Source organism: Crocodylus siamensis, chromosome 4 (genome assembly GCF_052110815.1).
Source record: "Crocodylus siamensis isolate JL-2025a chromosome 4, ASM5211081v1, whole genome shotgun sequence".
Classification (NCBI taxonomy): Eukaryota; Metazoa; Chordata; order Crocodylia; family Crocodylidae; genus Crocodylus; species Crocodylus siamensis.
In genome coordinates this window covers 101,509,340-101,581,428 of record NC_143398.1, presented here as the reverse complement: position 1 = coordinate 101,581,428, position 72,089 = coordinate 101,509,340, and the positions used below count along the sequence as shown (strand labels likewise).

Below are 72,089 nucleotides of genomic sequence, written 5' to 3'. Positions count from 1 at the left end.
GAGCAGCAGCAGGCATGGGCAATGCGCATCATGGAGTGCAAGGTGTTTTAGGAATTGTAGTTCTTTATAGAGTTTGCTGCTTTCACCCCTTTTTTGCTACCCAAGCCCATGTAGAGAAGTGAAAAGATACTTTTTTTTCAGGGGCAAAAAAGAGGGTCTGTTGTCTCTTACCCCTCCTCCCCCAAGAAGCATCTAATTTCACTGCTGCTCTGCAAAACTACAAGTCCCAGGACATCTTGCACTCTGTGACATAATTGCCTATGTCGCTGCAGTTTGCAACTGGCAAGTGCAATCTGAGTAGGAAACAAGAGAATGAGGTGTTTTTCCTCCTCATTCTGGCACCTCTCCCCTTAGGCAGTGCTTGGGACATGTGCCTCACTTGCCATCCCACATTATACAGCTGACTAGAATAACCAAAGGGTGGTATGTAAGCCTCCTTCATATCACAGACAGTAAATAAATACATGAAATGTAAGCAAGACTCTCATAAACTAATTCCAGTGGAAGGAAAGTTAAAAATAGAGTGATTGAGAGTCTGTGCTGCTTAGCATACTTTAAACTGCAAATGCAGTCCCACAGGGCCAGATCTTTGGCTGGTCTAAAATGACACAATTCTATGTACTTTGGAGGGCTTACAGTGATTTACACCAGCCTGGAGATACAGATGTGTCCAGCTACAACTGCATGGCAGGCCAGAATCCATAGAAAATTATCAGAAGCTGTCTTGACAGGTATCCTAGTGCCAATCAGTGCTTTGTTTTTGCCAATCAATAGACTGTTTTGATTTCCAAGTATAATCATGCATTAAAATGTCACCTGATTCAGATTGGTTTTCATTTTACTGGAGAAGATCTCCACTGAACATGATTTTAGTGGAGTACTCTGTCTTCTTAAGTAATGTAGAAAAGATAGGATAGGTGATAGTGTGGATAGTTGCATTATGCATAATGGAGATCACTGTGGAGATGGCAAAGTATATTTGGATATGAATTGCAAGTAATAGGAATATGAATGTGGCTGTAGACAAGGTGCAGATAACCATCTGACTTGCATTGTAAGTAATCACCAGGCTTGTCTTTAAAATCGATGGGAGTTGGGGCCTAAAATCCTTAGGCAGTATTGAAAAATCCTACTAAGTTGCTTATGTGTGTTTCTTTAGGCTCCCTAAATAATGCTGAAAATACTCAAAAGTCCAGTCAAATATCCATGTAAGCCAAACAAACTGCTGGGGATGGTCAAGGTACATTCTATATAACGGCATTTTTGTAACCAATAGCACAAAGGGGATTGATGTGGTTATCTGCATGACTACATTAGACTCCCCAGCTTGAATGACCAGATAGCAATTTTACAGCTAGGTTGACTGGAAGCACCAGCTTTGGCACAAAGCAAGGCACCTTACTAATTCTGTTCTAAGAAACTTGACATGTTAATACTGACTGAAGAATTTGCAAGATCTGCTGGTGGAATTTTTGTTGGCTGATTTTCCTTAAAAAAACTAAAACAACAAAAAAAACCCTTTAGATTGCTATTGAAGAGGTAAGTGTAGGAGTCGTACGTGGGTAATTATCACTATATATTGTTGGGTTTGACGTTATAAAGAAGGACTCCCTAGTGCAGAATGCTGGGCATATCTACACATGTGCTTTAATTCACATTAAAGCATCACAAGCAAACCATGCTCTTTAGCTAATGCACATTAAAATAGGCTGTACCTCACAATGGAGGGTGTTCATATACGTGGTTTGGGAGTGATGTTTTAGAGAGTCTCTAAGAGCTGCTCTAATTAAAGCCCCCAGAGCATCTCAGGTATCAGTGTCCCTGTGCTTTAAAATGGTGGCAGGGGCATTTTATCTAAGGCTTATCAAATAAACTTTAGATAAAGCACCCTTGCCACCATTTTGAAGCACAGGGACACTGATACATGAGACACAGGAGGCTGCTGGAGTGCAGTAAGTGCCCCACCCTAGCAGATTTGATTAATTGTCTGCTCTGATGTGCTTGAATTAACACATTGGAGCAGCCTCCCTGCACTTGTATAGGCTCCCAGAGGTATTAGATTTAATGTGCATTACCTGAAGCACATTAATGAATGTGTAGATGTGCCACTGAAGCACAAAGTAAAACAGTTGAGGTGGTATTTTCAAAAGAGCTTGGCATTGCTCTAACATTTCTGTAGTGAACTAAGTGAAATGGTGATGAAAAACCTGCAGCTTCCTTATAGGCTCGGCAGTGCTACGTTGGATAGCACTACAGAAGAAAGAGACTTGGGGGTCATCATTGACCACAAGATGAACATGAGCCTCCAGTGCGATGCTGCGGCTAGTAAAGCGACCAAAACGCTGCCTTGCATCCATAGATGCTTCTCGAGCAAATCCCGGGACGTCATTCTCCCCTTGTACTCGGCCTTGGGGAGGCCGCAGCTGGAGTACTGCGTCCAGTTTTGGGCTCCACAATTCAAAAGGATGTGGAGAAGCTTGAGAGAGTCCAGAGGAGAGCCATGCGCATGATCAGAGGTCAGGAAAACAGATCTTACGATGACAGGCTGAGAGCCACGGGACTCTTTAGCCTGGAAAAGCGTAGGCTCAGGGGTGATCTGATGGCCACCTATAAGTTTATCAGGGGTGACCACCAGGATCTGGGGGAACATCTGTTCACCAGAGCGCCCCAAGGGATGACGAGGTCGAACGGTCACAAACTCCTGCAAGACCGTTTCAGGCTGGACATAAGGAAGAATTTCTTTACTGTCCAAGCCCCCAAGGTCTGGAACAGTCTGCCAGCGGAGGTGGTTCAAGCACCTACATTGAACACCTTCAAGAGTAGATTGGATGCTTATCTTGCTGGGATCCTATGACCCCAGCTGACTTCCTGCCCTTTGGGCAGGGGGCTGGACTCGATGATCTCCTGAGGTCCCTTCCAGCCTTAATGTCTATGAAATCTACATCACAGGTGAACCTATAACCAACTAGATAGATAAAGAAAAAAAGGGAAAGGGAACTCAGGATAGTTAAGTGGGCAGCAGAGTCCTCCAGGGCTTGGTACTGGGGCCTGCACTGTTCAATTTCTTCATCAGTGATTTGGACAATGGGGTGAAATGCAACCTGTTTAAATTCGCTGATGAAACCAAAATTTGGGGTGAGATGAGCATGCTAGTAGGGAGAAAGACTGCAACAAGACCTGGATAGGTTACAGGAGTGGGCTGACATAAACAGGATGTGTTTCAATACTGAAAAGTGCAGGGTGCTGCACTTAGGCAGTAGAAACCAGCAGCACACTTATAGAATGGGAAACTCCCTTCTTGAGAGTACGGAGGCAGAAAGGGATCTTGGAGTCGTTATTGACTCCAAGATGAACATGGGCCGACAATGTGAGGTCACAGTTGGCAGGGCTAACCGGACCTTGTCATGCATCCACAGGTGCATCTCAAGTAGAGCCAGGGAGGTGATCCTCCCCCTCTATGCGACGCTGGTCAGGCCACAGCTGGAGAACTGCGTCCAGTTCTGTGCGCCCCATTTCAGGAGGGATGTGGACAACATTGAAAGAGTCCAGAGGAGGGCCACCCGCATGATCCGGGGACTACAGGGCAGACCCTACAATGAAAGACTGCGGGACCTAAACCTGTTCAGCCTTCACAAGAGAGGGCTGAGGGGGGACCTGGTGACTGTCTATAAACTCACTAGGGGGGACCAAAAGGGTTTAAGGGAGACACTGTTTCCCCTAGTGCCCCCTGGCATGACAAGGAACAATGGACACAAATTATTGGAGAGTAGGTTTAGATTAGACATCTGCAAGAACTACTTCACAGTTAGGGCAGCTAGGAGCTGGAACCAACTTCCAAGGGAAGTGGTGCTGGCTCCTACCCTGGGGGTCTTTAAGAAGAGGCTTGATGCTTACCTGGCTGGACTCATTTGAGTCCAGTCTTTTCTCCCGCCCAAGCGCGGGGGTCGGACTTGAAGATCTACAAGGTCCCTTCCGACCCGACTTCTATGATTTTATGATAAGTGGACAGATCCTTATTTGGAATCTGTGAAATTGGAACAAAACTGATGGTCTGTCAGTATTTCAACAATACAAATAAGGAAGGATAACCTTAAACATTTTTTTTGGGTAAGACAAACTTCACAATGAAATGTTTGCAGTAGATGACATGATAAAGAATAGCAGAGGCTACCAAAGTGCTTTTAATGTAACATTTCAGATTCACCCTAACTTATGATCTGGCTCCAACCTATGTTAATACATTGGATCCAGGAAGGCTGGATCTGTAACTTTACGCTTCTTTGTAGAGTCAAAGTGGAAGAGGATGCAATTTCAAAGGGATCACTAGTGTGGAAATTCCTGTTTCACAAGTAGGGCGGTAGAAAAACTTGGCAGTTGTGCTTTCCTAGCACAGGGCTTCTTTTCTTTTATATCAATTGACATAGATTTGTATCACCTGATTTCTTTTTCCTTTTGTGTTTTGGGATTAAAAAAAAAATCCTGAAACTGAATGTGAAACCAGTTCAGAAGTACTGAGATTCATCTGTTCTCACATCTTAACCATGCAAAATTCCCAAGCTTGCATGGTTTTGATGTGAAATCATAAATCAGCCCAGATTTACACACACCGTTTCCAAACTGCAGCAAACCTTTCGATGAATGTGGACTTAGTTTCAGATTATTTTTTATGTTGGTTCTCTTCTTAATTTCATCCTTTTTATATGCTTTTTTCATTAAAAGACATCTGGAAATCACATAAGTAATATTAATATGAATGATATCCTCTCTCTCTCTCTCTCTCTCTCTGTATGTGTATATGCATCAAGATATATCATCTAAGGTTTCCTTTTGTACACATGCAGCGGAGTTAAAACGAAAGAAAAGTGTGTTTAAAAGATTATGGTAACTTCAACATTGTGAAAAGAATATGGTTCCTGGTTATACCAAGAACAGAATTTGGTCACCTGTTTCCAGAAAGTATAATTTTGGGTGATAGCCCATACAGAGAAGAATTATAAGCCTATATTTTTCTGATATTCCATTTCAGCACAAAGTCCAAAGGAATAAATGCATTTTTTAGGTAAGCCATTGTCTAGTTATTAATTTTCTATGTGCTTTCCTTATGCCATTATTATTGTTAACTGAAAAGCTAGATGCTTACATTGCACAACCAAACAGACAACAGGAATAAAGTGGTAGATCAGTTATATCTGGACTATCAGAAAACATTTAGCACAATCCTGCAGAGATCACTGGAGATGTTTGTAGAGTATAGCACAAGTCTATAAGTAAACATAATACCCACAACCCCGTTTCAGTGAGGTAGAAGCGACATCAAAATTTGTGTGTGGAGAGAGAGAGAGAGAGTTGCAGAAGTATAAAAGCACTTGAGAAGGAAGATACTAAATGAACCTAAATAAAGATGAGTGTTATTCTCTGTTTCGTTTATTGATTATCAGATAATGAGTTTGAATAAGCTGAGAGTTTAAAGTGCCTGTGGTTTCTTGGAGGGTCTGGTTGTTGTTTTTTTGTTTGTTTTTGAGAAAAAAGGGTTTTTTTTGTGAAAATTTTTACTTGACCAAACAGATAGATGGGAAAGCTGTTAGACAAGCGTTTGAGCATCAAGTTCTCCTACTCAGGTCTAACTATGTACTTTTCATAATCTGGTATCTGCTTTAATAAACAGCCTTTGACTGAAAAATTAGAATTATAGACAAGAGAGAGTAACTGAAATTTTTTTTTGTATTTGAATAAAAGAGCTCAGTAAACTGTTAGCCTTTGTGTGCAGTTCCACCAATTTCTTCAGAAACCCATAGTGTCACTTATAACATCCTGAACTGGATAGGAAATGGGGTCATTATGACACCAGAAAGAAGACGGCATAATTTTGTCTGCAATAGTGGAGACCCATCAATGCTTTCTTGAGAACTTAAGAGACTTCAAAGTAGATCAGTGTGAAATGGCATGGGTTTGCAACGTGTGAGCTATAGGTAAGGTTTCAGTCAGGTTAGAATTGCAGGATTTCTCACCTATTATTCTGAGCCACTATGGCAGGGGCAGGCAATTATTTTGGGCGTAGGGTCTGTTACTGAGTTTTGGCAAGGCATCGAGGGCCACGTGACAGGCAGCCGGGGCAGATAAATATTAACTTTCCAAATTTTTTAGGGGCCCCGCGGGCCAGATACAATGGCATGGTGGGCCACATCCAGCCTGCAGGCTGCCTTTTGCCCACCCCTGCACTCTGGGTTAAACACAACTGGTAAACTATTTTTGAGCTCTGTTGCACCCAGTTTCCTGGAAATTCATAAGGTTTCAGTAATAATTTCTGGTCTTGGCTTGCAGATCCCAGATGTTCAGATAAGCACCTCAACTTACTTAGACAAAACAACCTGAATCTCCAAAGTTTGAAAGTACTGCTTCTCAGCCTTATGGACTTGGAGCACTCCTCTATACCTTTTGTCAATTGAGTAGCACCCAATTTCAAGAACTAATTTATATATTACAGTGCTTACTCCCCTGCAGAGAGGATGGATCATCTAGGCAGGGGCAAGCCTGAACCTGAGCATTAATTTATCTGCTTATCTCTTCACACCTTGTGGCACCCTTCAGAGATCTGGCAGCATCACAGGAAGCCTTGGTACCCTGGTTGAGAATCACTGCTTTAGAGGCTTGCCCTGCCCCTGCCCTTCACTCCTGATCCATAGTACACCACCTCCAGACCGTGCTGGTGCCCCTCACTCCCAACCCATGGACCCCCACTGTCCCTGCTGATACCCCTCGCTTCCAACCCACAGCCCTCTGCCCCCCTGGTGCCCCTCACTCGTAAGCTACAGCCCCTACAGCCCTGACAGTGCCCCTCACACATGACCTGCAGCGTCTTGCCCCTCTCCAGCCCTGCTAGTGCTCTTCACTACCAACCTGCAGCTGCCAGGGCATGCACGTAGAACACGTGGTGCTCCTGCCTCCAATCACCCTCCCCCAACCCCAAGCAGCTCCTTGCTGGGCCAAACTGGGAAGTGCTGGGACAAACTTCAATGTTGAGCCAAGGCAGAGCAAAATCCTGCACATTTGTTGATATTTTAGAAAACAGCCTGGGCAGAGATGGGATGACCCAAAAAGAGGAGGTGCAAGAAAATCTGGACATATGGTAGCCCCATGTTGCCAGTCTCCAGCATCCAGCTACACATTTTTTTCCTCTTTGGCTTTAACTAGAAAAAAAAAAATCAGTCCTGACTTGGAGAAGGTGATGCCTTCAGAGCTGCAAACATTCAAAATCTAGCTAGGTCAATTTATTTTGGAAGCAGCACTTTGAAAAGTGCTCTTTGAGAATTCCTCTTCAAATCCTTATCTGTAATTGTTGTAGATGTTTGTAATGAGATTATTTTGTCATGTTTGAGCAGTCTCTTTTTCCATCTGGATAGGTGGTAAGAAGAATGCAGGAGGATCTGGCTTGGGTTCCATCTGGCAAGGAAAGAAGATACTTTAGCAGAAGAACCAGATGCTACTTTGGAGCTTTGTGGCCTAGCACAGATTTTTCATTTTGTAAGAAAATGCTATTTTTATATTACTGGACAGGCTTATATTCCTGATTGTTGGTCAGGACAGTTCAAATTTCCTGTTTAATTCTGTAAAACTGGCCCATAATAATCAGCTTTAAAGGATTAGTAGGCCTCAAAATTCTTTTCTCTCTCTCCTTCTCTGCCTCTGTCTCTCTCTGGTTCCCTTTTTTTTTCTAAAGAAACTTCTGTGAAAACAACACTCATTCCTCCCCAACCCCACACATACCCAATATATAGCAACAATGCAAGGATTATGAGGATAATGTCTTCATTCCTGTGGGTAGACTATGCTAACGCCCAGGTGTTCTTTCATTTTGTCAGGGTTGACTTGAAGTATAAGCCAAAAAAAGTGATGAAAGTGATTGCTTCAGACCAGAAAGTCCCATACAAACCTTGCAATCTGAAAACTAGCCCTATTTCTGCAGTCAGTAGCAAGTGCAAACTGGGAAGAAACTAGAACAATCTCCCCTTTTTAAATAAATACACAAATATGAAACCAAGGAATCACTGCCCAGGCTATAGTTCTATAGAAAAGGAGTGTGGGGGCGGGGAAGGAGGGGTGTAGTAGAGCATAAGCTAAATGCGAGTCAACAATGTGCTGTTGCCCAAGCTTCCTCTTGGCTGGCAGGGGACATCCAGGGGAACCTGCCCACCACTACTGCTGCTGCATGATGAGCCTGGCTCCCAGAACAGCTTGGCTGGAGGAGGGTAGGGAGTGGCTTTGGAGTGCCCCCAGGTCAGCAGGGACGGTGCCAATTTCAGGCAGGAAAGAGGTGGGGATGGGAAGGGAGGGGACGTGCTGCTGAGGAAGGGGGTGGGGGGGATTTGTATCTGCTTCAAGGACTTAAACAAAAAAAAGTTCCTAGCTGTTGGTCCTGCAATATGGTCAGGTCATAAAGAAGGGTGTGATCAGGTCCCCACACCCCCTCTAGATTCAGCCGTGGTAGGAGGTGATTCTTCCACTATTCAATGCTAGTGAGGTCTCACTTGTAGTACTGTGGCAATCTGGGGTATTGTTCTTCAAGAAAGACGTGGACAAATCAGAGAGAGAGTCTAGAGGAAAACAGTAAAAAAATGATTAGAGATCTAGAAAACAGGAATTAAAAGAAAATTTTCGAATAATGGGATCATTTAAGGTAGGAAGGGGTAGGGGTTGTGATATTCTTTGAATATAGAAAGAGTAGATGTTTTCTTTGCCTATAGGGCACGGGCCAAAGAGGTAGTGGTTTTAAACTGCAAAAGAGGAGAGTTATATTAGATATTGGAAAGAACTTTGTGATTATGAGTGTGTCTAAGCACTGCAGCCTAGAGAGGTTGTGTAATTTCCATCACTGGAAGTGTTTAAGTGAAGGTTGGACAAACATTTGTGTGGGATGTTTTAGACATGGATGATTCTGCCTTGAACCAGGACATTTGACTAGATGACATATTGAGGTCTCCTCCTCTCCAGTTTTTTCTAGGACTGCCCTAGAGGGACCAGGGAGAACATCATCCAACCTCATTCTTTTTGCTTCCTATTACAGTCTTGAGCTCATGTATTGTTTGTGTAGCCTTAGTTTCTTCTCTACTTTCTTTCTGTTGTCTGTTCAAGGAGCGAAACAGTCAGTGGACTGATCTTACCAGTGCTCTACTAAAGTGACAGGTGTTGCAACACAAGAAGTGTTCCTGCTTAAGGTTGGTCTTGCTTTGTGTTTTTTCTTCTTCCTACACTGGGCTCTTTGTATTGCTGAAGTATTTTCAACTCTTCAGCTTCCTTCGCCCTAGAGGAAGACCCAAGACAATGCCTACAAGAAAGGAATTCTTCAGACATGTCAGGTTACCAGGGAGAGTCCTTAATTTTATACTTTGTAATTCAAAATGCATATGCAATCACTATTAGTAACAGATCCCTTCCCTTTTACACATTCCAAGGAATGAAGTGTTGAAGGACAGAGTTAAGCATATATGAACTTAAGCATCTTGTATGTGTGGGAACTCATCAGAAAGGGGTGTCTTCCATGCTGAAATATCTGCAATTGAAAGCCTATGTGTAAAGCTGCAGGCTGCCTCTCATTTGTACATGAGAATAAGTTTTCACTGCTGAAGGATTGGATCTTGCTCTAAAAATGGGAGGCTTGCTTTGCTGTAAGCACTAGGAAAAAGCTCATAATCAGGTCTTTAAACAGAGAGAAGTATTTTCTGAACAAAATTAATCTTAGTACGTGGACATGTGCATTGCTAAAATAGATTGGATTTGTTCATAAATACTGGAGGGCTTCTACTTGCTTAATATCTGGTGTTCATGGGGAAAAGGTTTACCCATAATTTTATTTGCCTTGGGCTTAGCATAACAGGACATGACCTATCAGAGGCCTCTGGACACTATCGAAAAAGAAATGTGATAGTGGGGCATTTAGCTAATGCTAGAGAAGAAAAGAATATTGTATCCCAGGCCTGCAAAATATCAACCTAATTTCTAGAGCATTAGATTTAATTAAGCTAACCATTATTTTAGCAAAGCAAAAAGCATTATTAGTGGGAATAAAAGTATGCAGTCCAGACACACTACTTGACTTGATGACCTTCTGCCCTGAGGAGTTTTATGAAGAGGATTATAATGAGTTACATAAAGAAACATATTACTGCATTGGTTATACATTGGTTCTCACTGATGCCACTGTATCTTCTCACATACTGCATGCCTCCAAGTAAGACAGGCACCTTTTGTTTTTGGAAGGAAGAATGTAGAAAAAAGATTTTTTCCAGAGTTGTGGCCAATTGTGTGACAGAGTAAAATTCTCTTGGAAGCACAGAGTGTCCAGGAAATGTGGCATCCCAGGAGACGGTCTGGGTGAAGCATCAGGAACTTCCTAGTGTGTAAGGATAGCAGTAAGGTTAGGCCCCAGAACTTTGAAATGCCAGTAGCAAGATTGTTACTTCCTTACTATAACTAACTTTCTTTATATAATTGCCTGTAAATAAGTTGTCATTTCCTCACCACGGCCTCATGAAGGTACTACAGCCAGGCTGCATGCTGCAGTTCACTTGCCCTGAGCCAGGTTATAGTTGCTTCAGGTACACACTACAGTGCTCAGCCAATTGCTACCGCAAATTCCTTAGTGGCTATGAGAGAATTTTCATAGATTTCATAGACATTAGGGCTGGAAGGGACCTCGGGAGATCATCAAGTCCAGCCCCCTGCCCCAGGAGCAGGAAGTCAGCTGGGGTCATAGGATCCCAGCAAGATAAGCATCCAATTTACTCTTGAAGGTGTTCAATGTAGGTGCTTGAACCACCTCCGCTGGCAGACTGTTCCAGACCTTGGGGGCTCGGACAGTAAAGAAATTCTTCCTTATGTCCAGCCTGAAACGGTCTTGCAGGAGTTTGTGACCGTTCGACCTCGTCATCCCTTGGGGCGCTCTGGTGAACAGATGTTCCCCCAGATCCTGGTGGTCACCCCTGATAAACTTATAGGTGGCCATCAGATCACCCCTGAGCCTGCGCTTTTCCAGGCTAAAGAGTCCCGTGGCTCTCAGCCTGTCATCGTAAGATCTGTTTTCCTGACCTCTGATCATGCGCGTGGCTCTCCTCTGGACTCTCTCAAGCTTCTCCACATCCTTTTTGAATTGTGGAGCCCAAAACTGGACGCAGTACTCCAGCTGCGGCCTCCCCAAGGCTGAGTACAAGGGGAGAATGACGTCCCGGGATTTGCTCGAGAAGCATCTATGGATGCACGCCAGCATTTTGGTCACTTTACTAGCCGCAGCGTCGCATTGGAGGCTCATGTTCATCTTGTGGTCAATGATGACCCTCAAGTCTTTTTCTTCTGTAGTGCTAACCAACGTAGCACTGCCGAGCCTATAAGGGTGCTGCAGGTTTTTCCTCCCAAGGTGGAGAACCTTGCATTTTTCGGAGTTAAACACCATGAGGTTCTCGTTTGCCCATTTGCTGAGCTTGTCCAGGTCAGCCTGGATCACCCGCCTATCTTCTGGCGTGGATGCTTTGCCCCAAAGTTTGGTGTCATCGGCGAACTTGGCCAGTCCACTCCTGACTCCAATGTCCACATCATTAATGAAGGTGTTGAACAGGATAGGTCCCAGGACAGAGCCTTGAGGGACCCCACTGGTCACAGGGCACCACGATGAGTGACTGCCATCAATTACAACCCTCTGGGTCCGACCATGGAGCCAGTTTCCCAGCCAGCGGATTGTGGTGGAGCCAAGGCCACAACTGGCCAGTTTGGCCAAGAGGTGATCATGGGATACCAGATCAAAATCTTTTTTGAAGTCAAGATATATGACATCAATCTCTTCTCCCTTGTCCAGGTGATAGGTCACCTGGTCATAGAAGGAAATGAGATTGGTCAAACAAGACCTACCCACAACAAACCCATGCTGGCTGTCCCTTAGAATGTTAGCCTGGGCCAGTCCCTCAAGGATGGCCTCCTTAATAAACTTTTCTAAGATCTTCCCCAGGATAGAAGTCAGGCTAATGGGCCTGTAGTTAGCCGGATCCACTTTCCTCCCTTTCTTGAAGATCGGCACCACACTGGCCTTCTTCCAGTCTTCGGGCACTACACCAGAGCGCCAGGAGTTTTCAAAGACCCGTGCCAGGGGCTGGGCTATGATGCTCGCCAGCTCCTTGAGTACCCTGGGGTGCAGGTTGTCAGGGCCGGCTGACTTGAAGGTATCCAGCTTCTCAAGGTGTTCCTTCACGAGGTCAGCATTGATGGAGGGTAGGGGATCCCCCTCACCCAGATTTCCCTGTCCCTTAGCAGGCATGGGCATCCCATGTGACTGATGAAAGACTGACGCAAAGTACCTATTTAATAGGTTGGCTTTTTCCTGGGCATCAGTTGTCAGTTGCCCCATCTGGTTCAGCAGGGGTCCAACATTGCCCTTGCTTTTCCTCTGGCTCCCCACATACCTGAAAAAGGACTTTTTGTTGTCCTTGATGCCTGAAGCTAGTTGGAGTTAATATTGGACTCTTCTATTTCTGCCTGCTGGGCCACAGAGAAATAGTAACCATTTTGGCAGACATTGGAGCACAGCGTCTGCATGCTTCTGTTCCTGCATGTTTCTATTCCAACAAAGAAAATCAGCTTTTCCACTTAAGCTGCACCCCAGTGTCAAAGGGATAATTTTTGGGGGGAATGGTGCATGTGATATGCAAGTAAATAGTGGGTATTTTAATTTCACTGTATGGTCCCTTTTTATTTTATGGAAGAAGAATGAAATTCATAGCACTCATTTTCAGCATTTCATTTCCAGTTCATCAGTCCACCATACTCCTATATCTTCCTATGCAGAACGTCATTTTTTGCAGTCTCTTGTTACAAATCAACTGCTGTCCATGCTTAGACTTTTTCTTTTCTAGTATCTAGTGAGTGAGTCCCACTTTAATCTACAATTTTATAAATATTTGTTAAAGTGATATATATTATTTGCAACACTCACTATTTGGATTATTGTATTATGATATTATTAGACTAGGAATCAATTGATCTAGAGCAATTCCCAGCTCTACTACTGTACTGCTGTAGAAGAGGGCTATGTCATCTTGGGGAAGTCACTCCATCTTTCTGTGCCTGTTTCACATCCTGCCTCCTAGTCTTCACATGGCTGGGAAATAGCTGCCCAGCAGCCAAGGCAACTCTCCCTTCTCTCACCACAGAGATTGGGACCAGTCCCTGTTCCCCTTGCTAGCCCAGAGCTGGCACCCAGGGGAGCCAGAAGCTCCCCTTGGCTGCTACAGAGGCAGGGTGCGGGTCAGACAGGGCAGGAGCAGCCCTAGACTGAAATGCTCCCATTGGGAGCAAATTTGCTTCAAATGGGTGCAATTCAGATACGTGGGGTGGAAGGGGAACAATTTAATGCCCCTGAATTTTGTGCATAGAAATTGAAGGCACATTACTTGCACATGTAGATGCACCCATTACATACTATATAAGCCAATATAAAATCTTAAGTAATGGGTCTGCTCCAATTGTTATTACATCAATTCTTTGTAGGCCTTCAAAATGCAGCAACATACAGGGGAATTTGAAACCAGTGTTCCAAGGCCTTCTGACTGAGATCCTTTCAACATTACTTCTAAATGTTAGATTACAGAGAAAATAGGGTGGAGGCAGCATTTCCACTAACTCCTAGTATCAATATCTCTGATGTTTTTGGCTCAGACCCACTTGTAATCCTCTGCAGAATGGTGTATGTGTTCAAAATTTTTGTCTTGGTTTATTTTCTTGAATCAAAATTATTCCTTTTTCAAGATTTTTTTCAAGAAAGATTTTTCCCCTTCAGTATACTCAGCTACTTGGCAATCATAAGGGTCTTCAACGACATCCTCTGCTATCTGCCACGACAGGTATTTCACAGAGAAGAGGCAAGGTGATTGTTTTCTGTCCTGTCATCCTCTGAAACAATGGAAGCAGATTAGATGTGATATGGCACAGCCGGTATGTCTAACTTTCTAAAGATCACAGCTAGTATCTTGATTTTTTTGAGAAGGGCTCCATATTATACTTAGTGAAGTTCACAGTCTCCCACACCCCATATGTTCTATTCCTTGCAGGCACTGAGAGATGACACATTGTTCACTGTCATTTAAAATATTAATAGGTCTGATTATTTTCAAATAAATTCATTTTCATGTTGAACTGCCTCCTTTTTCCTCAGACCGTTGTTAGTCATCTGCAGCTGGAAGAGAGCAGTCGTAAAGGTGGGGGAGGAAGACAATGTTGGTATTATTGCAGTTACAGAATCCCGTTCCAGCTGATCCATGTCTGCTGCTTGGGAAAATGTGGCTTTAGTTTTCTCTTTTGTAACACTAATCCTTTTTGTCAGTTCAGATTATTCTGTCAAGTGTCTCTCATATTCTGGACTCTGTCAATAGCTGAGATACAATGTCTCTTGTCAAACTCACTGCACTGTAGAGCACTCTTGAATTTGTTTTCTTTTTGGTCAAGCTAGAGACATGAATGCTCTGCGTTACACCATACTAAATGGTGAGCCATCAGCAGTGTCTGCTATAGTTATTAACAGTGACTGGGTCAGACTGGGAAAGAGGAAAATCAAAATGATTTGGTCATGGCTGTGAAGCATCAAAACCATGGCTCTGGATTTAAAAGCAGTGCAAGTTTCTCTAGTGACCCAAAACTTGACAATTAACCTGAACACCTTGACTTTGGGGAAGTTTTGGTGTTGGATGTCTGACTCTCAATGAGTGGTTTGGGTTTGACAGTAGTAGAAATGTGCAGACAAGATGGTACGGAATTTGGATCTTAGATTTCAGTTTGGGCTATCTCCATATTTAATACGAAAGCCTAATAAATTCAAAGCAGCAGCATAATTTACTTTGTCCTCTGCAGTTTCATAGAGCTCCATGCTATTCCAAGAATTAATTGAACATAGAATAAAATATTTCACCAGCTGAAATGCCTTGATGTAAGGGTAAACTGCAGAAATGCAGGCATGGGTGATTTGCATTTATCTGTGTCCTAAAATGTTACAGGTTCTAGCTTTTAGCAGCTACAAAAGTAACCCTCTCCCTAAAGAGCTACAGGGCCATGAGCCCACTATAAATTGGTTATAAGGAGAAAAGGTTCAAGATACTGAAAGCTCTTTCATCCGCATGACAAGGCAGTGCACGCTATGTGAAACGGTGTTGATCTCTTGGAGCACCAACTCTTGCCCAACTTGCCGTTGCTCTAAGGAGCCATTCTTGGCACCATCGATGGGATCTCTGTAGAAGTAATCATGCCAAACTTCTTTGTTGCTTTGAAGGTTACAAGGGACTTTGAATGCTAGCTGCTGCCTGGCCTCTGTGACAGGTAACACATTTGGCTCTTAGGGCATGAAAAGTTTTAAGACCAGGTGGACAGTTTTTAGTTTCACTCTTCACCAGTTAATATAGGGGGAAAAATTAAGTTATTTGGTTGGTTTCTGGATGGCCTTTCCCATATTTTCCAAAAATTGTTGCTGTCTTGTCACACTCTAAGGTATTCTACCAAATTTTGGTGGCTGGTGCAGGGCATATTAGGCTCTCCATGAATAACCTGTCTTAGGCCCACTGTCCACTATATAATTAAAATATGTTACCTTTCATCTCGCAGATGGAATACATTTTCAGTGAGTTCCCAGAACTCAGTAAAAGTGTGGCATTGACCGTTCCACTGCAAGCTATAGAACAGTTGAGAGATGTGCTAACAGGACAAAGCAACAAGAGAGGTTAAATTGCAATGTTTCTGAAGATAAATATTTTTTACCTTTAAATGGTGCTCTGATACAGGTGCTGAGCAATCACTGCAAATAACTCAAGAAAAAGATGGACTGACGGCAGGAAAATTTTCATCTCAAAGGATCTTCTTGCCAAATGCCAGTTATATACTTAGCTGTTTGCACCTGCATTAAGTACTGCACAATGGAAGAAGTTGTGCATGCCAACAAGATGTGAAGTTGTGCACACCTTTACACAGATACTTGTATGCCTAATTTTTGGAAAATTTGGTTCAATAACTTCTCTTGGGTAACAGATGCTTCCCTCTGGGCAAGCAGTGGGGGCCGCCTCTTCTCCATACGTTCTGTTGCTAATTGCAGACATAAGTCCACATTTTGATTTACCATTCCTTCATCTTTCTCAGCCCTTACTTTCAAATGGATATGTGTTTTCATTGTGAACTGCTGAGATCCTAGTTAGTGCCTTCAAGTAGGAGAAGGTTCCAGCAGGGGAGGAGGTGGAGGATGCTATGTAGTGTTACTATGGCAACAAAATGTTCCTCCAGCTGGTCTATATCTGTGGCTGGGGGAAAAACACCATTTCAGTTTTGTCTTTTAGAATACAGATTGATTCGTGCAGGCAATTTTAAGATTATTCTGTGGAAGGTTTCACTAACTGTAAGTTTTGTGAATACCTGAGGCACAGACTTTCTTGGCATCCTTACTTTAACAATGAATACATGGGCTTGTTTTTGAGGCAAGCAAAAGACATACGTAGTTATGCCAAGTTTATGCCAGGGAGTGAGAGAGAGCAACAGAACAGGGTAGGTTTCACTGAAGAATTAACCTAGGTGTTCAGGACTCTCATCAGGTCAAAGAAATGGGTGCACTGCAAAGACATACTAGAGTTATTGTGTCCTTACTGACTCTACGCTCCCCTGTTGCTTGTCATTAGGACCTCTGGGGCATATCCTCAGGTTCATTTGTGATGCTAAGCTACTCTGATTCTTTCCCAGGAAATTATGGGGGAACCTCTCTGCCCTGGGAGCACAATGGAAAGGCACTGGTATACTTCCAGCACTTGAGTGCTTCACCCTGCATCCTCACAGCAAAGCTCACAAGTGAAAGTGGAACTAGGCTATAACCCTCACCTCCAGCCATGCCAGCTAGTGGGGGCTGAAAGCACCACTCAAGTCAACTTTTTGTGTGAACAGGAGGAACTGGGCAACACCTGAGCAGCAGTCTGATTATCACACTGCAGTTAAGGCATACCCATAAGGACTACCTCAAATTTGGAAATATTAGTGTAAAATATAGGCTGGGGTTTCTGGATTCCTCAGAGTGTAGCTTCTAGGGGTGCAGGGAAACATCAGTGATGAACTGGAAGATATCTGGATGCCCTTTTTTATGCAGGAGACTATAGCTCCCTTTGTTGATACAACACCTGGATTAATGAGCAGCCAGAGCCTCAGGCTATTGCGTCAGGGCTCATGCCGATATCTCTGACTCACTGGATCTTGTCTGATACCTGCAAGACATGGAAACCAAGTTACTGAACCATTTTTTACATGCTTGCAACCAGCGTATTCAATCCTTAATGCAATCTCAGCACTTAATATTAGAGGCTTTCAGAACTAGGTTCTCCAAGGACTCCTTTGGGAATTAGAGAAAGTAGGGATGGATTTTACAGGTACTTTTTTCCCCCAGACAGTTCACTAAAGTTAGACATTGTGCTATCCAGATGTTGTATTGCCATTGTAATAACTGAGGTTGTCTAGGATCATCTTATTACAGTGATGAAGTACAACACTGATGCTATTTAATAAAGTGGATAACTGTGACTTCCAGGGTAACATCTCACTTCCTGGTGCCTTCCCTCTTTACTGTACAATAGCCCACTACCTCTCTGCTGTCATTCCCTTCCAACATGTTCCCACAAGTTCCCTAGGGCAGTCCAATAGTAGCTGCTTAACTGGACTTAAAGGAAACATTTCCTGTACTACAGCCAACAGTCTTTGTCACACAGACCATGCTATATGCCATTTAGAGTGTGCGGAGAATAACTCATTGTATTAATAGCACTTGTAATTGCATGCCAGAGAGGACATACATCTTTACTATTGCTATATCCCCTATCATCTTGAATTCCATAGGTATTTTTCTTCTTTGCTGGTAGCTAATCAATGGGGTAAAGGACATTACAACATAGTGTGTGTTGGGGGAGGGGGGCACAAGGATATTTTCGTGTCAATTCTACTAGAAAGCCAAGGGCAGGGAGCTTCACTTTTGACTTTTCTAATTATGGCACCTTCCTGGCTCTTTAAACAAACCTCATCCAGCTTTCATTCCATATCTATTCAGTCAATACTGCCAGTCTCATATCAATTTATTGTACTCTAATTAGCAACATCACACCCCTGACCAAATTGAAAGCTTACCAGATGGTTGCCCCAACCTGTTTGCTTTTATGCTTGTGAGAGATGACAGTGTGCAGTCACCATATTCAAAAGTGAGACTCATCTTGGCTGCTTCCGAGAACTTACAAAAGTAAGATAGAAAGACCACATCATAAACATGGAAATTTTCCCATGGCAGAGATGACTATTATTCATGCCATGATCACTGAAGGAAAGCTGCACTGGTCTGGCCACATGTTGCAGAGGTTCGATAACCACTTACCAAAGAAGCTTCTTTATGGTGAACTGGTCTCTGGCAAAGGAAACTGTGATAGACCTCACAAATCCTCAATGAATTGCCTGAAGGCTCAGCTCAAATTATGGGAGAAACTTGTGCAAGACATGGTGCTGGCTAATTTATTCAAGTATAGCTTTCTCTGAGGGCAAAAGCATTGCCTATATTGAGCTGAAGCACAAGAGAAGAAAAGTTTGCTTGATATGCCCTGTTTGATGACCTGAAATACTGTCCTTCATTGATGAACAATGGAAAGAAGAACTGGCAACATAATGAGTGTCAATTAGTTATAGATAGGCAATTAATGAACCACACACTGGCAACCAGAATCAAGGGTAAATATTCTGTGTGAGATGCTCTGAAATGGAGCTCCACCAAGCTACTGACTGGAGTTCTGTTTTGCTGTGCAAGCCACAGCCAGCTGTGAACTGAGGATGCTTCTTAGATCCATTCTGCCTGAAAGGCAAATGGGATTTTACAGTCAGTTAAAGAAAATAAATGCACGTTCTTTGTTTCTCTCTTCAGTTTCAAAGGGACAAATCTAAATCACGTAATTTGATCAAAACTAAACCATATCTTTCAAAGCCAAACACTTTGTTGCCATATCTGTTCCAAATGGATGGTTAATCTCTTCATGCAGAAGGCTCACAGAACATGTCAGGTCACTGCAACTGCCTGGAAATAAGGCGTACCATAGCACAATGCAACTGGAAATCCTGAGCCTCTGAGCTTCCATCACTAGTAATTTACATAGCTTGTTCAATAATAGGTAAAATGAATAGGGTACGTCAGCTTGTATAAATTGGCCAGTGGCTCTCCAGTGGCCAAAAGAAGCTTATGTAGGGTGGAGCCCAGTAGCCTTGTATATGATTTATTACAGTTAGTGGTTTACCTCAAGGAATGCTCTGAGGGGATCACTTAGCTTATTAGTTAGGAGGAGTACCACAACCCTAGTGTGTTTTTTTCTTTTTCAGTTGGTCTTTTTTTTTTTTTAACTTAAGTGTGGCTTTTGGGCTGCAGACATTTAGGGGTGAAGAATATACCAGATACAGAGTCCTTTCTGCCATGATCTTGGATGAGAAGGTATGGACAGTAATAGCTGTCACACATTCATAGCAGTGGTGTACATGCTAGAATGGCTAGCAGGGAATAAGGAGAAGACAGTATGGACAGATTTATGGGACATATGGAAACAGCGTGAAAAGAATCACCAGGGAGTCATAGACCTTAGTGTTGCATCAGCATGGGAGGCAAGATCAAGAAAGAGCTACAAAATGTCCCACTCAACGATGGCATAGGTAATTCTCATGATAGCTGTTTTCAGTGACAATTTTTTTTAAAAGCAAAGACTCTGTTGTAGAGGAAAAAACAAAAGCAGGAGAGACCCAACACTGAAAAGTTCAACCAATTCTCTTTCTCATCTCAGTCTGATCTCAGATGATGGCCTATGAGATATTTACTATGAGTGACCTGGTTTCTACTTCTTGCTCTTCCAGGGGCTAGCTGTTTGGTCTTACATTTGCATACATCCCTGTGCTTCAGTTTCCTCCTCTGTAGAATGGTATAATATGTATTTTTGGAAAGCACTTTGAGAACTTAAGTAACAAATGAATACCACAGTCAAGGAATATAGGAACACAAGACTGGAAACAGCCTGATGGGTCTTTGAGTCCAGTCCCTTGCTATCACAGGCAATGGCTTCATTAAATCTTTTCATTAACTTACATACCTCCATCTTCAAGCTAGTGAGGTCATTTGCCCTCTTCCCTATCCTCTGCTTCCTCTCTCACACTCCAGTTGGAAAGCTGTTCCAGAATCTCAGTTTCTGTGATGGTTAGAAAGCTTCTAATGTACAGCCTGAATGTATTCATGGCCAGTTTCAACCCATTTTGGTTTTTTTATGTTAACACTGTTCTTTAGATTATTTATGACAACAACCAGCATCTTTGCAAAACCATCATTGGATGGTACATCCATCTTTTTTTATGGTAATTACTGATTGCTATCAGAGTGATGATATGGAAAGTCTCGTCTTCATTTGCCAATTAACATGTCCAGCATACCTGATTAACAGCACACTGTCTACCACTGAATCCACAACTGAGCATTCTTAGAGCATTGAATCTGAGCAGCATATTTTGCATCTTCTAATGCAGAAGCTACCATATATATCTGTGGACTCTTTTTCCCTATTTCCACATGCACACATCCATAGTCTGACACAATCTGATGTTTGACCTCAAAGCCACATCTATCTGCCTGAATCACAGAATTATAATCATAGAAAATTAGGGTGGAAGAGACCTCAGGAGGTTATCTAGTCCAAACCCCTGCTCGAAGCAGGTCCAGCCCCAACTAGATCATCCCAGGCTTTAACAAAAGAATTCCTTAGCAAAATAATTTTGAGAAGGCTTTGTGTAGCGGGGTCTTAGAAACCTCCAAGGATGAAGATTCCACAACATCTCTGGGGAGCTTGTCCCAGTGCTTTACTACCCTTCTTGTGAGAGTTTTTCCTAATACCTAACCTAAACTTCCTTTGATGCAACTTGAGACCATTGTACCTGTTCTGACACCACTGAGAACAGTCCAGCTCCATCCTCTTTGGAACCTCCCTTCAGGTAGTTGAAGGCTGTTATTAAGTCCCCTCTCAGTTTTCTCTTCTCTAGACTAAATAAGCCCTGTTCCCTCAGCCTCTCCTCAGAAGTCATGTCCCCCAGCCCCCTCATCATTTTTTATTGCCCTCTGCTGGACTCTTTCCAATTTTTCCACATCCTTTCTATAGTGGGGATCCCAAAATTGAACACGGTACTCCAGATGTGGCCTAACCAGTGCCAAATAGAGGGGAATAAGCACTTTCTTTGACCGGCTGGCAGAACACCTACCAATGCAGCCCAGTATGCCATTAGCCGCTTTCACAACAAAGGCACGCTGTTGGCTTGTATTCAGCTTATTGTTCACTGTAACCCCCAGGTCCTTTTCTGTAGAGCTGCTGCTTAGCCAGACAGTCCCTAGCCTGTGCCTGTACATGGGATTTTTCTTTCCTAAGTGCAGGACTTTGCACTTGTCTTTGTCTTTATTGAACCTCATGAGATTTCTTTTGGTCTAGTCCTCCAATTTGTCAAGTCTCTGATTCCTAGCCCTACCCTTCAGCATATCTACTACTCCCCTCAGCTTGGTGTCATCTGCAAACTTTCTGAGGATGCACTCTATCTCATTTTCCAGGTCATTGATAAAGATATTGCACTCCACTTGATACTGGTTGCCAACTAGACATTGAGCCATTGACTACTACCCTCTGAGCCTGCTGATCCAACCAGTTTTCTATCCATGTTACATTCCATTCATCCAACCCATATTTCCTTAGCTTGCTTGCAAGACTGTTGTGGGAGACCATATCAAAAAGTTGCCTGACTGAGATATAATTCAGGTCATACCAGTAGTCACCTACAACATGTAGTTGGAAGGAAGTTGACATAAGCTCACTGCAACAGATGGTGAAGCTGATACCAGGCATACAATGTGGCTAGTAAATGAGAAATTCATGTATTTGTGAGGTTTTACAGGAATTCAGCTGTAACATAATCAACAAATGCCTCCTAAACTCCCAGCAGAATGACCCCATGTAGCAAACTCTGAAATAACTGGAATCACATGTTCTGTACACATCCCAAAACCAAGTAATTCTGCATATTCTTTCAGAAGAGCAGGATGATGCTGTCCAGGATTGTAAGCTTTCTACCACATTTTCACTTAACTATAAAACTCTGCCTGTCAAGAGAAGAGAAGAAAACAACATAAGACTATCCTTCCTGGACACTGACTTGGATTAAAGGAGTATTATTGGTGGAGGAAAAATATTTGTCTTTATATGCACCTTGGGGTATTTGATAAGTTGGATTCATTCATAAATTACAGGTTCAACCTCACAGCTCAACCTGTCCCTTTTAACAAACTGAAATTTTGAAATTGTGTTGGCTTGAACCAACCTGAAATAAGAAGTTGTAGGGAAATGGAGAAAGAGCTAGTAATAGACACTAAGTCAGTGGGGGGCAACCTTTTTCAAGAGACATGCCACAGATTAGCCCCATACCTTCCCTGAGTACCACCTCAGTTCCCTTCCTCTGTCTGATTGGGTGTTCTGCTCCCTACCCCCGGCCTGATTATTTGCTTTGTTTTCTTTTTCCTGTCATGTGCTCCCTGCCCCATTAACTGCTCTGTTATCTGCACCCTGCCATATCTGCCACTATGCTGCCTGTCCTATCTGCAGTCTGCCACATACCACACATAGAGAGTGCCTGTGCCACTTGAGACATGCATGCTGCAGGTTAGCCACCACTCCTGTAGGCCATCCTTCATAAAAGGTCCAGGGATTTGAGGCCAAACAACCCAACAATGAATCAGACCTAGATGGGAAGTGGTCAGGTGTTCCCTGTGATGGGGAAATGGTCACAGGATGTAAGGCTGCAAGATAGAGAGAGGCTTCTGTAGTAGACCCTGAAGCAGGAGAGTAAAACATAAGGGTTAGGGACAGACATTACACACAAACTGGTTTAAGTGATCAGAAACTGGTTTAAACCTCTAACAGAACAGACATTCACTGCACATAAACCAGTTTCAAAATGGCTGAAACTGGTTTAAGATAAACCTGGTTAAATGTAGTATCAGACAACTGATTTGGCTCAAACCAGTTTAAGCAATGTCTTTCCCAGACCCCTTGTTGGTTTAAGATAAACCAGACTCCCCCAGCATCCCAGCATGCTCTCTGGGTGGGCCTCTGCTCTGCTCCACAGCAGAACTGGCCCCTCCCCTCTGCTCTCCAGCCAGAGCAGGGATAGGACATGGTGAGACACCGGACAGCATGGCCTTGTTAAGGCAAAATGGGCAGGGAGGGGATTAATTCTTCCCTCCTTCCCCACCACAGCCAGGGTCTGCATGTCAGCTGGGGAGCAGAGGGGAGGGGGCTGCAGCAGTGCCCCCAAGGCCAGCAGATTCCCAGTGCAGGGTAGAAGGGATAGAGGGAGGAATTAACCCTCCTCCCTGCACCCTTCACCTTAATGGCACCATGCCAGGATGGTTGTCCTGAAGGGCAGGTAGGGGGGTTCTGTTCTGTGCTAGGGGGGGACTCTTCTCCCCCCAGGTGGGAAAGGGAGGCTCTTTGGGGTGCTAGAAGGGGACTCCTTCTCCCCCCCTGGCCCGGGGGGGGGGGGGGGGCTCTATGAGAGGCTGCCTGGCAGAGGGGGACTCTTTCCCTGCTCCTCTCCCCCTGTGGCTGTGGCTGCCTCTGCAGCTGTTACAGCTGCTCCCTGCACCCGGGGTGGGAAGGGCCACACAGAGCCCCCTCACTCTGCATACCCCAGATGGGGACTCTCCCCCAACCCTGACCCACGGAGCAGGGAAGGGGGGAGGGCTCTGTGCAGGCTCCCCAGCCCTGGAAGGGACACCCCCCCCCCCCGCCATAGGGCAGGGGCTCTATTCAGTGTTGGGAGGAAACTTTGTCCTTCTCCTCTTCCTCTTGTCCCCCACCCCCACTGCTGTGGGGCAGGAAGGGGTGGCCCTTGCGGTGCTCTCCAGCCTGTCCCAGCCCAGCTGGGGCACAGGCATTGGCTTTAACAGAGCTGCAACTGCTGGAGGTGGCCCTCGTCCTGCAGCTCGGCCCAGCCTGGCCTCGCTCAGCCCTGCCACCCCCAGTGGGTGCAGCTCAGTAACAGAGAGGCAAGAGCAGCCGGGCAGCTGCTTCCCTTGTCAGTGAGTGCAGCCCAGTGTGTGCAGTCAGTGGCTGGGTGGGCAGCAGCTTATCCAGGCTCACTCAGAGGCACCACAGGTCCAAAGCCTGGCAACCGCCCACCATGGAGGCTCACTGAGGCCCTATGAGCCCCTGTGGTAGTGAAGAAGCAGGGATACACATCCTCCTCCAGGACTGAGCAGCCCTGAAGTGCCCCCCTCCCCACCCCTTAGTGGCAGGGGGTTGAGGAGGAGGGGGAGAGCCCCCCCAGCACCAAACAGAGTTCCCCTCCCTGCCGTGCCCCGCAACGGTTGGGGAGAGGAAGTGGGGGGAAGAGTACCCCTCGGGCTGGGTAGCCCTGTGTGCCAGGATTGCTCCTGGCTGTCAAGAAGCCACTGGGGCGGGCAGAGATCTCCCCTCCCCCTCCTCCTGCTGTTTCTCCTCCTTTTCCTCTCTCCCCCAGCATATGCTCCTTCTTCCTCCACCCTCCAAACCCTGAAGGGTGAGGTGGGGGTTTCAGGCCCGCCTCAGTCTAACTCAGGCCTGTCAGGGCCTGGGCACCACCCCCCCCAGGTCAGCTTCCCTGTTGGAAGGGAAGGGCTGCTCTAGTGACCCTGGGCTTCTGGCCTGAGCCACTGCAGGCATGTGCCAAACGTCTATCCACTTGCAAACCAGTTCACTCTCTGCAGGTTAGACTAAACCTGCAAAGATTGAATCAATTCAGGCTTTTTGAATGTCTGTCCCTAGCTGTGGAGCCTCTGTGAGGCACCATGCCAGGATGGTTGGTTAGCCAATAAGGGCACTTTGCTTACATTTTATGTTTAAAGTATGAAAGTTACCTGGTTTTGGCAGTAAGTCTTGCATGCAGGCTGGTGACTGCTCTCAAAGGCCTTCATAGACATTAGGACCAGAAGGAGCTTGTTCATGCCCTCCAGTACACTGCAGGCCACAGCATTTTACCCAGCCACCTCTATACTGAGCCCAAAAACTTGTGCTTAACCAAAGCAAGTCTTCCATAACAGCATTCAGTAATGATCTGAAGACTTCAGAGGATGCAATATTTTTCCTGGACAAGCCACATTCCTGGGATTCTGTATATATTTTGACCTTAATTCTGCACCCACTCACACCATTTCGCATCTGGATTACCTCTAGTGAAACTTCGCCTACCACAACACAAATGAGAGAAGAGGAGAATCGAGACCTGTCTCTCTTCATCAGACATCAGCAACTTACAGGCCATAGGACAGATAAGGACATAGGACCCACTAAGCCATGGGTCTGCTGAGTTGGAGGGCTTGGGCTGTGCCCATACCCATGCCCATACTGGGGCCAGGTAGTCAGGAGCTGTACTGGGCAGCTGCCAGCTGTGCATGTTCCACTGCTTCTTCTCCCTGTCCTTCCAGCTTCAATTCAACATGGGCTGGATGATTCCAACAGAGGCGTTTCTCTGCACCCATGCCAGAGGCAGGCAGCTGAGAGCTGCATCTGTACGACTGCCTCTTCACCCCCAGCCCCCTGCTTTATGGCTTTGGCACATGTGCTGCGTCCAGCTGGTGGGGAGCTGCACTGGGGCCGGGCAGCTTCCAGCTGTGCCTTTACCACAGCCAGAGGTGGGAGGGCGGGGGGGATGAAAAGAAGTGGCAGCAGTGCAAACACAATTTGCAGCTGCCCAGCGCAGAGCCTCACCAGCTGAAAGCTGTACCCACACCACAGCCAGGGAATATGAGGGCTGAGGGAAGTGACAGCAGTGCAGGTGCAGCTCCCAGCTGTCTGGCCACAGCATGGGCATGGGGAAAGCCCCCTTGCTGTTGACATGCCACTGACCTGCCACTGAAACCATGCACCCTATGTTGTTCATTGACCAGAGTGTTGTTCCAGCTTGTGGCTTGTAAAAGGTTGCCAGCCCCTGCTCCACACAATAGACAAGCTCCAAAAATGAGTCAATGGATCTTAACCATAAGCAGATAAAACATTGGCCCAGACCTTATGATACCTGCAGTCCAGTTAAGTTGAAACACAAACAGGTCCCACTAGGTCCCACAATGGCACAAGAACTTAATCCTACTGAAGTTTTTCATATGTCATTCATGAGAGAATGAAGACTTATGCAGGACTTTTGACCCACAAAGCAGGGGAAGATATGGCCAAGCATAAGGCGATGTCTAGGAGAAGTCACAGCAGTGCAAGAGCTCTGTTAGAAGCACTCTGTTCCTGCTACATCCTTGGGATGGCTGTCTGTCATCCAAACAAGAAGAATAGTAGGGTTTTTATAAAGGGAGAAGGAATGTTTCCCAAAATGGTGAGGGTGGGCCTTTGGGAAAGCACCTGGAAGAAACTTTTGGCTGGCTCAGTCACATGGGTTGAGGAGAAATGCAGCTTGCTGGCCTTGCCTCAATAGTACTCTCTACCCACATGCTGAAAATAGCTTTGTAGTATTTCTACAGGGTAAGGCATTTCCCTTGTGCATTGGCCCATGCGTTTTTTTCTTTCTTGAGTCTGAGCCAGGTTGCTGCTTGTCTTAGATGTGCAGACAAAAAGAAATGACCCACCAGATCACCTCGCCTAGGGAACAGGGTCTTGACAAAGGACGCTGCTTTGCAGTGTCTAAGAGTCCAAACCCTTCTCCTGTTTCCATTTTAATGTACTGTTAAGCAGAGTAGCATTTCTGCTTACCCAAGTTAATTGGAGCTTTACAGGTATGAAAATATTTGCTCTGTCAGGGCAGAGAGCAGTCATTGTTTGCCACAGCTTTAAATGCCTAGCAAATGTTTTCTTATATCTCCCTGATTCTCATCTCCTTTGGCTAAACCTCAGTACACTCACCCTTTGTAACATAAGTGCCTCAGTATGACATGTAAGGATCTGTTCCACTGAGGCCATTTAGAAGGAAAGCATGCTTGTAACTGTGTAATTGAACTGTGCTGATATACCTGTGCCAGGGAACATTGACTGCGAACCTACCCAGTCTCATATTAACAGCATTTTTCCAGATGGATTAGAGCTGCAACTGTAGCTTTTGTGTCCTTAAGATGCAATACGCAAGCTTGATCTCCGTGGAATATTCTGTGGAAAAGTGCTTGCTTTGCCAGATTTCTGAGCTAAGTATTTTTCCTGATGGTGGCATGCCGAAGAGCCATGTTATTGTGAGACCTGATTGGCTACTGTGTTTTCATAAAAGGGAATAAAATGTCAGGAACAAAGGTTAACAGACAGTGATTGATTTACTTTAGTTTTAAGCAGTCAAGTCAATTCTTTGGATAAATGTTTGCTTAACATTAACACTGTTTTGTTTTGCTTTTTCATAACACAGCAAACGAAGTTCAAAGGTTGAATAGGCATAAGGAAAGTTAGGTTTACTTTTCTGCCATTTAAAGGGAAGTACCTCATTGCGCCGAAGAGTAATATATGAAAGAAACGTTTTTGCCAAAATAATATTCTTGTGATTCTCTTGTGTGTGGTCTCAGAGCAACTTGATTTAAAGGGATAGTCCTGTGACTGAAAAAAAAAATGATAAAAAAGCAGAGATGACATGAACTGCCACTTAGCAATGAGAATTTTTAGATCCAGGTACCCTTTAGGACCAGATACTCTTCACAGGCCCCTGGGAAAAAAATGGTACACCTCACAAGTCCAAAATGATGGAAGGGGGGCCAGTAATAGTGGCTATACTTAGAAAGGCAGCCTCTCATTCTCACAAGTCTTTCATGTGTTTTACTTCTGGATGTCAAAGCATACGTAGTAGTAGATTCTTGATAAGAGGCAGGTGAAAAATCAGACCTCTTAGAGAGAGAGTCTTTAATTCTGGTCACTATAATCCTATTGCAAATAGAAAGTCTTGTGGTCATTTTGTTTTTGGACGCTGTATAGGGAGTTATCTGATCAACCATAGAGCTATTCTAAATGAAGTATATGCAATAAACCTACATAAATCCTGTAGGAATCTCTTTAAAATCTGTTTTCAGGTTTCAATTAAAACACATATTGAGAAGATGTATAGGATTTACTAATTGAATACTATTTCTGAAGAGTACAGTTAATCTGTCTGGGCCCAGTTCTGAAGGTCTTGTTCAGTCAAAACTCCGCTGATATCAATGAGTGTTTTGACCATGGAAGGTTTTCCATAGTGGGCCCCCTCATGTTAAATACTGGGTTTTTTTGCTCAAGGTTTTACTTTGTCTAAAATTATAGTAATTTGGGTCCTGAATCTATTGGTTATAACTAGAGTGAGTGCCATCTTAATAGTATAATAATAATGAATGCAAAAGGATCTGCAGGGTATCTGTTCGTCTTAATGCGGTACAAAATGGACTGCCAAAATATCTGAGTTTTTGACCACAAGTCCTCTTTAGTAACAGAACAGCAATTGTGGTAGGATTTGGAGTTCTCCATTAATTTTAAGGAATATGTGCTCTACTTAGACAACAAATGTTAAGGATCTCTTATTTGTCCCTATATGACTAGGTCAGTCATTGCTTAACTCAAAAATATTATGTTTGTTTTCTTTCACAAATGTGCAGAGCAAAACTTTGAACTTTTAAGAGGAAAAGGAAACATTACCATGAAGTACCACTGTTGATATATAATAATTGTAGGCTCCAAATATTAGGATTGTTTGTTAAAAATAAGACTACCCAAAAAAGAAAAATGTCTGATTGTGCAACAGAATATGACAGGATTGAACAAAGAAGAATCTGCTTTTACAAATGCATGGTGGTGGTTGATTGATGAATTACTGACTTTTTTCCTGTGACCTCCTTCAGATCAATATCCAGCAGCGATGAAGAGTAATAAACTTCAGTGACTGTAGCCATGTAGATGATAGGTCTTTTGAAACTTCTGAGCTGCAGTGAGGGATCTGGCAGGCAGATTTGACATCTTAAGTAATCTTTTATTTATTCCTGTCTCCATTTAGAAGATTAAAATAATAAACAACTGTTTGAAACATTGTACCTCAAGTACATAACTCTATGAAAAACAATGCCAAACAGTTCTCTAAGGGGTCATTCTGGCAACTGAGGACCATCTGGATGGGAGAGAAAGGATGGTCCAGTGTTTGAGCACTGGGGACTCTAGCAACTTGAGTTAAAATCTCTGTTCTGCTACAAACTTTGTGTGTCACCTGGGGCAAGTCAGTCAGATTCTATGCCTTGGTCTCTCTCTGTAAAGCTGTGAAATAGTTAGACTTGTTGCCCTTAAATATCTCAGCTGGGTCATCCCTGAATTCAGGAGACAGCTGACAATAATTATAATAGCCATAGTTGGAATATTAATTATTTTTAGATATTGTACAAGAACAAAGTACCCTGAACTCAGTTAGCTATGAACACATTAAACATACCCATATATGCATGTCATCAGTGTCCCTTTCATCCAGTGGTTAGCCATATTTTCTCTCCTGCTCTCCTCTTGCAGCACACTGTAGGCAGAGGGCAGAGTTTTGAACCAGAAGAACTTAAATTTTCTTACAGGAGATTGTGCAGCATTGGTGAGCAGAAGGATTTAAGTGAATGCTCTTGTGGGGCCCTTGTGGACAAATGTTCATCACATGGTTGCCTTCAATTACTGGGGGTAGGAAATGATGGTGCAGGTGGTCCCTGGTAGGTCTATGTTCTAATGTTCTAGTGAATTTACTAGTGGGCTGACACCATGTCATATATATTTTACTTTACTTCTATCTTGCACACACCACATTTTGCTATAAAATCATCAACTCTGTTCTGTAGTATCTGCAAACTTACTGTTTATTCATATAATTAAACCTAAAAGGGAGCCTATGCAAACCATAAGCATGTCTCTGAATATATCTTCAAGTTCATTTCACTTCAGATTACTGAGCTGACCTCTTGTCTGCTCTCTGGCCTCCACTTCTTTAAAAAAAACCCACAAATTCACCTCATTGTTTCAGCTGTTACCTGAAATGCGTGAACGAAAAACATGATGGCTTGTATGAATCATGTCCATTTGTTTTAGGTTCATTTAAAAAAATCTCTATATTTTTCCTTTTATTTATGCCTTTGGCTTTATGCAAAATGCTCACAAAGGTGAGGCCCTTGACACAACTTTATCAGTACAACAAAGAAAACTACATATCACTGAGCATAGCAACAAATGAGGCATCTCAACAGATTAAACTGCCCCACTACACAGGCACACAGACACACAGAGAGACACCAAAGTTCTTCTCCTCACATTTCTCCTTTTTAAAATGCCTAGAAAAATAGGGAAACTTTTTAGTATGCTTTGAAGTCTCCCGTGTATGGGTTAATGGATATCAAGATAAGGAAAGCAAATTGCAAAGCCCAGGAGACGGAGCTTTGCAATCAAAAACATAAAGAACATTTTTATGACAGACTTTCATAAACACACAACTGATTAGGCAGCTTCTGCAGGTATCTTTTGTATTTTCTGTGCTCGCTTAGCTCACCTGTGCACAGATACAGATTTGTGGCATTTGGGTATTTTTTTCTAGCTGAACAATTAAACATGTTTGATTCATTTTAGGGAATTTAAACCACTTAAAATGAAAACTTACAACCCCGGATTCTGGACATTTGTACAACTTGAGGTAAGAAAACAAACCTTGCAAAGCAAATAGGAACAGTGATTCCTCCTAAATCCTAAATAAGCTCTAGTGTTTACTGTGGGAAAGGGTTGGAAACATTCCTTGAAAGAGAGGATAAAGCTGTATTTTATTTGGTTTTTTCTTGATCTGGGTTTTAATATCATAAGAGTACCATAGAACAATGAGAGCAGATGTGTCAACTAACCAATTAAATAAATAATGTCTTTAAGTTCCCAGGCAGAATAACACGGCAATCCATTTTATGAGGAAAGTATAATTTGGGCTGGCAAATAAGGAATTAGAAGGCAGGGTTGCCATACTTAGCTCAGTCTAAATATGTTACCACGTTAATAGAATTATGTCAATTAATTTCCATCAGAGTGGGTGGAGGTGACTATGGTTTTGATTCAGAGAACAACTTAAGCAGACATTTAAGCAGTTTCCTCTATAGTGATCCATCCCTGAAATGGGTCTACATGATCTAGCTGCCATTGAAGTCAACATAAAGATTACTGAAGTTGCACTGATTTCAATAGGAGTTGGCTCAGACTTCTGTTAAGCAAGACTGACCACCGCAATAAATTCGCTGCACTGAATCAACTGAACATTTTGTCAGCTGTATTTTAGATGCCAAATTTTGTTCACTCTTTCATTGGTACATTTCCAAAGTAACTCCATTAATGTCAGCAGAGCATTTCCCTATTTAATCCTGTGTAATTAAGAGAAAAGTCTTTCCCACTGGGTTGGTGAAACAATGTCTTGAATTACAAGGGGTTGAGATATCTCTGTATTTTAAATGTTTTATGGCCAACAACACTTTTGTTATGGCTGCTATGCAAAGATATGTATAATGTACTGGCTAAATATCTTGTGTTCCCTTGTAGAGGCTGATCCACACTGGACTGAGCCTATTACTGCTGCCAATTGATGGAGTCACTTCTATACGTCAAGCAAGAGAGGTCTGTGTTTTGCATGTCAAAAATTCTTGATTCTGTTCTCATGGCAATGCATGGTGATAGTAATGACATATAAAAACAATATTACAACTTTACAAATCAGGAAAATGTGTGCAAGTACAGAGTTGTATACAATGCCAACAGATGACCACTCCCATAAGACCATCAGACCCAAAAGATCTCTGAGCATGCACAGAGAAGTGACAGTTTTCGAGTTATCTGGCCCCTGAAAGTGCTCTGCAGACATGCTGTAACACATGCACAGTTGCAGAATGCTTTAAAAATAGCCAATTGCACAAAAAATAACCTTGGTCAAGTCAGGTGTTAAATTAAGGCACTCAAAAGCAGAGAGCCTTAGGGAACTTGTGGTCCCTTCATGGTTAATTTTTCACATGGTGGGGCACTGAGCTGGTGCCCCACCCCACCCCCAGGTTGTGAGAGAGAAGGAGAGGGAGCTCGGGGTGGCGCGGTGGGGAGAGGCAGGGGGTGTAGTTCAGCAGCCTCCTGGAGTTCCCCCACCTACTGGCTTCGGCTGGTGCAAGCTGCCTCCAGGCCCTGCTGACCCCCCCGACCCAACAGGTGAATGCCTTTTGGGCTGTGGAGTGTACTCTAACTTATCCAACTTTATGTAAAGTGCCGTGAGTTAGAGCAGGGCCCTAATGTCTGTCTGACCCCGGAGAGACAGCTTGTTCTCTTATGGCACCAGGAAACAGGAGGAGAAGGAAACTGAAAACCAAAGAGGGAATCATGGCAGGGAGAATCTGGCATAAAGACTCCAAACAGAGCTGTAAATGCTATAACAGCATGATATACCAGAGGTGCTATTTTGGGTTGGGGAGGAAATGCTGATCTTCATTTGGCAGTAGCCTCTTTGACCACATTATTTAAAAACCAGATATAGCTTGGAAGTAAATCCTACCCATGGATACCATGGAAAGCATGTAAAAACTCCAGATGTAATCTGGAGGTTGGATTTTCCATGTATTTTCATTTTGCATCAGAAAACAAAAGGTAGAACAAGAACATGCAGGTCTGTTGTTAAAGGAAAACACATTGGTGCCTAATGCAGTGGGAAAGTATTGTTCAAGAACAATACCGCCTAATGTCATCAGTAATGAGACTGGAGATTATCCTTTTTTCTACTTACTTTTTTCTACTTAAGTAGTCAGTAGGCTGGGAAAGTCCCGGACTCAAGACAAAACTGATGAGAATGAGAGTAAACAGAACAAGAAAGTCGTTGCAGGGATTTTCAGATGATATGTTCTTTGTAGGGTACGTGTTAAGAACTGCAACTCCAGAATTTTGTCTGAGACCCTGAAAAAGCACCAAGGATTATCATCACAGTGGGCACATCTACACAAGATGCTTTACTGCGCGGTAGAGCAAATTACTGTGCAATAAGCATGTGTAGATACTTACTGTGCAGTAATTGGCTGTAATTGTGAGTAAATTTGCTACCTGAAAATGCAAGCAGAAATTTACTTGAGATTACTTACTGTGCAGTAGTGCACAAGTAGTCGCCTGAACAGGAGCAAATATGCTCCTGGTCAGCCAGGCAACAGGGGGCAGGAGATTGCTCCCTGCCTGGGAGCTGCCTGCTGCTGGGGTGGGCTCTGCCACCAGAGCCTGGGCAGGGACAATGTCCCCTGCTCTCACAGCCTCTGCTCCACAATCATGGGCCTGGGCCTGGGAGATCCTTATCTTCCAATGCGAATTCTGCACTCACAGGGCGGGCATTGGGAGATTAGGATCTCCCAGCCCTGGTCCTGCAGTCATGGAGTGGAGCCTTGGAGCTCCCTGCTGCTGGGGCAAGGGGACGTCATCCTCACCCAGGCTCCAGGGGCAGAGCCTGCTCCAGCAACGGGCAGCTCCCAGGGGCAGGGAGCAATGTCTCCTGGCCCCTAGACTAGCTCCCAAAGTGAACCTAGAGTGCCCCCTGACTGCTGCAGAAACCTGTTGTTTGGCCTTAGGGAGCAGGAGCAGTCTGCTTCTAGGAGCAGCAAATCTACTCCTGTGTCCTTGCACACGTAGGTACATGCATAGGAGACTTTATTCAAGTAGTTTACTTGGGAGTAAACTGCTCCCAGATTATTTGTACCTATAATTGTGCCCAGTAGAAAGTAGAACAATGGTCACAACCATTGCTGAAGTGATTTGGTGCCTCTCATCAGCCACAATGAAGAATTAAAATAGTAAAATCTCTCTTGATTATGATATCTATGTGTTCTTGAGCACTACGTGCTGACACCTCCCCTATTAACTATTCACATATACATGTAGATGTTTCTCATTTGCAGAGCACTGCTCATTTGCAGAGCAGGAAATGTCTTTATCGCCACATCCTGACCAGTGCCAAGTATGTTGTTATAACTGGCTTGTCCCCCTGCCTTAGCTGAACAAGGCAGGAAGGGCCCATCACCACCCTTTTTATTACCCATATATGGGATCAAGGCCTGCTATGAAATGCTGCTTTTCTTTTCACATGCTCCCTTTGCAGCACACATGGAAAAAGAAAAAGCTCTGCATCTCCTCCCTGTTGAGGGCATGTCCTCTGAAGGTTGCGGGGGGTGGGGTGGCACTTTAATTAGAGCAGCTCTGAGAGATCTGCATTTTGCACAACAACCTGTGTCTTGTTTATCAGCATCCCCATGCTGAAAAATGGCAGCGGGGGCACTTGAGCTAAAGCTCATTTGACAAGCTTTAGTTCAAGTGCCTCCACTGCCATTATTCAGCACAGGGACACTCATACATGAAACACAGAAGGCTGCTGGAGCATGGCAATTGCCACACTCCAGGACACTCGATTTAATCAAATCATCTCTCATGCGTTCATTCCAGCATGTTGGAGCAGCCTTGCTGCTCGTGTATAGACACACTCAGTGCCCAGAGTGGCTGTCTGTATGTATGGGGAGGAGGTAGGTAGGTAGAGAGTCTTCTTTCAAGAGCTATAGCCCTGGTGCCCTTTTTACCCAAATAGGTAGGCAAAGTATGAGGCCTTGTGGAGCAATTTCCCTCAGGAGAAGAAATCAGTGATGAGGCAGGTACTTTTCATCGTTCAATCTTGTGTATTTACAAAGCTGAGCAGAACTGTCTCTTTTCCTGAGCACAACAGAAACAAACAGCAGCTGGCTATTTCCTTCCTCAGAAATGCCTGTGTGTCACTCCAGCAAGCTGTTCGCCCAAGTAGCCCTGTCTCTCTGCTTCCTATCATGACACATTCACAGCTCCTCCTAGCTTTTTCTCTCTCTACTACACATGACCTCAAAACAGTGCCCTTTTCCCCACATTTGCATTTAGGAAACTTCTGCCTTCTCATCCAGACTATGTTTAAGTCTGCTTAGCATTTCTAAGGCTAGGAGCAGACACTGCAATTTGTCCCTGGATAAGTTGCGCCTGTGTTTGTCTTGGAGCAAAAATATCCCAGAATTGGCATGTATGCACATCGTGGGTGACTGGTGCCAGCTTAGTCGGGGGGGCACATGCCCCCCAGCAACCAGTCAGCAACCTGGGGGGGGAGTCCCCCATGGCCCAATATTGCTGACCAGTGGGGGGGGAGTCCCCCCACAGCCAATCTCGCCAACCCTCCCACCTGCCCTGTGCATCCCCTATATGTCGCCACTGGCACGCATGTGCTAATCAGGGTTTAGTGAGTGGGTGAATGCAGTGTCACGTTTCTGCCTTTGATTCAAAGATCCAGTCCTAGGATAACTGCACGTATGTATTTTGCAGTCTCCTGGGACAAACTGTTACTATCTCTTATTTCGGAAACTTTTTTAGGATTTATCCCATGACAGCAAACATGGACATCTGCATGATTTTCCTAGGGATAGAGGTAAAGCTGACTGGTCTATAGTTCCCTGATCCTCCTTCCTCCCCTTCTTAAAGATTGGGGTGACATTGGCCCTCTTCCAATCCTCTGGGACCTGACCCAAGCACCATGAGTGCTCATATATCCTTGCCAGTGGTTTGGCTATGACACTTGCTAATTCCTTCATTACCTGTGGGTGGAGTCCCTCCGGTTCTGGTGATTTGAACATGTCCAGTCCCTCCAAGTGTCTTTTGACTGTGTCAGCACTGACCGTTGGTCAGCTGATGTTCCCCTTGTTGGTGTCCATTATGCATACTGAGGGTTTGTCTAGTTCCTATTTAAGAAAAGAGAGGCAAAAAACTCATCAAAGAGCCCTGCCTTGTCCCTGCTATCTATCACTAAACCCCCCCCGCCCATCCTGTAGGAGACCTATACTACTCTGCACCCTCTTTTTGCTCCCAACATACCTAAAGAAGGACTTTTTATTGTCCTTAATCCCTGCCACTAGCCTGAGTTCTAGAGCTGCCTTGGCCTTCCTGACTGAGTTCCTGCAGGCACGGGCCAAAGAAGTGTACTCCTCCTTGCTAGCTACCCCCTGCTTCCACTTCCTGTATACCTCTTTCTTTTCCCCCTTAAGGTATCCTGGATGACCCTAGTTAGCCAAAGGGGCTTCCTGGCCCCTTTGCCACCTTTCCTCTGCCATGGGATTGTCTCACTCTGAGCCCAAAGGATGGTTTCCTTGAGGAATGGCCACCCATCCTGGACCCCCAAAGTATCTAGACTCTTGGTTCCTAGTACCCTGCTAATCAGTCCCCTGAGTCTATTAAAGTCAGCCTTTTTAAAGTTTAGCACCTGCTGGGTATAATGCCTGCCCTTCTTTGTATAGTGAATTTTATCATTTGGTGATTGCTATCCCCTAAGTTGCCTTGAATCTGCAGGTCCCCTACCAGGTCATCCCCTGGGCCAACACCAAGTTGAGCAAGGCTTTACCCCTGATGGGTCTCCTTACCTTCTGTGTTAGGTGGAGGTCCTGGCTACAGGTTAAGAACCTGCGTGAGCAGTTAGATCTAGCTGACTGTTCCTCCCAGCATATGTCTGGGTAGTTAAAGTCCCTCATGACTACCATATCTCTAGACCACACAGTCTCTGAGAGCTACCTGGAAAATTCCCAGTGTAGCTCAACCTTCTGGTGCGGAGGCCTGTAGTAGACCCGCACCACCAAGTCCCTTTCCCCCCCGACCTCCTTGGATACTAACCAAGGATCTCTGCTTGTCTATCCTTTGATTCCAGTTTAATTAGGGAAGATGTGTACTGTTCTTTGACAGAGAACAACACCCCCTCCTTTTTTCCCTCCTCTATCTCTCCTATACAACCTATAGCCCTCTATTCCTACCACCCAGTCATGAATAGAGTCCCACTAGGTTTCAGTTAGTCCCATTAAGTCAAAGTTATTGCTTGGAAGTAAGAGTTCTAGTTCCTCCTGCTTGTTTCCCATGCTCCTTGCATTTGTGTATATACACTTAATTCCCCTGGTGGCTGCCCCTGGAACCCTCTTATACTGCTGTCTAATAGGTTCTTTGATACTTACATGGGCTGATCTTGTAGGTATCTCATGGTTCAGTGTTTCATGTTCTACCGTTACCATGAGTTACCTTTACTTGGGGGTGAGGGCTGGGAGGGGAAGCATACAGTCAACAATGGGATGAAAAAATTGAGTTTATTACATTATATACTTTCCAAATGCAAAATGAAAGCTTACTGGCAATAGGAACCATGGGCAGGTCACCAAGGAAGTGCACTAGGAAATAGGAAGAACAAAATCCAAAAGGCAAATGTAAAAAAATGAAGATAAGAATGGGTTTTATAAAATGCTGACCAGTAAAGAAAAACCAAGGAAGCTGTGGGTCCACTGTTATGGGCAAACTCTTAACAGGAAATTCCAAGAAGGTGGAACTACTAAACAGCTACTTTGCCTCAGTCCTCACAAAAAAATTAATCTGTAACCAGACACCTAGTAAAGATTATTTGGATAAGTGGGCTCCCCAGCTACACCACTCTGCCCTGCCCCATCTCCTGGAGACAGAAGGGAAGAAATGCCTGGAAATCCTGGCTTCAGTAACAGCCTGAATGATGAGGAGAACAGTGGCCAAGAGGAGCCCCAAGGGCCACAGATTACCTCTTATGGGCTACCTGTGGCCTGTGGGCTGCCAGTTGGACAGTTTTGGTTAATCTCAAGAGGAGCAAGTTAAACCAGTGTAAACTCAGTCTACACACACACGTTTGCACCAATTTAAGTTTTTTGGTGCAGAGCTATACTTCACTGTAAGCTTTGTGTGCAACGTTCACCACCGGAGAAAAGAAAAACTGGAATGCCAGTAGCATACCTGAAGAATGGTCTGGAAATTCTACAACAAATTACATACTGGTTAAATGAAATTTAGTGAAGAGCCCATGTCCATGTTCTTCAAGAGAAGAACTGTAGTTTAACTATATACAGCAGCAATGAAATATAAGTAGACAGAAAAAATGAAGCATGTTCCAATACATTGCTGGATACAATAGCAGGTGGATGGTAAAGTTGCAGAAGCGGGTAAATTTAAGACTCAGGCCTAAGTGATTCAGTTTTCTTTTGGTCAAGTAAAACCCCAGGGAAATCTGTGGAGGCTGTGTACAGATTGCATAAATTTCAATTAGATATGTCATGATTTGCACCTAACTGTGTATGTGTAGCATCTGAAGATTTAATTTACTATATAAGATATTCACCATGCGTGTATCTTCATGTTGGCTGGTGACAAGTTGGCCCATGTTGATGGAGACAGTGCTGTGTGATGGCATCTGCACTGAAAGGGAGACATGTTCCCTGCTTCTGCTATTGACCTTCCAGGTAACCTGGGAAAGTCAAATATCAAACTGTCTCATTTTCTCTGTCTGTAAAGTGATAGTGGTAAATAAGGCAGACTAGAAAAAAAAAAGAAATGTCTCAAAACATGGATTTGTTTGTGTTTTTTGGTGCAGAACAAAAGCAGGACACGTCAATTTTTATTCACAAAAAGAGGTTTTGAGGGAGCCTTCTATTTCAGAATAATCCTATGACAATGGCACTCATCTCAGATATGGAAGTACCAGGTTCAAGACCAAAGACATGAAATTTGGTCTCTAACATCCCAGATGACTGCCGTAGCCAATAAACCATAGAGTCAGAGGCTCTCTGTGGCCCAGTGAATGATTTATTTGTACAAAGCGCACTTGTATCAAGCAAAGCAGACATGATATGACCAGGGTGTGACAGCCAAACTTTTGGCTCTTTTGGGAGAGTGGGGGGGCTCTAACTTGATCTGACCAGAAATTCTTTGGCCTGCTCGTGGCTGGACCTGTGCTCCAGGACCGAACCTGCGCTCCAGCATTTTTCAATTAAAAATATTTCATTAAACATTAAAAAAAATTTTCAAAACATAAAAAATTCTTGATCACCTCTAAAAGTAATCTGAGATCTACTAATGAGCAATACTACCCCAGAGCCAAGGTTGTTTGTTTTATTACAGTTATTCCCAATTAAAGAATCGAGAATATTCCCAATTTAAGGAAAGTGGGAAAGGCCTGGGTATTTGGAGTAGAAGGGTAGGTTTTAACCCTGTTTCCTTGATGGCTGTTTTGTTTGCCTGCATATCTATACTTATCTAGTACATGGGCTAGACCTGTACCTCTTCATCAGTTCTTTTTGTATTCCTTTAGTAGCATACCAGGCAGTTTAAACAACAGTTGAGGATTTTTGGCTGAGGGACTATTCAGCTGCCACAGGGAAGACTGGGTGCTGGACAATAGGCATGTTGGGGTGGGAATCTGCTTCAGCTGGTTCATGCCCTGTCAGAGGAAGGAAGCATAATATCGTCTAAACTTCCTGGCTGTCCCACGTTTGCTGAGCACTGCTTTGGATCAGTGCATCTACTGCCTTGCAGCAGGATTTTTTACCCCCTACATGCTGAATAATGACTTCCTTATTAGAACAATGTGAAATTTTAGTAATGAAATCCAAAACCAGAAGAACTTCACTTGGCTATATCTCTTGTTGCAAACTGAGATTCAGTCCAGGTTCACCCAAGTTTTCTAGCCTTCTATAGAGCCCAGGTGAAGTTTCAGTGGTTTTGTAGGTTTGTTTTTTTTTGGGGGGGTGGGGGGAGTTGTAGAAATAGTGCATCTGATTCCCTTACATTAGGGCCCCTTTACACTGTTGTGGAGCATTCATAAATGCAACTCTTGACGACTTTGAGACCCTTTTAAGTTGTCAGGGCAGCACACACAGGTCAACACAAGTGAGATTTTGACCCATCCAGTTTGCAGTGATGATGCAGTTAAAACCGAGGTAACAGAGCTTGAGTTTAGATAGCTTTCCAATACTATCCCACAGTTCCCTGGGTTTGCGTTTTCAGGCCCTTCAGCCTTCTTACTCTCAATCAGCCTCTTATGCACTGGAAGCTACTGGTGATTTATGTACATTTGGCTGGCATTAAGCCATTGTTCCATGTGGCCTGCTCCATTATGTTAGTGTTTAGCTCAGCCAAACAGCTTTAGGAGATCCCAGTGTGCTGCTTGCTGGTTCTGGTTGACCTGTCATGTGAGCACAGTAAAGATGATGATTTTGGAAGAAGGACCTGAAATCTGAACTTGTATGACAATACTTTGAAAAGGCTAACAGAGGTGTGAATCAAGCATCTGGCTATTAAGTCCAGGGAGCACAAAAACCTCAAGGATATCTCAGACACAGGATGGCATCCTGGAGTCCAGCAGCACCCCATCTAACCGATTGCAAGGAGTTTGGCTGAGTCCTTGTCACTACCCTGTATATAGAGCTCACCATGGTACACAAGCAGTTGCCAAGCAGGCCCTGCTTTTTAGACTTAGGACAGAAGGAAAGAGGGTAGAATCAGAAGAGACTGGTGGCAAAGGAAGAGAAGGCATGGGAAGCGAACCTGCAACAGAACATAGTGAGAGTAGGTTGGTCACCTGGATGGAGCAGGGCACATCCAAGGGCAATATCCTGTAGTTTTGTTCTGGAGGGGAGGGACAGCCTAGAGAGGGAGTGGTACCCAAGCATAAGCTGGACAATTGGATAAGTGGCCACAGCCATTTTTGTTATTTAATAGGGGAAATTGTAGTATAAGCGGGAAGGATTTCTAGATGCTTAGTATTATGGAGGGTTGTGACAGGGAGCTGTCTTCGGTGGAATTTTCTTTTTTATATATGCTGGTAAGTGTGCCCCTGTCAAGTCTTGCTGGATTTTTCTTCTCTGGGGATCAGCTCCCCCCACTTTACTCACCTGCCATGGCTTGCTGTTACTTGGTTCTAAAGAAAGAGGGAGGATGACCCACAGGTTCCCAGACAGGCTCCAGGCTCACCACCTGTGGGATAATGAGGTGCTGCCTTAAGGGCAAAAATGCATGCTCCTGCCTCCCCTTGATGTGCCCTGTGCCTTGTAGATGGTTTTATAAATTTCTCTTTATGTTGGAGTCTCAGTTGCTTACCCCCTCTCTCCCTAGCTAGACCTGTTAGTCAAAACCCACTAATCAGGGCTTGACTCCGAGACCCTAGCTTTCTAACTCACTTGGGCTCAAGACCCTCTGTTCCATGCTGTCTGCAACACCAGGCGTACTGGCCCTTCTGCACTGTGCACCCCTGTAGTGCCAGACTGTTGGGGCCTCAGCCCCCTTCAGCTTTGCCCCTCTTTCTATAGTTAGGGCCTTTCACCTAAGTCTACCTGCCAAGACCTGGCTTCAAGGCTCCTACCTCCCCTTCAAGAGACTTTGGGCTTGTGGCTCTAATGCGGCACCCCTAGTGCAGCAGGGCTTCTTGAGCCCTCTATCACAGCTCCCTTTGGTGCTAATGAGGTCTCCTCCACCCCTACAGCCTCAGCCACAAGCCACCCACCAGCTTTTTTAACATCAAATATAAACCATATGCTCCTATGACCATATAATGAAAATAATAATAAAGAAATAAGAGAGGCAAAGTGCCTGCTTACTTTATGTGATTGTGCTTCTGTCTCACAGGGAGGTGTATTCCTCCCAAAGAGGCTGCTGCAGCTGCACCATAGTCATCGGGAGTCCCCCTCTCTGCTCCCTCTCCGGCCTTCTGCACTTCCAGTTTGTATGGTTCTGGCCTTCCCCTTCCTGCCAGCTGGCAGGGCTCGAACCTTAACTTCTACTGAACCAGCTGGCCATGCCCAGAAGGTTCTGGATTTAAAGGGCTTTAATGGATTTAGTGGATTTCTGTTTCTTGGTAACAGGGCTTGGGTTCCTTGTTACAAGGGTATTGTTTGCAATGGGATGGATTTAGCTTCAGCTCATGTCCTTTTCATATACTTAGCCGGGCCTTTCACCTCTGCTCAACCGAGGCAACCATCTGAGATTCTTGGCACCAGGACCTGAACCAGCACAGGAACAGAGGCCAATGGGTGACCAGCTGTAGGACATGCTTAGCACCTTTCGGGCAGAGGCTACTGGAGAAGGAAGAAAAGTGGGGAATGGAGAGAGAGCAGGGAGAGGGACCAAGCTGAAAGGGAGGAAAGAACAGTCATCTAGTATCTCAAGCTCAACCAGAGGATATGGAAGAAGGACTGCGAGCAGCAGAAGGGGTTCTTTAAGGGCCTGCTCACGCTGAGGGTATCCATCTGCAGGTCTCTGCTGTGGCACTATTCTAGTGTGTTTTTCTCCATGCCACAACTTTCTAAAGCCAGGACAATTCAGAGCCTGGATAGAAACTGAAATGAAAAGATGCTCCCCATTCACTCTATCTCATCCAACTGCATAAAATACAGTGGTAGTCAGAACCTCCATTCTGACATCCAGTGCTGTTACCCCTGAGGTCACACAGCTAGTACGTTTAATAGACTTCTAAAATTGTAACCATCTTTTATTTACAAGCATCTGGGATGACTGTGGTAGGCTTTCAAAACAATTTTCATTCCTTTGATACTTTTAAAAAAAAGGTTTGAAAATAACTGATTCTGCCAACAAGCCTGATTTATTAACAATTAAAGTACAAATTCTATCATAATCCTCTAAAAGCAAGATAAAATAAACTGATGTGTGAGCCATAACAGTCAAAAGCATCCTGTTTCCCCATATATGTCACCCTGTGACATAAGCAAGCAGGCACTCAAAGTGTTCCTTGTTTTCTTTGGTCACCTGGACTTATCTCTGGGAGATACTTGGACGTGTTCATTGGAATCTCAGGTTGAACTTTTTCTTATTGACTCTGCTATTGGTAACTGACTTGGTTTTATTTTATTCCCACAATATAGTCTATGCTAACCAGTATTCTTACCCACACCGGTATACTGAGCCATCTTAGATTTTTACCTTAGTTGGAGAGAATACAACAATCTCTGCTGGTGACAGGATAACTTTCTGGTGGCTTTATTGGGTAATTGCAATGCCAGTTTGAATTTGCCTAGGCACATGTGGGTCCTACAGAGCTGTTCAGTATGGATGCTTGCAGGTGGGCTTAGCAACTCCATAGATTTGCCTGGGGATCTGGACATGGTCCACTGTGCAAGGCAAACGTATTTTCAGTCGCATCACCTTTTGTTGAGCACATATCACAAAAATAAATGATAAATAAACCCTGAAACCCCCACTTCATTTGGCATATTTTGTACACCTCAAAGCCTGTTTCTTACTAGGATGTCACTAGAGCCAGTCAGTATTTAATCTATAAAGTAACAGGCCCTGAGTGCTACACTGTCAAGAGATCCATTTACTAAGCCAGTTGACATGTTAGTTTGGGAAAGAATTATGCATGCTTTTTTGATGATTAGTTTCTCTTCCTGATTAGTGTTGTGTTACAATTAGAGGATTAAGTTCCTTCGGTGACAATTTTACCACCTACACATATTCTAACATAGCACTTATGATTTTAATTGATGTAATGTGCATTTATTTCACTGAGCTAGCTTGGTTCCAATTTAAATGGAATGGCCTGAACTTAGCTATGATGCAAGTTTCTTCAGTGAGATACCCCAGGGATACTTTTGGTCTGTAATCTTTGGTATTAAAAATAGTGAAACAAAATCCACTAGATGAACTACTCCAGAATGTGTATGCTAAGCAAGGCACATGCCTCAAAAACATGCTTTAATCCCATGAGTATTTAACTACTCTTTCTTTTTAACTGTGTCAATACTCAAGGCATAGGTCAATATGGGTCAAATTCTTCTCTCAATTACTTCAATGTAGCTTTATTGACCCAATGTGTTCAATGTCACCTTCATAAAAAGAAACACTGAATTCTCACTGGCTGCTTTCTGAACCGAAGTTTTTTGCACAGTTAAAAAAACAAACAAACAAAACAACCCCCACCCCAAATAGCCTTATAAACCAACTGCTTAATTTGGGCTGGCAGATATTTGTGTGTGCATAGGGACTCTTACTATCTGCTAGCAGTTTGGGACATTTCTCCTAACAATTATAGCTGTCTAAACCAAAAGTAGGCAAAAAGCCTACAAGACTAAAGTTGTTGTTTATTTCAGCGTAAGTAGCAAAATAGACCATTGTTTGATCAAAAATGGAAGACTCTAGGCATATATTTGCTTTTACACTTCAACAAGGAACAAATAGAATGCTAGTACTTTATAGATGTCTGTGCATATATATATTTTATGTAATATTTGCAATGTATAACCATACATGCAAAGTAATAAATGAACGGCAGATGGAATATAGTAAGCTCCTGTCTCCTGGGGGTTAGTAATATGCAACAGTAACAACAATAACACAGTCCCTGAGCCATGCATACGCCACCCACATCCAACAGAATGGAGGGCTTCTTAAATCATTATGCCAAATTGTAATGCATACAGTATACAAAGGATGAACAAAGAAAATAATTGACATTTCTACCCCAAGGCTTCTCTTAAGATTAGAGAGCAAGGCCCCAGGGCTGGAATGTTATTTTCTTTGTTCTTTATCCTTCTGCTGGTTGTTTGCATTATGTTTTGGCGGAAGATGATTTAAAGCGCCCTTAATTTTGATGGGTGCAGGTGGTGTGTGCATGGTAAATAATATTGCCAGTGTGGATTGATTTAAGTGGCTCTGCTATCAAAGAGCTGCACCTTAATTTGCAAATGCATTAGGTGATTATATAATGTCTCAGTGCTGGATTATTGTGCCTCCTCCAATTTTAATGTTATTCTAATTAAGACCCCCAAACTCATCATTATTTAAAACACAGTGGCACATAGCTGGTTCTTTTTATTGCTATAAATTGATACGTTGTGGGGCGGGAGAGGGGGGAATCACCTAAAACAAAGACACTTGCAGGAAGCAAATAACCTGGTTATAGTTAGAAAGCTATATTCAGCTGTGGAACTGCCTTCTAAGGGTTAGTGGTAGAAGCTGGAGCCATGCTACTGGGGACACAGGAGGCAGGGGCAGTCACTGTAAGATGGCGGCTGGCTCTGGGATGAAGGAGTTTACTTCCTCAGGGACCCTCATGTCTTCTAGATTCCACAGCCTCCTCTAATGCTTCTCATCAGAGACAACATTTGGAAAATCTCTGCATGTTGTCTGCCTCCTCCAGGTTTTTCTGCAAGAAGTGGGTGATTTGGTCCTATGTATGTACACACAACTGTAACAGTCATCTCTGGAGGACAGGATAGCATCCAATTGGTGAAAAGGGGAATATATTTCATGGAGTGGAGGGAAAGAAAAATGTTAGACAAGGGCAGACAGAGAAATCCTTCTCTTCACAGGAAATGACATCAGGTCTCTGTTGTAAAACTATGTATGGATCTCAGAGGCAAAACCAGCAGCAACAGAAAGGACAAGTCCGAAGGAGGAACAGGAAGCGAGGGGGAGGCGATAGAAGAAAGAAGAGTGTTAGAGAGGCTGGGGAAGGACAGTAGGCCCTGTAACAGCTCTGTAAGAAACTGCTATAATAAAGACACTGTTTATATTAAGTAGGGAGCTGTTCCTTGATTACCCGGACAGGGTCACATGAAACCTCTGTCTCTGCATAGCAGACAGAATATTCATTTTTAAGGTCTCTGATGGCAGTGAAAGGGGTGTGGAGAGAGCAGGAGAGAGAGAGACCCCATAAATTGCAAGGAGCTATAGTTCCTTTACTATGGAAGGGCAAAGGACAAAGCTGACCCTGTCACATTCTGAACATGTGTTCCCAGAAAATGTGGGCCTGTTGAACTTTTTTCTCATGTCACAAATTTGTCCTTTTTAGAGTTTAAAAAACTATCAAGTCGTGTAAAAGGGAAATACTCAGAAATGACAACAATTAACTTGGTTCAAATTTCAGCAGCAGTATCTTGAGATGCAGTGCAAACCCAGCCACCGCGATGATAATGACACCAGCTGTTAACATGATCCAAAGGCAGCAAATGGATATGAACATTGTTGGTCAGTCAATATACTTACGAAAGCTTGCAGTAAAAACAGAAATCCACCTTTCCCCTGGGGAATTCACAGGGTGACACAAATATTTTATAATGCAAAAATATTTGACTCTTTTTTTCCCCTCCTTCACCCTTCATTTCCAAGCCACTTCCAAATGCTGTTGTTCCCACCTAACCTATATCTTCTCTTGCTGGTGAGCATCAATGAGTCTTCCAGTATTTAAGGCAGATACAGTCTCTCTCTCTCTCTCTCTCTCTCTCTCTCTCATTGGTAGTAGAGGGTTACACTGTGTATAGGAGAGACCATGTGGGGAAGAGGGGTAGGGGTGTTGTTCTCTGTCAAAGATCAGCTCACCTCCCTGCAAATTGAGTTTCCAAACCAGGAAGGGTGTCTTGAGACACGCTGGGTTAAGATATGAGGAGAAAATGGAGAGAGTGACTTGTAGGAGTCTACTATACCTCTCTCCACCATGCCCCCCCCTCCCCCCCTGCCAACCAAGAGGAAGACTTAGATTAGGAATTCATTAGGGAACTAGTCGAAGCTGCATGCTCCTGATGCTTGATTGTCATGGGAGACTTCAAATTCCCTGACATCTCTTGGGATGATCACACAGCCAAATCTGACAGGTCACATAGTCTTCTCACATGTATCGATGACCCTACCTAACCAAGGAGGTCTATGGGCTGACTAGGGGAGAGGCATTGCTGGATCTGGTCCTGGCCAAAGGGGAGGACTTGGTGAGCAATCTGTGGAATGAGGGGAAGCTTGGTGACAGCGACTATGAGTTGGTCACCTTCTTAGTTCACCAAACAGCAGACAAACCCCTCAGTAAAACAGAAGTCCTTAACTTTGGGAAGGCTGCCTTCTGCAAACTGAGAGAACTGGTCAGTCAGGCAATCAAAGGCCATAACCCCCCAGATAAGGGAGTACAAGAGGAATGGTCATCACTCAGAAAATTAATCCTTGAAGCACAGGGCAAAGCCATCCCTTCTCTCAAGAAATGCAGTCAACCAGCAAGGAAGCCCCTATGGCTGAACAAGGAACTGTTGGACCTCATTAAGCTCAAAAGAGTAGCCTACACCAGCTGGAAAATGGGAAGCATTACCAAAGAGGATTACTCTGCACTCGCCCATACCTGCAGAGAGCAGTCGAGAAAAGCCAAGGCACAAACCGAATTTAAGCTTGCAATGGGGATCAAGGACAACAAAAAGTCCTTCTCTAGTTATGTGGGAAGTGGGAAAGATAACAACGCCAGTATTGGACCCCTGAGAGATCCAACGGGGCAACTGACATCAGATGCCCAAGGTAGGGCCAATCATCTAAATGACTTTCTCCCATTGGTTTTTCATCCTCCCATGAAGATCACACTGCCAGGAATGGCACAAACCGATTTGGGAGCAGGTGATGGGCCAAGAATTGATGTTGATCAGGTGAGGAAATACTTTGAGAAACTGGACATTCACAAGTCCGCGGGCCCAGACAGAATGCACCAGAGTCTTGAAAGAGCTGGCAGACATCATTGCATCCCCCTTGGCAGAGATATTTGAAAAATTGTGGCACTTGGGCGAGGTCCTGGATGACTGAAAAAGAGCCAACATGGTCCCTATCTACAAGAATGGAGGAGGGATGAGCCAGGGAACTATAGACCAATTAGTCTGATGTCCATCCCTGGAAAAATTCTGGAGAAAATTGTCAAGGGATCCATTAATGCTAGACTAATGGAAGGCAAGCTTCTGAATGCCAGCCAACATGGCTTTGTGACTGGCAGGTCTTGCCTGACCAACCTCATCTCCTTCTAGGACAGGGTAACATGTGCCCTGGACAAGGGAGATGTTATGGACGTCATTTATCTGGACTTCAAGAAGGCCTTTAACATATTTCCCCATGGTGTCCTCATGGTTAATCTGGGGAACTGTGGCCTAGATCATCATATGTGGCACTGGTCAGGCCACAGCTGGAGCACTGCGTCCAGTTCTGGGCGCCGCACTTCAGGAGGGATGTGGACAGCATGGAGAGGGTCCGGAGGAGGCCACTTGCATGATCAGGGGACAACAGGGCAGGCCCTATGAGGAGAGGCTTCGGGACCTGAACCTGTTCAGCCTCCACAAGAGAAGGCTGAGGGGGGATCTAGTGGCCTGTTATAAACTAGTCAGGGGGGATCAGCAGGCATTGGGGGAGTCCCTGTTCCCCCAAGCACTGCCAGGAGTGACCAGGAATAACGGTCACAAGCTGGCAGAGGGCAGGCTTAGGCTAGATATCAGGAGACGGGACTTCACAGTCAGGGTGGCTAGGGTCTGGAACCAACTTGCAAGAGAAGGGGTGCAGGCTCCTAACCTGGGGGTGTTTAAGAGGAGGTTAGATGATCATCTTGCTGGGGTCATTTGACCCCAGTATTCTTTCCTGCCATGGCAGGGGGTCGGACTAGATGATCTGCTCAGGTCCCTTCCAACCCTAGAAACTATGAAACTATGAAACTATATGTTCTAATGGCTAGGCAACTGGCTACAGGGTCAGACCCAAAGAGTACTAGTTGAAGGGAGCAAATCCAACGTGGCACAGTGTTACTAATGGAGTCCCTCAGGGCTCAGTACTCAGGCCAGTACTGTGACCATTGGGCTGGAGAAGGGGGGTAGGGTGAACCCCCTGCGGAATAGCGGCTCACGGTGGAAGGGCGCCGCTATTCACCCTGGGACGCTGTTGCCCAGAGCAGATGTTGGATCATCAGGTTCCCGCCCTTGTTCTCGCCCGCCACAACTTGCTGTTAGGTTCAGTAGGATGGCCCCTGGTTCTCTGTAGCCCGGCGTCCCCGGCGGTCACGTTGCGGGGCTCCGCCACCCCCTTTCACCCCGGCCTCACGCCTCCTCGGGTCTCCTTGTACTCGAGTCCCCGGCTCTCGCCCGGACCTTCCCGGTGATGCTCCTCACCGGATTCCTTGTCCAAGGTGAGAAACCTAGCCGGCTAACACCAAGCCTTCGACCTGGACCTCCCTGGGGATACTCCTCACCGGGTTCCTGGCCACCAGTGTCCGGCACCAGTCTAGGCCCTTACTGTGCCTCGTCAGTGCCCTCCCGGGCCCACGCCCTGACCCCATACCTGTAAGTCCCAGAGGCTGGAGGTTCACCGTCCCAGAACTCCCCGTCGCTGGAATCGTCGTCCTCCGGGTCGATCCGCCGCTCCCCGCTTGGGGTACTGGGTCCGGCTGTCACCGCTGTCCTTCCCTCCGCCTGGGCGGGCGGCCACTCCCCGCCGGGGTCCGCACTCCCGCCTGGTGCGGAGTTGTCTGCCAGCTCCCCTCCTGGGTCCTTCGCCTCCACAGCAGCGAGTCCCCGCTCCGGGCCCCTGCCCCGTTCTTTCTTGCCGGCCATTTTTATTGCCAGCTCCCGGCCACCGGCACAGGCACAGGCTTCCGGTGTAAACAAGCGGTGGATGTCCCGCTCGGGCTCCGCTGCTGCCGTGGGTAAGCTCCACCCTGTCTCCCTGGGACATAACCCCCCCCCACCAGTTGCCTCGTGGCGATTTGGGGGGTCTTTCTGCCTCTGGTTTGATCCTCCTTTGATACCCGCCTCTCGTTCCGGGCCTCCCGCCGGAGGTTGTCGATTCGGGACATCTGGAGAGGAAGTCAGCGGTTATATTATCTTTTCCCGGGCGGTATCTAATCTGGAATTTAAAGGGTTGGAGGGCTAGTGCCCACCGCATAATCTGAGTGTTATCGGTCCTAGTGGAGCTAAGCCATTTGAGGGGGGCGGGGTCTGTGATCAGTGTAAACTTTCTCCCCATTAAATAATATCTAAAGTGTTCCACCGCCCACCAGATCGCCAGACACTCTCGTTCTATTGTCGAATACCTGGTTTCAGCTGGGAGTAGTTTCCGACTGGCATAGGCCACCGGTCGATCCACCCCAGCGGCCTGTTGCGTTAAGACGGCTCCTATAGCAACCTCGGAGGCGTCGGTCTGCAAAGTAAAAGGGTTCGCAAAATTAGGGGTATGTATCACTACTTCCTCGCATAAGACCTCCTTCAAGGCTCGAAAACTCCGTAGTCTTGGCTCAGTCCATTTGAGTTCCCTCCGGGGGGTACTTTTCAACGCTTCAAACAGTGGGGCCGCCACTTCGGAGAATCGGGGCATGAATCTCCAATAATAATTCACTAACCCTAAAAAGGAGCGTAGTTGTTTAAGCGTCTGTGGGGTCGGAAGGCCCAAATGGCCTGTACCTTGTCCCCTAGCGGCCGTATAGTGCCTTGGCCCACTCGAAACCCTAGGTATTTCGTATATTTCTGGGCCACCGCACATTTGCGGGGGTTTGCTGTCAGGCCGGCTCGCCGCAGCTCCTGAAGTATTGCCCTGAGGACCCGCATATGTTGGTCCCAGGAGCATGTGAATATGACGATATCGTCAAGGTACACCGCTGCATACCTTGCATGCGGCGCCAGCAGCTAATTCATGAGGCGTTGGAACATGGCGGCGGCACCATGTAGGCCGAACGGCATTCTGACGAATTCGTATAAGCCCCAGGGGGTCCCAAAGGCTGTCTTTTGGCAATCCTCCGGTCGCACCAGTATTTGCCAATACCCCTTCGTGAGGTCCAAGGTGGTTATAAATTTCGCAGCGCCGATACGTTCTACCAGGTCCGTTACACTAGGCATCGGGAAAGCGTCGAAGGTTGCCACCTCATTTAATCGCCGGTAGTCGACGCATAGTCGCAGACTCCCATCGGGTTTGCGTACGGGCACTAGAGCATTCCTCCACAGGCTCCTCGATGGCCTAATTACCCCCAGGGTCCGCATCTTCTTTACCTCCTCGCGTACCTCCTGGGTCAGGTGGTGTGGTATTGGCCGCCAACGATCCTGTACAACGACACCGGGCGGGGTTGGGATGGGGTGATACGCCGCCCTTGTCCATCCAGGCTCTTCGGAGAAGATCTTCCGGAATTCCTTTAGGAGGCTCCTCACTTCTTCCGCTTGGGGCCCTGACAGTTCGATATTTACTTTGATCTCTCCTATAGGCGTAGGGGTCCCTCCTTCCCCCGCCATTTCTTGCCTCCTCACATTTTGGCGCTCTCCCTCCCCGAAGGCGGCCTAGCCCTCTGGCTGGTGCCATTCTCGCAGAAGGTTGACATGATAGATTTTTCGTGTGTTTCGATGCCCCGGGTGATATACCTCGTAATCGACAGGCCCCACCCGCCGCATGATTTCGAACGGTCCTTGCCACTTGGTTAACAGTTTGCTTGTCGAGGTGGGTAATAGCACTAACACCTTTTCCCCTGGCTAGAATTCCCATACCTTGGAGTGCGAGTCATACCTCTCTTTCTGTCATTGCTGAGCATACTGTAGATTGTCTGCAGCCAATTCGCGGGCCCTCCGGACCCGTTGCTGGAAATCCCGCTGATATCTGGACGGGTTGATGATGGCTGCGGGCCCCTGCTCCCACTCCTCTCTAAGAATTTGTAGCAGGCCTTGGGGGCGGTGGCCTAGCACTAGCTCAAAAGGGGAATACCCCAGGGACTCAGACGGGGCATCCCGCAGCACAAACAACGCTAGCGGCAGCATCAGGTCCCAACGCTGCAGGTCATTCTGAACGCACTGCGGAGCACCTTCTTCAGGGTACCGTTGAACCGTTCTACCAACCCGTTGGTTTGAGGGTGGTACACCGAGGTTCGAAGTTGTTTGATCCGCAGGGTTTGGCATACCCCGCGCAAGACGCTTGACATGAAATTCCGCCCTTGGTCAGTGAGGATCTCATGGGGCACTCCCACCCAGGAGATCCAATGCACTAACTCCTCTGCAATTCGCGGCGCCGTTACCGACCGCAGTGGGACTGCATCCGGGTATCTAGTGGCGTAGTCCACAAACACCAAAATGTACTGGTGGCCACTACTACTACGGGGCAACGGGCCCACCACGTCCATAGCAACCCGTGAGAAAGGTACACCTACAATGGGCAGAGGTCTTAAAGGGGCCCGTGGAGGCCGGTCCTCCCTAGCCTTCTGGCACACCGGGCATGCGGCACACCGCCGGGCCACGTCTTCCCTCATCTGGGGCCAAAAGAACCATCGGGATATCTTCCCAAGGATCCGGTCCCTGCCCAGGTGTCCCCCAATGGGGTTAGCATGAGCCAACTGCCATACCATCTGCCGAAAACAGCCTGGGACTACCAGCTGTTCCCCCGCCTCTGCGCCAACCTCCCCTCGCCGGATGTGATATAAGAGATTATGCCTCACCTGGAACTCATTGTCTCCATCAGACTCTGTCTCCGGTTGGTGTTGCTCGTCTCGAGCCCTCATCCACAACTCCCGTAGCTCTGGGTCCTCTTCTTGTCCTTGCCGGAACTACGATCCACTCACGATGTCCTGCCAGTCCACGAGGGGCTCCTCCGCCTCAGCCTCGCCGAGCCACTCATCCCGAACCCACTGAGCCCTCCGTGCTGTTTCTAGGTCCCGAACCTTTTCTAACACATCGTAAAGAGGGGCCCAATCCCTACCCAACAACATATCACATGCCAGCTTAGGGGCAACCCCGACCAATATCTCATCTCGAAATTCCATAACGTGCACCCGCACCTGTGCTCGATGAAGAGCCTGTGTCTCCCCATGCAGGCACGCCACCCTTATGGGCTCCCCTTGCCACTGCTGCCCGGGCGGGAGGAGCTCTGCCCTAATCAAAGATTGGGCACACCCTGAGTCTAAGACGGCCGAGAGCGGGCGGCCCTCCACTCGGGCTCTCACCGTGGGACGCTTCCACCGGGGTTCGCCCTTCCCTGCCCCAAAGCTACAATCCATTGGCTCTCCCTGGACTTGATCTCGGGGGTTTTCCCCCAGCCTATGAGGGTATCCCTGGGACTGCCACCTATCCGCGCCCCGCCCGGGGCATTCTCGGGCAAAGTGCCCCATCTTTCCACAATGGAAGCACACCACATCCCTGTTTGGAGCCTTGGGACCGGGTTTACGTCACTCCATTTCCCTCCCAGCTGCAGGCCCTGGTCCTCGCTTCTCGCGCGGGTAGTGCCACTCAGCCGCCATAAAGGATTCCGCCAGCTTTACAGCAGTCTCGCAGGACTCTGGGGAGTGCTGGCGGACCCACCTCTGCGTCCGCTCCTCCAGATCGTTTACAAATTGTTCCATTACAATCTTATCCACCAGTGCGGCCATCGTGCACGTGGGTAAACTGACCCACTTACCGAACAGATCCCTAAGGCGTTGCAATAATACCCAGGGTTGCCTCTCCTCGGGTCCCTTCTTGGCCCGAAATAGTCGCCAATAGTATTCCGGGTTGATTTCGAGGCAGTATAAAATAGCGGCTTTAACAGCCTCATAATCACGGGCCTCTTCTTGTGATAAGGCTCTATAAGCCTCTTGGGCTTTGCCTACCACTAGTGTCCCTAGCTGGCTCGCCCAGTAGGCCTTATCGAGTCTGAGTATGATGGCCTGCTGCTCGAACGCCTCTAGGAAGGCCTCCAGATCGTCTTCCGTTGTCATTTTTGGAATCCGGATGATCGGGGGGCCCTGTTGCGCCATCATCCTTTGCTGGGCCCCCAATAACTGGGTCACAGCCTGAAGTGTCTGGGCCATCAAGTCAGTCGCCGCCATCTCGGCTGCCTGCATTTTTAAAAAAATCGTCCCCTAAACGGGGAAGAAGTTTCCCGGCCAATGCACCACTTGTGACCATTGGGCTGGAGAAGGGGGGTAGGGTGAACCCCCTGCGGAATAGCGGCTCACGGTGGAAGGGCGCCACTATTCACCTGGGACGCCGTTGCCCGGAGCAGATGTTGGATCATCAGGTTCCCGCCCTTGTTCTCGCCCGCCACAACTTGCTGTTAGGTTCAGTAGGATGGCCCCTGGTTCTCCGTAGCCCGGGGTCCCCGGCAGTCACGTTGCGGGGCTCCGCCACCCCCTTTCACCCCGGCCTCACGCCTCCTCGGGTCTCCTTGTACTCGAGTCCCCGGCTCTCGCCCGGACCTTCCCGGTGATGCTCCTCACCGGATTCCTTGTCCAAGGTGAGAAACCTAGCCAGCTAACACCAAGCCTTCGACCTGGACCTCCCTGGGGATACTCCTCACCGGGTTCCTGGCCACCAGTGTCCGGCACCGGTCTAGGCCCTTACTGTGCCTCGTCGGTGCCCTCCCAGGCCCACGCCCTGACCCCATACCTGTAAGTCCCGGAGGCTGGAGGTTCACCGTCCCAGAACTCCCCGTTGCTGGAATCCTCGTCCTCCGGGTCGATCCACCGCTCCCCGCTCAGGGTACTGGGTCCAGCTGCCACCGTTGTCCTTCCCTCCGCCTGGGCAGGCGGCCACTCCCCGCCGGGGTCCGCACTCCCGCCTGGTGCGGAGTTGTCTGCCAGCTCCCCTCCTGGGTCCTTCGCCTCCACGGCAGCGAGTCCCCTCTCCGGGCCCCTGCCCTGTTCTTTCTTGCCGGCCATTTTTATTGCAGCAAACCTAAGCTATTTATGTACCTGTCCTAACACATCACACTGCCCTGTGATACATACTAGGCAGCAATCTGAGACCTGAAATAGATGCCTTTTTGGGTCTTAAAACATGGGGCCACACAACCTCAGCTGGAGTCAACTGGTGTGGATCTAATAAAGCCTAGTTACCCAAGGCATCTATATAGTCCCTAGTACTATAGCACCTGGTCTGCTAACAGCCTTTAATGTAATTATCCTTATAACATTCTTTGTGGAGGAAGGAAGTATCTTATAGGTGAGGAATTAAACATGAAAGAGACTTAAGTGACCTGTTTGGTGCCACCTAGTGTGTCTATAGGCAGAACAGGCTCTCTTAAGATCTAGAACAATATTCTGATCACCGAACTGTCTTTCCTCCAAGCTAAAGGACATACACAGATGCAGGTCAGATCCTCCACGGATGTGATTTTTTTAAGACTTCTCCAAACTAAGCAAGACTATTCATGCACTCTGCTGCCAGGTCTAGTCACATTCTGCTGCTTCTTGCAAAGCCATTTTCAGTGTTACATAATTTGATTCTATTTATGCCATGCAAAAAAAAGCACTCAGTAGACTAATACTTGAAAATGCCCGCTGAATGTCTGTCAGGCAGTAGCCATAAGTAGCAATAAGTCTGTGCAGAGTTGTAGGATTTTAAAAACAAGAAAAGAAAATTAATCTGAAAAGTGACAGCATATGTAAAAGCTTAATAGCTTACTGACCAAACATGGAACTCATGAAATACTGCATTGTCTTATATCACTGCAGACTGCCAAAATGATAGCAAATTAAATTATTTTCTCCATCACGTTCAGCGCAAGGATACATGACTCCTGACTTTTTCCAATGCAATTATAGAAAGGCAGTATAGTGGCTAAAGACAGTCCTTAATGAAATTATTTTGGGAAATGAAGCTGCAATTAATATTTCTCTGGTTGGGATGTGTTACCTCTAGCTTTCCTTCTTCAAATCATCTATGTTACCTCTCTAGGTTACTTTCTGCCAGAATCCACCTGTAGAAATTTATTTAAGTCAAAACTGAAGCTTTTGTGCTGGGCTACAAATGGTTTACAGCTAGGAGACAATGAACAGTTGGTAAGTTGTTGTTTTACTGGTTGAAAACTAGCTTCTACTTGAAATTTGTATTTGGTTCACATGTATGTGACAACCAACATTTTGTCTGTCAGCGACTATACTATACCTATAATTATAATGTTTCTTAGGCTCTCTACACCTGTTGCCCTATGTGTGCTGCAGTTCAAATGCTGATAAGCTTACTGAAAGAGGTGAAAGCACTGGAATGCTCAGCAGAGACCCTAGGATCCACAGTTAAGTTATCAGCAGTATACTGCAGCAAGAAGAGGGGTTTTTTTACTACATGTTTGCATGCGTCTAGGTAAATGGGAGTTATATAAAGTAACATTCTTTTCTGTGTGGAGTCAGGTCCTGTGAGAACATCATGCAATGTCCTAAGTTCTTTTAACTCCTACTGGCAGAAGCATAACTAAGGGTGGGCAAGAGGGGCATCCACCCCAGGCACCAAGATCGGAAGGGCACCAAAATCACCCTTCCCACCCCCTGCGTCCCAGAAGCAAAAGCACCTCCAGGGCTTCCCCCTGCCACCAACTCCAAAACAGTCCCCAGCTGTGGCTGCTGCTTTATGAATAACAGTCAGGGCAGGCAGAGCATGCAGCTCAGCTGGGGACTGTTGAAGAGGTCTTAGTGAGGGTAAGACTCCTGCACCCTCCTGTCTCCCTCTTACAACTACATGTGCCCCCTCCAGCTCTTGGGACCTGGGCACAACCACCCTGCTCTCCCATGCAGTTTGTCTGGGGCACCAACTCTGCTTGTTACGCCTCTGCCTTTGCCTACTGGGGAACATTCATCCTTGCACTCATACTAATGGCAGTCCAGCAACACAGGGGGAATGATTTATGCTCCCCCCACTCAGAGGCTGCCAGGAAGCAGTTCATCCTCAGGAGTGATCAGCCTCACACTCTGGTTTCAATAGTCCCCCTGAGTGCAGGCCACTTAGGATCATGCCCACTTCATTAACACTGCCTCTGTCTGCTTTCCTCTGCGGCATTACCCAGAATGTCTGGTAGAGGAGACACAGAGCTGGTTGAGTCAACTTTACCCTTGATGTAGGGTTCCTATACATAGATATTTATGTGGGATTAGACTCTCCCCAGGGCCCACTGGTACTACCCTGGCAATGGGTCCTACCAAATGGCTTGAATGATTACTGAGAACTTTAAAGTGCAATTGTGTTTCTCTTATCCTGAAATTCAACATTTAACTATTGGCTGAGGAACACGTAATAGAAATGCATATTCCACCGAGCCACTGTGTTTATCCATGATTAAGGGCAGAAGGTAATGACTAGACCAATGCTATATGAGAGAAAAGTGTCACAATGCAATACATGTCCACACAGCAACTAGAAGGGTAAGGAACTCCATTTCATTTTTCTTCCCCAGGGAAAGTCTTCCAGTAAATAATCAACTTTCTTTGAGGACAATAATGACTAAAGTTGATTTACACTTTTAGGGGAATCAAATCTGTGTGTTTGCATACAAGCTTTGTGTGAAAAGTCAGACAGGGCTGTACATGCTGGGAAGGCCACATGTTTGACTAACTTTTTAGCCTTCCAGAGATGACAAAGTTAGCACGTAGGGGCTCTGTTTGTCATGGAGTCAGACTTTACACAGCATTCTCTGATTTAGCTGAGCTTAGACCTGTTGACAGTGGACTTGCCAAACACTCCACCCTAATAACACAGCCTTGGCAGGGTGGTTGCTTTGTTAATTTTGCACATGCGCACACACCCCCCCACACATGCATACACACACATCCCCAAAGAGGTTATTTCTGCATGTTAGAATGAATCCAAATCGCTGTGGAGCTTGTTAGAGTTGCAAGGTAGTGTTTTGCCCACTTAGTTGGCATAGTCCCTTATGCCAGGCTGACAACACTGCAGCATTTACATGCCTGAGATAAAAGGAGGCTAGAGAGGGGAGGATGGTAATGTGGTACAGGCTGTGAACTGGAAATGTAGGTTTAATTCCTGTCTCAGATTTCTATATGATTTGGGGCAAGTCACTTTAATTTTTGTGTACCTTAGCTCATTTGTGAAACAGGGATCACAGTACTTCTTCTCTCCCATGTTTTTTCTAGATGGCAATAAAAATAGCTTTATCAAAAGCATTCCCTGTTTTGTCTCTGATAGAATTGAACTGGAGCAGAAATGCCTTCAATAAGGTGTTGCCAGAATACAACCATCAATTATTCCAACATAACATGATCTCAACCGTCAGCTCCAGCTTACTGCACCAAGGTATCTGAGTGCCATTTTGCAAGCCAAATGAGGAATGAAATCCTAAAATGAGGTAAGGACTGGTATATATTGACTTGCATGAAAGATTTTTCTTCTTGAGGCCTTGTTTGCCTTGTTAGGTACTTCAGCACATGCCTGGCTTCGAGCATATTACTAGTCTCAGTGAAGTCTGAAGTTGCTGGGAGCCTGAATTGACAGAGGTTTCTTTGACCTCTTTCAGTACTGTCACTCCTTCCTTTTCATCACAGTCTCTCACCAACAGTGGGTGGGTGACCAGGGCACCAACCCTGGGCACTAGTGCAGAGGGGGCAGAAGAAAGGTGGCAACTGTCACTGCCACCCTCAGCCTGAATACTGCTGCCACTGCTTCCCAGGGCAGAGCATCTGTCTGTAATGCCTCTATCTCTCACTGAGATTAGTAAGGCACTTTCTTTTTATCTTTGTCAGGTCTGTCCACAATGTGCTGTAGATGCTTCCCCCCGCTCACCCTTTAGGCATATACACCTCCACTGCCTTTGCACCTTTACCAAAAGAAAAAGTAATTGTCATAGCTTTGGGGTCTAAAGAGATGGATCATAGAACTAAACACTGGCAAGAGAACCGTGAGATTCTGATTAATTTCTGGGCAGTAATATGATTTTGCTTCTGGGCAGCTTTCCTTCCTCCCTGAGAATTGCAACATTACACACTGGAGTAGGAGCTATCAATTTTTAATGTCAGATGCTACTGTCAGTGGCAGTCCTCTTGGCCAACACACTGGGATTAAAACAGGGACCTCAGAAAACTGAAAGCCTGAGTTGCTACAGCTTGAGAGAATGATTCTAGGCTTTCTAGCCAAGATGTACCCCACCCACAGCCACGCTCACAGCCCCAAGCCCCAGTGCGTTACACTAGCAAAACTTTCCATGGGGGTCAGCGGAGGCCCTAAAGTAGCTGCACCACTTCAGGATGGTCACAAATGAATGCTTGCACTACAAAAACCATCCAAAAGAGGCTCGTCACTAATGGGCTAAATGAATATGAATTCTCTCTTTGTGCCAGCAGGGAGGAGAATGGCACAAGAGGGGGCAGAGAAAGGGTCTAAAGAGGAATTTTCAGAGCAGTGCAGATTTGTGTTTTCTGCTGTGTTCCTGGGGGAGGGAGTTGGGCTGTACCCAGCATGTTTGAGCTGAAGGAATTGCAGCCAAGAGCTGGAGCAAATGTCTTGATTGTGACATCCTGGCAAGAGACTAGTTTTAACAAGTAACTATTTTGAGAAGTGAAAAAGAACAAAAGTTGGCAAGCAACGCTCACAGCTCTGCACTTTCACTGATGCTTTTCCCTGCTCTGCAAGCCCTGGAGATCTTAACCAAACTTCTCCAGCTACAGCTCTGCTCTGCTGGATCTCCATCCTGCTCTGTCTGAACTACTCCTGAGTACCCCACTGCCTTCTTTCTAGCTCTATTACTTTGCCTTTCAACATTCATTTGCTCTGATTCTCCTCCAGCCATTGGCAATCCCCTATTCTGTTTTTTGTAGCATGATTACATTAGACTCTGCTCTCTCAGATGCGGCTTTCTGTACTCTGCTTGTGAGCCACCCCTCCCCTAGCTCCTTAGCTCCCACAGTTCTTTGAGAGGACTCTCCTTCTCAGCTCTGAGCTAATACTGACTTCCTGCCACTACCTATTAGATCTGCCTATGTTACACACCAAGGCTAGGGCCTGATTTGCCACTGCCTGGCCCATCAGGTGGTCACTTATACCTGGGCAAAACAAATGCAATGTGGTTATAAGTTACCAAATTAGCACTGGCGATGCATAGGGGGTGCACGCAGGTGCACATGCACCCCCTGAGATTGGCGGTGCATCCCCTGCGAAACGTGAGGTGTCAGCAGCTGTTTACTGAGCACCAATCGGCGCTTGCCCCCTGACACCTCCATGGCTGCCTGCGGGAGCACCCCACTCGCTGCTGCCGCACCCCTACCACCAACACTGCTGCCGCCACCTGCAGGTGGTCACCGTGCCCTCCCAGCCTCCGGGGGCACACGGCGTTCATGCAAATTCAAATGGTGATATTTAAATGTCCTCCAAGAACACATATAAATCAAGAAGGCTTATTTTTTCACACCACTTCCAATCCCCTGAGTTACATCACCTCCAAATGTTCCATGCTTTTCCATTATTTATATTTCCTCATGAATAAAGACTATAGACCTAATTTTGTTTTTACTTACCTGAGTCTTAAATCAAGTCCTTGACAAACCAAGTTGCACAGTGCAGGAGGAAAATCAATTCTTATGTTTGCTCTTTAGACAGTTATGCAGTAAATTTGTGCTATTATAGAGGTATGAAATAGCATCATGAACTAATCTGGTATTAATGGAATATTAGACACCAGCCCAGAAAACAGATCATGTATTATCTTGAATTTTTAGATACGTTAAACCATAGGCTCAGTACTGGCTATACTTTTCACTTAATCTCTTAATGCTATCTAACATCAGTGGGAATACTTGACAGTATTATCCTGACTCAAAGCTGTGTGAGTACGCAGGCTGAAGAAAATACAAAACACTTTGGCACACAGAAGCAGAGAGACATGAGCCAATATGCATCTTGTCATTAGATATAGGTTTACTACATCAACCTCTGGGTGTGCCTGGGAAAAGCTTTCAAACCAAAGTAATGAATATCAGCTGTTCAGCATTGATAATTTTTTTAATGTTTATAATACTTCTGAGAGACTTTCACAAATACTATGTAACAGGCAAGAATTGATTAACAGTATTATAAATAGTTGATATGTAAGTGGGATTGTGTAGAAAAAGTGACCTTTCTCCCAAGGTTTTAGGAGATACTTTAAAGTACTACTGGATTTGGCTTAATTAGGATTCCCTCGGGGACCCTTAGACTAAAGTATAAATGGGAGGAGAGAGGGAGAGTAGATAACTGTTTCCTCGCATAATGGGCTTCAGATCAGGAAAAGCAGACAAACATGGAATCAGTGAAACACTGAAACAGTAATCCAGAATCATCTGTGCAGAAGCTCAAAGGACATAAATTTCTAAAAATGCAACAAAGCCAGGTCTAAGAAGGGTATCAAACTCAAGCATCGAGCACTTGGCAAAACAGCATTAGGTGCCACCAAAAGTGTAGAATTACTAGACAGTGTGACAGATAATCAACACTGGTGGGTATTAGATAGAAACATTGGCAACATCTAGTCCTGGGGAAATATATTCACCCAAGGAGTTAGACATACCAAGTAAACTAATTCTTATTTTCCTTACACGCAGTATCCTGTGACTTCTGATTCACAATCAAAGTTGAGGGGAGGTATGAAGAGGAGGACTGTTGGATGGACCCACAAAACTAAATAGTTATTATTCTGTGCTGGGGATTCTCTGCAAAGTGAAGCCTCTGGAGCCTGGCTGTTTACAGACCATGAACCGCCACTCAGGCTTGTTTGATGGTTGACAACTAATTCTGTATCTTGCAAGGATTCCCCCCCTTCATTGGTAGGGTTAATAATTCTGCTCTTGGCAAAGGGTGATGCCTTTAGGGTGGCTACAGTCTACAAAGGGAAGCCCATAGTACGTAAGATCAGTAGGAACAATTAGATCATCTAGATCACAGGTCGGTAGATTTTCACGCATCTTCCACTAAGTGCAGTACCTCAGATTTAGCTAAAGAATCTCTTCAAAAAGTGACATCTGAGACAAAGAATCAACAAGCTCCCTCAGTATTTTGTCCTAGCGGCTAACTTACCTGCAATGTTAGCTTTTGGATTTACTTTGAACTTGAATTTGTCTGACTTCAATTTCCAGCATTTGCTTTTCATCAGCTGGATTAAAGAGCCCTTTAGTGCCCAGTATTTTTTCCTGTTAAGACACTGATGCACCATAATCAACTTACTGCTTAGCCTCCTTTTTATTAGACTAAGTAGATTGAGCTCCTTAAGCCTCTCACTAAAAGGCATATTCTCCAGCCCTTGAATCCTTTTCTGTGCTGATTCCCTGGGCCCCCTGCCAACCAGGACTGCTCTGCCCCAGCTCAACATGCTACAGTCATGGGCTCATGTTCAAACGGCATGCCTGGGAGCAATAAACTGGTGCAACGTGTGCTGAAGTTTATTGCTATGCATTAATAGTGTGTGTAGAGAAGCCCAGTGAATAACTATATGCTCCTAGTGCAAGAGCACAGCAATTCCATACTCCTCCAGAGTACAGTACTTGGTAATTATATATAGACCTAAAAATATCATTTAACACGTATGCTGTTTTTAAAGGCAAACCTAATGATGAATTTAGTTGGTGATTATACGGTATTCACCACATCGACATTTTGCCAATATTTGATCCTTACCACACCATCAAATAGCCAACAATTGCTCTAGAAGGAGTGCTTGTAAAATTGTTCCCTGTAAAATAAAGCGTGGTTTAAAAATCATTCATGTTTTCCACCATGACATTTTTCCTCAGGGTAAATATTCAAGATTGCTAGCTTGATTTTGGAGGCAGCCAATATTCTTTTGGAGACATTTGTTGGGGTTTTTATTGTTCTGAAAGGAAGAGTATATAATGATGCTGTTTTTCAACCCTTTCCTTTTGGCTTTCTAGGATGTTTCCCTCCTTTTCCTTTCCCTCTCTCAGCCGTTTCCTCCCTCCACCCCAAAAAATAACAACTGAAGGCTGAATGTAATTTGTAGCCAAGCCAGATACAATGACCCTGCTCTCCTTGAAGCGAACAGACATGGCAATGTTCCCATTGACTTCAACTGGCCAGTTTCTGCTCCGAGTTAGATCCATGTTAAGATGGAGTAACTCCACTCATGTTTCATTGGGTATGCGTGGGGATAGTTGACAGCAGACTTTTGTCTATTGAGAGAGGGGTTTGTTCCAATTTCTTTAAACCAAGGTCTGTGTGAGTGCACATGTTCTCTCACAAAGTTTGAGGTTTACAATCTATAAGATGCCTCTTCATCTTTGCCAACTGGTTACATTATCTGACTGGATTATTGGGCTACAAGGCAGAAATATGGGATAGCGAGAAGATAGCGTTTACATTAAGGGAACGCTACAGGCAAGTTCTTCAGAGATGTGGCTCTATTCAGATGCATTATAAACATGGGGGGCCAAATTCTGTGCTCCATTACAGTGGTGTCTATCTGGATTAATGCTAGAAAATCAATCTCAATTGACTGACTTAATGCCAAGGCTCACAGGGTGAAATATAGGGGTTCAATAAGAACTAAAGTCATTTTATAGATCCAAATGAAAATCTCATGTTCCTGTTTGTTCTGTATATTGTAAGTGGATTGTCCATTCTAGTCAGTGAAAACCTCTCACAGACAGTTGATTTGTGATAGCTCTTTCTGTCCCTTATTTCAAAGTCAGATGGAGAAGATGAATAGTCCTTGTAAACTAAGGACAGAAAGCTGGATGAACTGCCAGGGAGGATAAAGAAGATGCAAATGCAGCATCTTCAACCACAGGAAAGCTGGCTGACTGGCAGGTGCACCAAGTATTTTAATAGCTACAAGGCCGAACCACATGAAATATTTCAAGTACCCAATGCCAGACCTCAAAACATTGTGTGGATTGCATTCTTTCCTTAAGAATAATAAAGTTTGCCTCCTTTGAAAGCCATACATTTTGATTAGCCATGGCTTTGGGGAAAGCCACCCTTTCTCAGCTGTTTCTCACCTGACGGATTGCTTTGGGGCATGTCTTCTAATCAGGCTGCAGAAACTGGGTTTGTCTTTCTTGCCTGCCTCAGTGGGCCATCCACATCTGTGTTGGAAGATGAATTAAACAAATGGAATAATTTAAAATGGCTTATGTCTATAAAAATATGCTGATGGCAAGGCAGCTAAGGAGGGAGTGTAATGATTCTTTACAGATATTTTTGTTCAGGTCTAGAGACTATAATAAACTGGCTTTCTAGGAACCCCTGTCTTGGCATTATACATGGTGTGCATTTTTCTGGCGTCTGGCCACAGAATTCTTGCTAAATAATACCTTGTTACCCACCTGAGCTAAATCTAGTCTTCTGAGCATCTGTGTGCCATCCTTTTAATATTACTAGTACTAAAAATACTATGCCGACCTTTCAGTTTAAGATGATTCCCCTATAATAATGTCCTGGTTCTTTTTGCTTTCCCCAGAAGATCAAAACCTATCCATTTTTAAACACTTTGATATTTTTTTAAATGAAATTTTTACTTGGATGGAATTTCCCAACCATCTCTGCTGAAGACTTCCAATGCCTATTGACCAGGAGATAATGCTGCTATATAACTGTAAGATCTTGGAGGATTAGACCCTTGAAAGGAAATATCTTGCCTGTAAAACCATACAAGGAAGCTTGGCAACAGAACTCTCATTAGCAGACTGCTTTAAAGGAATCTAAACAATGTGCAAATTGTTGAGAGATGTACAGCAGTTAAAACAGCATAAAGGCCATAGGAGATATTCTGATGATTCAATACTGTACATTGTTCTGACTGGACCCCCCACTTAGAAGACTGGGCCACCTCATTGCAAACTAGAGGTGTGCCTAGAGTTCACTTTTTGTCCCCTGAGGAGTGGAAATCAAAACAGTTAAACATCTGCTACTCTTCACAGCAGCATCACAGCGCCAGTAAGCAATTCACCTATCTAACTTTTATACAAACAAAATAGCAGGCCAGCATTCACAGTATTATAAATCAAGGTTACATTCTGAAATATTCTTAGAGGCACTATACATAAAGACAGGTAGGGTTCTGTGTGCACATATATAAACAACCTAAAGAAACGAGTCTGTTGAGACGTATGCTGTTGCTCAATCACAAGGGACAGAATTCAATAGTAACAGATGTTCCTTGCATGTTGTCTCCACCCATGCATTTTAAACCATAATCATATTTAACTGAACATTCCTAATGATATTTTTCCTGATGCTTTAATAAGGTCTAGCTCTTTCACCTTTTCTTTTTGGTAAATTTATCTTCCATCTGCCAATGTCATGGTTATCTCAGACTGTATCACTCGCAGGAAGCTTTTTAGATGGTTATACAAGATATTAAGTTTCAACTTTTCCAACAGGTAGACTTTGATAGTGCCTTTAAAAACATAGTTGGGCAGTAGCTGGGACCATTAGCTTCAGTGTCTCAAGAGCAGCTATGAGAGGTTTTGTGATTTCAAAGAATTCTAAGTTCCCTTCTCTGTTTTCTGTTTGCGGCTTGGTGTGAATGTGCAATAATTTGCTGCCAGCCTTAATTAGCAGAAACGTAGGTCATCTGCCTATTGCTGCTTTGGCTAGTGCATTGTTGGGCTGGAGTTAATATACTATTTACCCCCATGCTCTGAAGCAGGGAGTAGCAATCCCCAACTATGGCTCCATTCCCAGGCCAAAAATCTAGGTAGCCCATGTTTTGGACATAAGGGATGTACTTAGTGCTCTTTTATGTGGCTGTGTAGTCCACACCACAATCTAGCCCTTAATTGGCAAGTGATATTTTGAGGAGGAGGACACTTACAGAATCATATGCCACAGCACTATAAAAATCCGTAAGTGTAAATGAGAACCAGGCCTTCCTATCTTATAATAACTTCTACTCCCACTCTTCTGTCTTATATAGGTTCTCATACCATCTTCATCACTACAGTACCCAAGGCTGCCTATACACATGCTTGGAGGTGGCAGGGGGTGCATTTTAATTAGGGCAGTTCTTGGAAAGCCACTCTAATTAAAATGCCTCACCGTCACGTGTATTAAGCCCCAACCCATTTAAAAATAGCCATGGGAGACTTTATCTAAACCTCATTCAATGAGGTTTAGTTAAAACACAGCACAGACATTTTAAAACATGCAGGGGCTTAATACATGTGACGCTGTGGCAACGCTGCACTGTTCTAATTAAAACATGGAGCAGAATCAATTAATCAAGTCTGCTCCAATGCATTCTAATTAGAGTGCCAATGAGCACATGTATGGGCAGCTTAAACGCCTTCCAATAGTGAATCAAATGGCACGACTGACATTTGAAGTCAAGGGAGAAGCATATATGTGAAAGCAAACGAGGCCAATGACAGTTCTGGAATGCAACTACTTGCTAAGAATTGGCTCTTTATTAGGGCTGTGTGAGCTTTGGTCACTGATTCGATTTGGTGGAGATTCGGCATGATTCAGTGGATGAATCTCAAAATCCAAATTGAATCAGGAGACTCTTTAGTCTCTCTGAATTGAATTGAACCCTCTGAATCAATTTGGAGAGATTCAGAAAGACTTGATGATTCAGATTGTCATGCTCTGGGTAGGAGTTGTGAGTCTGGCTCCACCCCATGCTTAGGTCCCACCCCCCCAAACTCTCCTGCCATGGCTTGATGGTATATATAAGAGGAAGGGGGTTCAGTGGTGTTTTCTTCCCCTCTGGTCCCGGGGATGGAGGTACTCACAGGTACACCATGGTGTTCCTTGGGGCTCCGCCTCCCCTATACCCCATCCCAGCACCAGCCACTCAGGAATCCTGGTCTTCGTACTTGAATCCTTGCCCCTTTGGCAAAATGGGGTGTGGTGTTGCCTCTAATAATCTAGACTGGTACCCGGATGAAGATTATGTCAAAGCTTTGGCTCCTAGCCTTGGGGCCTCCGCCGCCGATGTTAGGCGTCCTCCCCAAGAGAGGAGTGCCTGCTTAAATCTCCTTACAGCTGAGGGGCTAGGAACTACCCATCCCAGCCTAGTGCCAGCTAAAGCCCCTGCTCTCCTGTTACGGGGCAGTGCCAGCAAAGTTGGTGTTGCCGGTGCCCGGAGCCTCCCTTCATCCGTCATGGTCTCTGTCACCTTCCCCCTTTGCTGACTTCCAGCAGGGTTTTTGAACTCCTTGCAGTGGTGGCTCCAGCTGGCATAATCAGCTGGCTGCCACTCTGCCCAGGAAGCAGCCACTTGAAGAGCCAGTGAAACGCTGGCTCATGCATCTCCTGCTCTGTCCCTGCCTGCTCCAGCAGTGAGTTCCCTCTGGTGGGGCGTCTCTCCTTTCCCTTTCAGGAACACTGGGGTTTGCCCTCAGCATTTTTGCAGCTTGTGGGGGTTTCTCGCCACCACACAGACATAGTCACAGCTTTAAATATTTTTCTACGTACCTCAAGGTACCAGGCAGCTTGTGAATACTGCCATGGTGGGGTGGATGGAGCATTCCACAGGAGGGGGGGGGGCAAATAGACAGAGTGTGAGACAGATTAGAATCTGACTCCCCCAAAAGTCACAATCCTTTCATTCAAGTCAGTGGGAATTTTTTGTGTAGGCAGCACCAGGACGTATACTGGGATAGTTGAAAAACTTATTTTAAATTTAAAAGGAGGGTTGACAAGAATCTGATATGAAATAAAGATGAGCCAGGGAACAATGAGAACAGGAGTCCTTTTTTTTTCCCTGTTTCTTTAATCCTCTTTGCAGGCACCTCTGTTGACTTCAAAGGGGCTGCTCATATAGTTAAAATGTAAGTGCTTAAGAAATTTGTTGGATTAGGGCTGAACAGATCCACAAGGGGTAAGGTGGGGAGTAAAGGAAGGGGATCCACCTAGTCTATAGATTCTCAGACCATTCTTACCACCAGAATATCCCCTTGCCTTCTAGCAGTGCAAAGTGAATAGCATTAGTCCTGTGTGTGTTCTAGGGAAAATATTTGAATTTAGAAAAAGTATATCAAAATAAAGATGTATTTAAGTCCCATAAGGTGTGGGGAAGCAAGAGAAAGTGTTTAGATGACATGATGTGGGCTGGGACAATGGGCCAAATGTTGCTCAGCAAGTGAGGTTGAACCTGTAAAACCAAGTATAGAATACAGGGGCAACAGGGAGAATTTCCCCCAGAGACTTGTGTGGCAGACTGGTCAGTGGGCTCACTGGCAGCCCAGACTTGCCAGCGCCCCTGAGGCTCTCCTACTGGTCCACTCCCAATCTGGGGGGCAGAGCCTGCAGAAGGAATAAAAAGCCAGCATGCTCAGGGCGGGAGGGGCAGGCTTTGACGAGGGACAATGAAGAAGGGCTGAGAAGAGCTGGTGGAGCTGACCAGCAGGGCGGAGCAGTGGCCCCAGAAGTGCCCTGAAGATGCCTTCGCCAAATAGGGAGCGGCAGGTGGCTCCGTCTGTGCCCCACTGTGGAGAAAGCCATGGCGATGGTGCACAGATCAGTGCATGGAAGGTCTGGGAGAGGATGGGACCTCAGCAGCTGCATGAGGCAGCACAGGTCTCCAACCCTGCATGAGTCAGGAGCGACAGTGCACACATCAGTGCACGGAAGCAGACAGACTGCATGAGTGGGGATGATTCAACCCTGGGCACAGAAGGGAGTCTAGGGCCCCTGTTTGTTAAGGGTGGTGTCATGGTTACGGGTCCCTCCTAGTTGAGCAACCTGGGAGAGGGTAGTGATGTTCTATTAGATAATAGGATATTTCCCTGTGTTGCCATCTCTTCTTAGAGCACAGCTTCTGTGCCAATAGTTGCAGTCTGGTTATTTATGCCATTGGGATTCTGTTTGTAATATTGTATCCCTATTGTTGCTATATGAGAGGATTGTAAGCTGTTTATGTCTGAATCTATTGTATTGGCTATCTATATATGTTGGTGACTCTACTGATGTAACCTGATGGTGTATGTGCAAGTATCCCATCACTGCTAGTTATTCCTCTTGTCAAATTGTTAATTAACCTGTGACTTATCCTTAAGTGCTTCTTTGCCAGCTGCTAGAGGGCTCTATCAAGGGGTAGGGACTGTTGTATAATCAGAAGGATAGGGGATAGGCCTGTGCCAGAGTTCAGGGTTGAAAAGAGCTATTGCTTGTGTAAACATATATTTGTAAATAGCATGTGTGTATGTGTGTGTGTCTCGGGGTATGGGCTGAGGATGGAGAGGAGGATCCAGTGTTACCAGATTTGCCCGCTACTTTGGGGTATGCTCATTTATTAGGGCTAGGGTCTTGGTAATTTTATCAATGTGCTGCTTGTGTTACTTGTGTTTCTATATGGAGCTGTATCTCTCTCTTCCGCAAGCCCTCACCCCCAATGGAGCTATCTTGCAGGACTCAGTTCAGTGGGGCTGGGTTCCTCCAGTCCCCAAATCAGTCATACACACAAACACACAGAGATTAATGTGACACGCCTGACCTGGCCGGGTTGATCAGCATGGACAGGCTGACACCCTCATATGCCAAGAATCAGTTTATCAGAGCAACAATAACCACAGTCAGACACAAGCACACAGTTAAACAGAATACCTCTGAATTTGGCTGGGTGTCCAGATGACACCCTCATGGGCCAGCATTCAATTAATTAGGGCACGTCTGAGCCAAACTGGGTCAATCAGCCTGTACAAGCTGATCTCCTTATGTGTTTCAAACTCAGCACGTCCCAATCTTTTAGCCTCTTGATGAGCAGACCCCACAGTATTTCTGGGCTTCACAGGGATCTTTAGCTTAGGTAAAAGGAGCGTTGCGGCAGAGCAAGTGGGGAAAGAGAAGTAAAGAAGGAAAAATATACCCGATTACCACCAGTTTGACTATAAAAGTTATTTATTGCTAAGTAGATGAAATATATAATGACACTAGTAGTAATAGACATGCAAAGGAAAAACAAACACAAACAGTCACAGTATACCCTGGTTTCACTAAGTATTTGGGGAAACTTAGCTCAAGCTTAACTAATACAGTTCAAGTTCAGAAATCTATGCTTAGAGAGGGAGAAGAGAAGAGAGAGAGAGAGAGCTGGGATCTCACCAGTCCAAGGCATTCGGGTTGCAAAGCTGACAGGTCAAAGTTCTCAGCACGATCCTTGAAGGGAGATGATCTTCCTCCTGCAGCCTCTCCAGAAGAAAGTGAGTGGTGTCAGCACACACACTGCTGCTTCTTTTACAGATTTTTATACCCCAGTTCAGTTTCTTTCAGGCATTCTCAATAGTGTAAATCAAATTGTCCTCTCTATTGACAAGGGGTTATCTGATTGGAACATCTCAGGAACTTGATTGATACTCAGGAAACACCTACTTAGGAGCCAGCTTGATATTCCTATGGATAGCAGATATATTTGATGGGATATCTCCTGGTGTCTTCAGAAACAATAGATTGCAGCATCAGGGTTTTGGATTTTTACTTGCTGTGAACAAGCCTCAGCTTAGCATGACTTTTCCAGATCTTACTATAGTCTTTTAACAGACATAAGGCACTTATTGGAGTGTTCATAACCTGTTGTGGAGAGGACTTCTACCAATTGTCTCGGGAAAAGTATGACAACACTTGTGGACAGGGCTCCAACGGGCTGGACGCTGTGATGAACCCTGTACCATTGTTCAAATGTTATCCATACCCCCTCTGACTCGCTCTATTGCCTCAGCATTCCCTAACCCGGCAACCGAGTTTTAGCCAATTAAGTTTACATAGGCCTCCCATAGTGGGACTGGGGAATGTACGGCCCGAGATGCCTAGTAAACTTACCCTTGCTTAGAGGTGTGTGTATGTGGCGGGGTGGGGGGGGAGGAAAAGTCCTTTGTAAATCCAGATTAGAACTGGTCTGATAAATGCTGAGCTGGGTGTGGGGGTTGATTAGCATTTGGAACACAGCTTCCCCATCATGCAGTGTTCCCCTGCTTCACTGATCCCAGAATTCACTGCAGTCTCTGCTTCAGGCTTTCTGTTCTCCATCTCTCATGTAAATGAATGGTCATCTGTTTCCATCTCAGATGCAAATGAGACCTAGGGCAGTTGTTTCACTTTTGTCACCCTTATCTGGAGGGTTTTAGGTGTGTCTCTCACTGCATCTTAATCAGTTTCTGTTTAGGTGGTGGGGGGGGCGATTCTTTGTGAGTCAGACAGTCAGCATCCTGTGTCAGGGTTTCCCAAGAACATGGAGCTGACAGGTAACACCAGGTAGTGAACTAAAGAATGGTGCTGGTGTCATCGGGAAGGCTTTGGCTTCCATGACCACAGCCCTCTTTTTGGCAAGAGAGGCAGCGAGCTGCTGGGAAGAGATGGCCTCCACCTCTCTCTGCTGGGGAGAAGGCTCTTCTCAGGCAGACTGGCTGACCTGTTTCACTGGGCTTTAAACTAAGCTCGCTGGGGGACGGGGGGACTACTGCCACTGCTGGCCCACTGAGCAACCTTTGCAAAGCCAGCAGGCCAAGGCACTTAGGGGGCCCCGCCCCTGCCCCAGCCCTGGTACAATCTGTGGGCAAGGCAAGAGCCCCCAAGGGGACACTTGCCTGCCTGTACACAAATGCCAGGAGCTTGGGGAATAAGCAGGAGGAACTCTTCCTCCTGCTTAACACAAATAATTACTATGTCATAGGGATAACAGAGACCTGGTGGGACTCCACCCATGACTGGACCATGGGTATACATGGCTATACCTTGTACAGGAGAGATTGAGTAGATAAAAGGGGTGGGGTTGTAGCTCTCTATGTTAAGAAAAGCTACGTGTCCCTGCAAGCTGATGTTGGCGACCAGGGTGGACAACTGGAGACCCTCTGGGTTACAATCTGTGGGGAACATGGCACAGGGGACACAATGGTGGGAGTCTACTACAGACCTCCCACCCAAAGTCAAGAGCTTGACCAGGAGTTCACCTGGGAACTGGCTAAGGCCACATGCTCCAGGACCATGGTTGTCATGGGTGACTTCAATTACCCAGACATCTCGTGGGAGGATCACTCAGCAAAAGCAGAGTGGTTGCAGAGCTTCCTGTCATGCGTGGATGACCTCTACCTGACTCAAGAAGTCTACAGGCCAATGAGAGGTAAAGCGCTGCTCAACCTGGTACTAGCTACTGGGGATGACCTAATCAGTGACCTAGTGATTGATGGGAAGCTGGATGACAGCGACCACGAGCTGATCACCTTCACCATCCGCCGTTAAGCTGGCAAGTCAGTCAGCAAAACAGATGTCCTTGACTTCAGGAAAGCCGACTTTGACAAGCTCAGGAGGCTTGTCAGTAAGGCCCTGAGGGACCACGACCCCAGGGAAGGGGAGTTCAGGATGAGTGGTTGCTCCTCAAGGGAGTGATCCTCAATGCACAAGTTAATTCTATTCCATCTCAGAGGAAAGGCAGCAAGAGGGCACAGCAGCCCCCCTTGGCTTTCCAGGGATCTAGCAGACCTCCTGAGGCTAAAAAGAAAGGCCTACAAAGGATGGAGGACGGGATTCACCTCCAAGGAGGGATATTCTGCACTGGTCTGGTCCTGCATGGAGCAAACCAGGAAAGCCAAGGCTGAAACTGAACTCCAACTAGCTTTGAGCATCAAGGACAATAAAAAGTCCTTTCTCAGATATGTGGGGAGCCGGAGGAAAAGCAAGGGCAACACTGGACCCCTGCTGAACCACATGGGACAACTGAAGCCCAGGAAAAAGCCAACCTATTAAATGGGTACTTTGCATCGGTCTTTCATCAGTCCCATGGGACTCTCATGCCTGCTATGGGGCAAGGAGGTCT

The 72,089-nt window shown here is 45.5% G+C and overlaps 1 long non-coding RNA gene across 1 annotated transcript; it reads left to right on the top strand.

Annotated features, from left to right (window-relative positions):
- The first annotated feature begins 30,647 nt into the window (after positions 1-30,647).
- LOC149866243 (uncharacterized) lies at positions 30,648-62,063 on the top strand. Its single transcript, XR_016441581.1, has 5 exons — positions 30,648-30,711; positions 31,593-31,667; positions 55,307-55,410; positions 57,545-57,704; positions 60,928-62,063. It is a non-coding gene; the product is annotated as an uncharacterized LOC149866243 (long non-coding RNA).
- Positions 62,064-72,089: the final 10,026 nt, after the last annotated feature.